This window comes from Pinus tabuliformis, chromosome 6 (assembly GCF_031772625.1).
Source record: "Pinus tabuliformis cultivar Carrire ecotype Pingquan chromosome 6, CPIR1, whole genome shotgun sequence".
Classification (NCBI taxonomy): domain Eukaryota; kingdom Viridiplantae; phylum Streptophyta; class Pinopsida; order Pinales; family Pinaceae; genus Pinus; species Pinus tabuliformis.
In genome coordinates this window covers 2,000,672,446-2,000,744,534 of record NC_142292.1, presented here as the reverse complement: position 1 = coordinate 2,000,744,534, position 72,089 = coordinate 2,000,672,446, and positions in this window count along the sequence as shown.

Here is a 72,089-nt window from a genome sequence, read left to right as displayed (position 1 = left end):
TCAGGATTTATAGTGCATCCAAAGTCTGATCCAGGAATCACTAGGCCCTACACTAAGACATACTCTCCAGGATTTACTATGCATTCCATCCCAGAATCACTAGGCCCACCAGATATAAAATCCACCTCTTGAATTTACTATATATCCCACCATTCACCAACAAGGATTCCTAGCCCCATCGAGGCACACAATCTAGCTTTACCACAACCCATAGTCTGGTCCAGGGGTTACTAGGCCAGTGGCTTCATGCGTCCTTATTTTGGTTTAGGGACCACTGCCACCATGTGTTTTTCAATTCGGAGATCCACCCCACTTAGTTCTAAATACAATCTAGCCATCCCACACAAACTGCATGAGAAAACCCATCTCATCAAAGTTATCAGGAAATCGCAAGGCTAAGCTGAAAATATTTCCACACCTGGCAAAACCCATGCCATGGTATAAAAGAAACACATGCAATCCTGTGCATGCCAAATCTAGCAAGGAAAATACACATGCAAGTTGATACTTGCAATGAAGCCTAGTGTAGCTGCTTGATCCTGCCTTTCCCTGCTTGATCGTTGCTTCCTCTTTCCTTCTTTGCCTTTCTTTCTCCAATTCCAAAGTGCTTCAAGAAAACTTTGTGTCCAAGAGTATGAGAGAGAGAGAGAATAATTAGAGAGCTCCAAAGCTAAACTAAAATAAGCTTACCAACTGATCCTCAGAAGCCTTTTTATGGATGATGCCTCTATTTTCTTCATTTTCCTCCTCACATGCAACCTGTGACCTTTCACCTCCCTTTTCTCCTAATTTCCATTATTTTCATAAATAATTTTGCCAAAATTCCTTTTAATGCCTTAGCCATTTCCTTTTCAAATTTCCTTAGCCATAAACAAACCAAATGAACACCCCCTAGGATGTCTTGCCCAATATTCAGCTTGGAGTACGTGTCCCATTCATCCATGGTTAATTTTTTTAACTTTATTACATGGAATTTTCACTATGGATGTTATAGAACCCTTCCCCTTGGGGGAACAGTCCTCGGTGTTGAATCACACATATACCTTATCAGCCTACTGAAAGAAGAAATATTGGTCATGTATCTTTATAGGACAGCTCGATGCAGTATTTATAATAAAAGATCTACTCATGTGAATATAACATCATGACAACATACCGCATAGTGGGGCTTTATATCAAAGCTCATTACAGTATTGACAATGACCATCCTGCTGAGTTCCAATCCCATGACATCATAACTTCATTATAACATAACCACATGATAGCATAATAACATGACACTCATACCACATAGTGGAGATTTATAATGCAACTCGTTTCGATATTTACATACATACACGGGTGTACATATAGAAAAATCATCAAAACTATATATACCAAAACATATGCCAAATCTTATACCAAACATATATCAAACATATACTAACATCATATATCAAAACATCATGAAGCATATATAAAATCACCATATAATATGTATCAACCACCATAAAGCATATACTAAACCAACATAAAGCAAATATTAAACCACCATGAAGCATATACCAAGCCATCATAAGAAAATACTAAACCACCATAAAGAAATTACCAAACCACCATAAGCAATAACCAAACCACCATATCAAGGTTTCTTTGCATCAACCAGAAAACAAGGAAGAACACATAGCCTACATCTGGTCTACCATCTCCCATGTATAGATCCATCAGGTCTAAAGTGTTCCCATTGCACTTTAACTTGCTCAATTTCTTGGTTCTAGAGCATGAGAACCTTTTCCTACAATATACACTAAGGCTCTAGTTGGAATTCTCCATCTGGTTCCACCTGCATTACAAACTAGTCAATCACATGATTAGCATCCTTAACATACTTCTTAAGCAAAGATACATGGAAAACATCGTGAACTTTCACTATTGGAGGTAGTGAAAGTCAATAGGATATTGCCCCAATCATCTCAATGATATTAAAGGGTTCACAAAACCAGGGTGCCAGCTTGGCACATGAGCCAATCCACAAGGAGCTCTTCTTCATTTTGATGCACAAGTACACATGTTACCCTACCTGGAACTCCTTGAAAAACTTGTTCCCATTTGCATAACTCTTCTTCCTATCATGTGTTTCCTTGAGATTGTTCTTGATCACCTATATCTCCTCTTTCATGTCTGCCAACATATCTAGTCCAATCAATACCCTACTAACAGGATTAATCCAACTAATGGGAGTGTTACAACTCTGCCTATATAATTCCTCAAAAGGAACCATCCTTAGTGACTCCTGATAACCTTTTTTGTATGAAAACTTGACCAAAGGGAGATACTCTTCTCACTTCCTCTATTGATGCATCACATACATCCTCAAAATGTCCTCCAATATCATGTTGACCCTCTTTGTCTATCCATCTATCTGCGGATGATAAGTTCTGCTGAAGGCCAACTCAGTTCCTGAACCCGTGAATAACTCCTTCCAAAACTTGTAATTGAACTTTGCATCCTTGTCAGACACAATCTTCTTTGGGACACCATGTAGTCTAACCACGTCTCGGATGAACACTTGTGCCATGTCACTAGCTGAGAACGTAGACTTCACCGAAACAAAGTGTGCAACCTTTGTTAACCTGTCCACAATGACCATGATGGAATCATGTTGCTTCGCTATCTTTGGCAACCCTATGATGAAATCCATGGAAATGACATCCCATTTCCACTCAGGAATATAGATCATCTGTAGTAGTCCACCTGGATGTTTGCACTCTTCTTTCACCTGTTGATAATTGAAACATCTAGCCACAAACTCTGCTACATCCCTCTTCAAATTCGGCCAATAATAATAACTCTTCACTTTTCTGAGTGTATTCTAATAACTTGGGTGACCTGAATAAGGTTTCGCATGAAGTTCCCTCAAGATCACCTTCTTGAGTTAACTTCTATCTGGTACATATATCATGTCTCAGAACTTGACCAGTCCCTCTGGTGTAAGACAATAGTCCATGCCTTGTGCACCTATACTTGTACCTGTATGACCCCCTGTACTTGTACCTGTACCACTAGATGTGCATGTACCTATACCTATACCTATACTATCACCCTGCTACAACCTATGCATAATCTCCATATACCTAACATCCTATTGTCTTTCTTGCAAGATCCTATCCTATCCCATAGGAGATCATAGCTTCCAAGTGATGTACCTATACCCATCCACTGAGATAATCTGCCACCTTGTTCTCTTTACCCTTGATGTACTTGATCTCAAAGTCAAACTCACTGATCATGTACAACCATCTACCTTGCCCGAAATTCAGATTTGGCTGGCTAAATAAATACTTGAAGTCAATGTGATCACTCATAACCACAAACTGCCTACCAAAAAGACAGTGCCTCCACATCTTTAGTTCATGTATAATTGTTGCTAGCTCAAGGTCATCTGTTGGGTAGTTCTTCTTGTGCTCGTTCAGTTTTCACGACTCATAACATACCACTCGTCCATCCTACATAAGGACTCCACCAAGTCCTCTCTTGCAAGCATATGTACATACTATGAACTCTTTGTCTACATCTACAATCTATAGAACTGGTGTTAGGATATTTTTATACATAGGAAATAATTAAGTATAACTTGGTCTAGTGTATAGTTAGGTAAAGTGTCTTTCTTTAGTATGTACCTTTTGTAACTTACAATCTGACAATCACAACATGTTCTATGCATCAAGTGATCTGACAATTCATTCTCTCCTCGGTATTACCGACACTTGATCCATGGCTTAACACCCGATTGGTCCATGATGTGTATTTAAAGAGCATGGAGGGCCATTTGTTAGGTGATGGTTCATGAGAGAAGCTTATGTAAATTTTCTTTCTTTTACATTAATAAATTGCCTAAAGTGGCCACGTTGGGTCAGACCGTGGACTGTCTCCCTCTTTGAGGGTTTTAACCAAGTCAAGAATACTGGTGTATTGATAAGTGATCTCTTTGTGAGCAGTTTCATTTGGTGTTCTATCTAAGTAACTTACAATGTGAATTCCTACATGGTATCATAGCTATTCGAGGGCCACATCCATTGGTGATCCAAATCCGAAGTCGGTACATCTGCATCCAACTGTCATTTCCTAGATCTACTCTTTTTGCTTGTTTTTATTCCGAGAGGACTGCTCTATTGTATTAAGATCATCTGTTGCAGTGAGCAACCCCATTCATTCCATGTGAAAAGCTTTTTGGCAGCCCTAGCTACATCATTTTTAAGATCTGTAGGTATACAGTCTTTATTTACAGTTATAGTTATTTATCTCTCTATTTATTTCAGTTTATAGTCCTTTATAATTTTTTATTACCAGATTTATACCTTTCATTTCTATGTATGCTCTTTTTCGATGTGCCTTACTATGATCTTGGAAAACCAGAAACATTGAGGAGAATATATATTTTTCAACACTTTCGCGTGTTCATTTTGGTTTGTATGGTTTTTTTTTGTTTTGTAGGCAAAAATGGGTTTTTCAAGTAAGCACGCACTCGAAAGCTTCAGTGATAAAAAGAAACCGTCCTTCCTCCTTTCCAAAAATTACTAACCTTTTAAACTAGCTCACTTCGTCCAAAGTTACTTTATGATAATAGAGGTCTTGGGTTCAAGTCTTTGTTTTGTTGGGTTACTTTTTCAAAAAGGAGATGTAACTTATGTTTTAAAGTTGCTTTATGTAAAAGTGTTCTCACCCAACGTAAAAAGTGAGTCACTTATAATTCTAAAGTCACTTTATCTTTTATTTAGGTTACAATTTAGTCGATAGTTCATAAATTACCATTGTAAAAATGACTTTCACTTATTTATAAAAGTGGTTGACATAAAGTAATTTTTTTTTTAAAGTGAGCTAATTAGATTAAGTTTGGAAAGGGCCAGGGGGGGGGGATTTTTTATATAAAATTATCATTCACTTACCAACATTCACGTGGTTCATTGGCATCTTCAACAACTTTTCTACAAAAAGCCATAACTATTTTTTTTAATTGGCCTCATTTTCTGAGATCTTTCCATTAGAACACTTAGTTTCAAAATCTATAGCTTCAATTCTTTTAAAATGGAAATTTAATTCCCTGTTATTCTTGACAACACCAACTACTTCCAATGGCTATCCTACATTGTGGATTTACTTAGAAGTAAATGTGTTTATAGAATAGCCTTAGACCAAGAGTATAAACCTAAAGGTGAAGATAAGTAAGCCAAATGGAAAAACAAGCAAGATCAAGCACGTGGGTTGATAGGGATGTCTATTTCTCGAGACCTTAGATTCTATATCATAGAAATTGATACCCTAATGAAGAAATGAAACAACTCAATAATGTTTTTGGAATTAAAAATGAAACTAGATCCCATCAACTCAAAAATGAGTTGCTTACATTGGACCCCAATATTTTTTCTTACATTGAAGATTTTTTGTCCAAGTTCAAGACCCTTTGACTTCTCTTGGAAGGTTTTAAGGTTAAGAAATAATATGGTAGCCTTATCTATTCCATTCTTACTAAGTTAAGACCAGCCTACTCTATGTTTGTTTCCAACTTCCATTCTACTAGAGAAGCCTTTATTTCTCAAGGACAAGACTACAAGTCCCCCTCTTTTAATGCCTTTTGTGATTCTTTAATAAGAGAGAAAGAAAAACTTACATCTTGGTCTTCCTAATGCTAGAAAATATTGTAAGAAAGCCTTAGCGGCACATCAACAACCAATTTCAAAGAATCCTAAGAAGCAGCATCCTAAAAATAATGGTCCTAAACCAAACAAGGGTTCTAAGCAATTTTAATCTCACAATGAAAAATTAACTCAAAAAAATGATAAGGCAACTAAAACATAGGGAAGAAGACTAATAGACATTGCAACTTTTGTAATTATGATGGCCACATAGAATCCAAATGTTTTAAGAAGATGGAAGCCTTGGAAGCAGCAATGAAGAAGCGTAACGTCCATTTGGATCACTCTTCAACTTCAACTTCATCTTCAGGAATAACACTTTCTACATGTGGTTGTCAAGCATCTTGGTCTAGTTATGCACTAAATGTATCTTATTCTTCTCATTCTCATGAGTGACTCATTGATTCTGGAGCTTCTTATCACATGGCCAAAAATGAAACCATGTTTTATTCTTTAAATGATTGAAACACAAAAAATATATATGTTGATGATGATAGACTCTTAGCATTGTAGGGAATGGAACTGTTCATCTAGGCAATGATCAATTTAATGATTTATTATGTGTTTCTACCTTATCCTACAACCTTCTATCTATGTATCAGATAACTCATTCAAGTGAAGGTAAAACCGTTGAATTTTCACCTCATGATGTTGTAATTAAGGACCTATGAGATCCTAGACAGATTTTAGCTACTCGCATTGTTGATGATTCTACAAGGTTCTATAATTTTCACAAAGTTAGGTCATCAAATCTTCCCTCGGTATTTGTTACTCATAATGATTAAGTGAGCAAACTTTGACATGAGCGATTTGGTCACTTAAAATATAGCTCCCTTCAAAATCTATGTAAAGAAAAAATGGTGGCAGGTCTTCCTATGGTATCTTTTAGAGATGGTGTTTGTTCTAGATGTGTACTCCGAAAACATCATTGGGATAGTTTTGAAAAACATGCTTCTTGGAATGCCTTGGCCCCTTTATAGCTTGTGCATAATGATTTATGTGGTCCACTTCCAGTTGTTTCATTCTCTGGCTACAAGTATTTCTTAACTTCCATTGATGATTTCTCCAGACGCACTTGGGCATACTTCTTAAAACTCAAGAGTGAAGTCTTTAACATGTTCTTAGCCTTTAAGGCCTTTGTTGAGAAAAAATTTGGACATCAAATTCTTAAGCTAAGATATGATAATGGTAGAGAATATGTTAATTAAAAACTCATCAATGTTTGTACTAAGCATTGAATTCAATTGCAACATATTGTTCTATATACTCCATAGCAAAATGGTGTAGCTGAAAGGAAGAATCACACCTTAAAGAAAATGGATAATTGTATGCTTCAGTCTAAAGGAATCTTTCTTAAGCTTTAGGCAGAAGTAATTAACTGAACATTACATAGTAAATCACACTCCTACTAAGATTTTAAAGAATACCAGTCTAGAAGAAGTATGGAGCTCAATTAAGCCAGATGTAAGTCACTTTTGTATTTTTGGAAGTGAAGCATGGGCCCATATTCCAGATGATCAACATAACACCTTAGAAACTAAGAGTGAAAAATGTACTTTTGTTGGATATTCTAAATATGTCAAAGGATATAGACTTCTTCAACCTATATTGAAAAATGTTATCATTAGAAGAGATGTAAAGTTTGCTGAAAATATATTGGCCTACGAGCCTAGTTCAGGGGATGTGCCACCTCTCTCTATCCCTTATACTTCTGAAAATATTCCTTCTTCAGATGATGACAATGAGGATGACAATCCTCCCTTGCCTTCTCTGGATCCTCCTTCAGCTCCTTGCCTTCCAAAATGGGTTCGTGCTACTTGGTATGCAGTTGGTGCTCTTGCAGGTGATCCTACAGATCAACATCATACACATTCTCAGTTAGATAGAGCCTCTTCTTTATTGGCTCAAGCTTCAACGAATTATGATCCTAACACCTTTGCGGAAGCTTCAGGCCATCCAGATTGGGACACATCTATGAATGAAGAATATTGTTCATTATTGGCAAATGATACATGGGACCTTGTTCCTCTACCAAAGGGATGAAAAATTGTTAGATACAAATGGGTTTACAAAACCAAGTTTGGACCATATGGAAAATTACATAAAGCTCATCTTGTTGCTGATAGTTTTTTACAAGTTGAAGGCATTGACTATACTGAAACCTTCTCCCATGTTGCCAAAATTAACTCTTTCTGCCTTGTTCTTTCCCTTTCTTCCTGTTTCAAATGGGAAGTCCATCAGATGGATGTCAAATCCACCTTCTTGCATGGGGACTTACATGAAGAAATCTATATGGAACAACCTCCTGGCTTTATACAAACAAACTCCAGCCTTGTATGTCGGCTTAAGAAAACCCTTTATGGTCTCAAGCAAGCCCCCTAGGCTTTGTATGCCAATATGGATAGCTTTCTTTTATATATTGGCTTTCCTAAGTGTCATTCTAACAATATTGTCTACACCAAGAAAGTGGGTAAGTCTCTTATTAGTCTTGTTATTTATGTTGATGATTGTATCCTTACTGCTAGTGATCTAAACCTTATAAACCATGTGAAGTCTAGCCTTAAAAAGTAGTTTGAAATGACAGACTTAGGACACTTGCATTATTTTCTTAGTCTTCAAGTCTTACAATACAAATAAATTATTTACCTTTCCCAGTCCAAGTATGCATGTGATCTTCTACGCCACTTTCACATGGAAGACTGTAAGCCAGCCCCTTCTCCCTTTCAGTCTTGATCCAAACTTTTAGTCACTTGTACTTCCCCTGAAGTTGATGCTACCTTGCACCATTATCTTGTTGAAAATTGTTTGTATCTGACCCTTACCTGTATAGACCTTTCCTTTGTTGTTGGCCTTTTTTCTCGGTTTATGCAAAACCCACATGAAATTCATTGGAAAGAAGCTAAAATAATACATCATTATGTTCGAGGTACAGTTCAGTTTGGGATTCATTACAGTGCAAAAGCATCTCCTCTATTGGTTTCACTGATTCTGATTGGGCTGGTGACCCTGATGATCGAAATTCTACTGCAGGTTATGTCTTCACTCTTGGTTTTGGACCTATTACATGAGCTTGCAAGAAACAAAGTGTCATTTCTCTTTCTTCAGCATAAGTAGAGTATCTATAGGTTTTAACCCAATACAAAAATTACCTTCATGCGAATTCTAAAACACAAAAAATAAAAAACGTGAGAGCATAACACATAAAACACATATACACAGCCATGGATCCCAAAACCGGGACTACGAACTTGATTTTCATTATGTTCCTTTCAATGTTACAATACATATTTATACATGCCGAAGCATCCAATACCATGGACCGAAAACCATCGCATCCAAAACCATGGACATAAAACCATCTCATCCAAAACCATGTTCGAAAATCATGCACAAAACCATATGTAGGTCTGCCGAAACTAATCTAGGGTCCAAAAAAAAATATCCTAAGGCACTGCCCCAAATCCCGTAGAGGGGGGCTACCCACACCCCCCAAACCCCCTAGACAGGGGGGGCTGTTGTCCCCCCTGTGACCCTCCTTACCGCGCAATTGGTGTGGGCTAGTCGTGGAAAGAATAACACAACCCAACATTCTCCCACTTGTTGTTTTCTTTCCACAGGGGGCCACCAAAGAGCTTAGTCACTTATCCAGCCCTGCAACGCCCATTGTTTCTCTACACCAAAAGAAATTCTCAGGGCTGACAGATTTTGTCAATGCATCTGCAGTATTCTTCAAAGTGTCCACCTTTACCAGCAACACATTTTTGTCTTCTATCATATCCCTCACAAAGTGATACTGAACATAAATGTGCTTTGTCTTTGAATGATAAGCAGGGTTTTTTGCCAAGAAAATTGCACTTTGGATGTCACCATCTAACCTTATAGCACCCTGTAATCTCTACAACCAAACTTCTTCCTTGCTTGCTTGATTGGCTGTTATGTATTCTGCCTCTATAGTTGAGAGTGCCACTACATATTGTTTCTTACTCATCCAACTAACTGCACCTACAAATAGGTTAAACACATACCCACTTGTAGATCTTCTCTGATCCCAATCTCTAGCCCAGTCCACATCAACAAAGCCACGAATATCCAAAACTCTTTCCAATCCTTGTCTTCTTTGGTAGCACAAACCATAATCACTAGTGCCACGCAAATACCTGAAAACCCGCTTCACTGCTTTCCCATGCTTCTTCCTTGGTTTTGACATAAACCTAATCAATACACCCACTTTATGTGCAATGTTTGGTCTAGTATAAAACATCGCATACATGAGGCTACTGACGGCACTTGCATATGGAACAAGAGACATATACTCTTCCTCTTCTTGTGTCTTGTAACACTGTTCAGTAGATAACTTTACACCTAGAGGAATATGAACCTTCACCGGTTTATTATCCTACATATTAAACCTCTACAATATTGTCTTGAAATACTTCCTCTGGTTTAACCATAGCTTCCTATTTTCCCAATCTCTTTTAATTTCCATGCACAAAATATAGTTTGTAGCACCAATATCTTTCATGTCAAATTTGGAGGACAATTGGGTCTTCAAATCATGGATAATTACTTTGTCATTTCCAACCAGCAACATATCATCCACATACAAGACCATATAAATAACACGGTCACCAATTAATTTAAAACACACACTGTGATCTGCTTTTCTTCTGGTGAAGCCAAGTTCCTGTATAAATGTATGAAATTTCTAATACCACATCCTTGGTGATTGTTTTAACCCAAACAGAGACTTCTTTAACTTGCATACCATTTCTTTCTTACCCTTCACTGCAAAACCTTCAGGTTGCTTCATGTAGATCTCCTCTTCCAGATCCCCATGAAGAAATGATGTCTTTACATCCATCTATTCTACCTCAAAATCAAAAGCAACATCAACAAATAAAAGTAATATAATAGAATCTACCTTGGCAACAAGAGAAAAATATCACCAAAATCAATTCCCGACAACTTTGAATAACCTTTTGCTACCAACCGAGCTTTGTATTTCTCCACCTTTCCTTATGCATTTGTCTTCTTCTTGAACACCCATTTTCTGCCAATCGGTTTCCTTCCAGCCAGCAACTCCACTAGATCCCAAGCCTCATTTTTGTGCAAAGATGCCATTTCATCAACCATGGCCTATTTCTAGAGTTTTCCATCCTCTAAATCTATTGCTTCCTTCACAGTTCTGGGATCATCATCAATAATAGATAAAGCAAAATTTGAATAGAAAGAAGATGGGCTATACCTTTCTAGCTGCGTTCTTTGTTGAACTGATATTCTCACACCCGAAGTTTGTGACTCTTCATCTTCTGATTCCTCCTCTGGTGTAGAGTCTGATTCTTCCTCCCTTAGCTTAAACTCTATCTTCTCAAGTTCCTTTGGTTGGATTTCATGTTTAATAATATCTTTCACCTCTATGAACACCACATCTCGGATGTACACAACCTTCCTTGTTAGTGGGTTCCAAAGCTTATAACCCTTTAAGCCATCCTTATATTTAATAAATATGAAATTTTCAAATTTGCTATCCAACTTGCTTTGTTTCTCCTTTGGAACATGTACATATGCATCACATCCAAATACCCTTAGATGTGAAAGAGAGGGTTTTTTACTAGTCCATACCTCTTGTGGAGTCTTATCCTCCAACGCTAATGAAGGTGATCTGTTGACCAGGTAACATGCTGTCTCCACTGCCTCTGCCCAGAATTTTTGTCCTAACCCGACACCACTAAGCATGCTTCTTGCCCTTTCCATCAACGTCTTGTTCATTCTTTTTGCAACTCCATTTTTCTAAGGTGTATATGGAGTAGTCTTCTGTCATGCTATACCACACTTCTTACAGAATTCTTCAAGTTCCTTACTGCAAAACTCTCCACTGTTATCTGTACTCAACACCTTTATCTTCTTCTCTGTCTGGTTTTCCACCAGAGCCTTAAATTCTTTAAACCTATCAAAGACTTCAGATTTCTTGTTAAGGAAATATATCCATGTATTCCTTGAGAAGTCATTTATAAATGATACATAGTACACAGACTTACCTAGTGATGGAACCTTCACAGGTTCAAACACATCACTATGCACAAGCTCTAATATCTGTTTCACCCTCTTACCGCTAGAAGGGAAACTCACCTGATTCTGCATCCCATATACATGATTTTCACAGAAATCAAAATCCAAAGATCTATTACTCATACCTTCTACCATACCTTTACCATGAAGTATTCGAAGACCATTCTCTCTAATATGTCCAAACCTTTGATGCTACAACATGGTCTTCTCTCCAGAGACCACTAGATTTTCTGCTCCACTTTCAGGAACCACCAAAATGTTTCACCCATCAACAATAATGCTACCTTGCAGCTTGTACAGAGTTCCAATCCGAACTCCCCAAATCAATATGAGTATTCCACAAACCATCTTGTAGGTATCCTTCTCAAACACTATTTTTAAACATGCATCATCGAGTTTGCTTACAGAAATCAGATTTCTAGCCAATGCAGGAATATGTAGCACCCGGAAGTGTTCTAACCCTTCCACCTTGCAATTTCAACTTTAATTTTGTGCGACCAACGATTCTAGCCTTCCTATCATCCCCTAAGAAGAAATCACCACCATCGTATTTCTCATACTCGCAGAACCACTCTCTATGGGGAGTGAAGTGAAAGGATGCACCCGAGTCAATCAACCATGCCTCATGATCTACATGTGTACTTGAAGAAGCCAAGTACACATCCCCACCTTCATCTGAGTTGGTTTTTGCCTCTACAAAAGGAGCATCATCAGATCCATTTCCTCTGTTAGGAGCTTTAGATTTACAATCCCTTTTGTAGTGCCCTTCCTTTCCGCATTTCCAACACACCACCTTTAGAGGTTTTCCTGGAGATTTAGACCTCCCTCTAGATTTAGATCTCCCACTCGATGACTTATTTTTGTTTCTGTTCTTGGACCGTCCTCGTACAGACAAGTCATCACTATTCTGGCTCTCCATATTTTTCTGTCTCATCTCCTCCATTAGCAAGGGTGAGACTATTTCATCAAATTGCAAGGCAGTTGCATTGCTACCTATTGTAATAACTAGACTATCCCACTAATCTGTTAGAGAACACAACAAACTAATGCACTTATCTTCATCTGAAATTTTGATATCAACAGACTTACCACAGTATTAAATGCATTCAGATTCTCTGTCACTGAGTCTCCATCTTTCATCCTCAATTTATACAACTTTTTTCATAGGAATAGTTTATTCACCAGAGACTTAAATTGGTACAAATTCCTTAACTTGTCCCACAAAGCCTTCGTCATAGCTTCCCCTGATACATTCAACAATACTAAATCTGAAAGACACAATCATATTGTGCTCTTTACCTTCTGATCCAAGTTCTTCCATTCTTCATCAGACACTCCCACTGGTTTAATATATGATCTACCGCGATCCACTCATCTTTATCCACCAACATATCCTCCATCCTTAGTTTTCACAACTGAAAACTCTGACCATTAAATTTCTCTATCTCTATCTTTCCACTGCTCACCATCTTCCTTCACCACCAAAATCGATCTCGCAGATCTCCCACTGAATAGGGTCTACCACAGGCCTAAGAAAAACCCCTCAGCAACAAAGGCGTCCCCTTGAAGCCAAAAAATAGCTTCGATGCCAAATCTAGGTTTTAACCACGTAAGAAAACTACTTGCATACAAATTCTAAAACACAAAAAATAAACAATGTGAGAGCATAACACATAAAACACATATACACAGAGATTTTCCCTTGGATCCCAAAACCAGGACTACCAACTTGACTTTTCATTATGTTCCTTTCAATGTTATAATACATATTTATACATGCTGAAGCATCCAATACCATGGACCGAAAACAGTCGCATCCAAAACCATGGACCGAAAATCATCGTGTCCAAAACCATGTGCAAAAATCATGCACAAAACCATAGGTAGGTCTACCCAACCTAATATAGGGTCAAAAAAAAAAAATACCAGGGTGTTACTTCGCACCCCAAAAAGGGGGGCTACTTGGCCCCCTCAAACCCCCCTGCTGCGCAATCGGCGTGGGCTAGTCATGGAAAGAATAACACAACCCAATAGTATCATGGTGTCATTGAAGCTAGTAGGGAAGCCCTGAAGCTTTGTAAAATCATGTTATATTTTAGTTTTCAACAGCAACATCGGACTACACTTTGGTGTGATAATCAAAGTTCCATTCAATTATGCAAAGATCCAGTCCAACATCAGTGCAAAAAACACATTGAACTACACATGCACTTCATCAGAAATCTCATTCATGACCATGTTCTTGAAGTATGATATTGTTCAACTGATGATCAAGTTCCAAACATCTTTACAAAGGCTCTCACAGAGGCGAAGTTTACTAAACTTCGACTTATGGTTGGATTTTAGGAATTTTTCACTAAGGAGGGATAGGCTCTAATGCCTCCTTTCTCCTATTTTGTCATCTTTGTACATCCTTCAATCCTATCCCAAGTTGTCCTTAAGGGGGGATTTTAGGATATTCCGACACATAGGAAATAATTAAGTATAACTTGGTCTAGTGTATAGTTAGGTAAAGTGTGTTTCTTTAGTATGAACGTTTTATAACTTACAATCTGACAGTCACGATATGTTCTAGACATGAAGTGACCTGGTGATTCATTCTCTCCTCGGTATTTTCGACTCTTGATCTGTGGCTTAACACTTGATTGGTCCATGATATATATTTAAAGAGAATGAGGGTCATTTTTTAGGTGACAGTTCATGAGATAACCTTATATAAATTTTATTTCTTTCAAATTAATAAATAGCTTGAAGTGGTTGCATTGGCTCAGGCTAGAATGTTACCCTCTTTGAGGGTTTTAATCATGTCAAGAATACTGGTGTACTGATCTGTGATCTTTTTGTGAGTGGTGTCCTTTAGTTTTCTATCTAAGGAACTTACCCTATAAATTCCTACAACTGGTGCATGTGTCAGTGACTTCTTGAGCTGCTCAAAGCTAGTCTCACACTCTTCAGTCCATTCGAATTTCTTACCTTTCGTGTGCAATGATATAATGGGATAAGTAATCTGTGAGAAGTTCCCGATGAACCTCCTACAATAGCCTGCCAAACCCATGAAATATTTCACCTCATCCACATTCTTAGGAGCTACCCACTCCATGATGGACCTTATCTTCTTTGGATCTACTGCATTGCGCTCCTTTGAGACAACATCTGCCAAGTAGTGTACCTACGTCTGAAATAAACTACATTTTCTAAGCTTAACATACAACTGATGCTCTTGTTATCACTCAGGTTGTCCTTAAGCTCTAGAAAAGGATACCGCTGAGGTAACCACAGACCAACTTTGGACTGCAGGCTCTAGCCAACCTGCAATCAGAGAGGGCTCTCTCTTTTAGATTTAGCTTTGTTGAAAATGATTTTAGACTAGGTCTCGAATTCAGAGGGTTTTCGTTTTGTTTTTGGTGGGAAAATTGATGTTTTCAGACAGAGAGGCAAGGCATAGTCTGGAAGTTTCAAACCATTGGGCGTGGAGTTGAGGAGGAGAACTACTGGTGCATTTCTTCGATCACAAGAGAGGGAAAGTGGAGCAAGATAGCTGAGCATAAAACAATATTTCAGGTTAAAATGATGGGAAAAATGCTAAGTGATGAGAGGCAGTTAAGAATCTCTCAATCAGCTTAACAGAGGAGGTAACATAGCGTTACCTAGGGGCAGTAAAGAATCCCTAGATAATTGGAAAACACAGGTGATTGGGGTAAACATGAGCCAGGAGGAATTCATATTCATAACCAATTCAATCAGAGGAAAACATAAAACAAATAGCATAAATTGAGCATAGAGAGTATTTAAACTAATTCTAGGCTATTCTTTCTTTCTGCTATTTAGATATTGGTAAACAATAAACAGAGGTGAGATGCACTTATTGCTTCAGGCTGCAGCACAAGAATTCCATCTTCATATCTCTGAAAACATTCATTTACAACAGATAGTTCGCTCTCCAAGCTTTCAACAATCTTTGATTATAGAAAAAACTCAGGTATAGAATGCGAGTCTCTGGTGAAAATTCTCAATCAACCAACCCTTGAAACAATGTAGAGGGTGGTATATATAGGGAAAACTATCTACAGAGTTCCTTTATTACATCTTGACCTAATCAGGTCATAAAGAAAAATGACTACTTAACCTAATCCTATCCAGAAATAAATGCAAAAAATATCTCGGGCTGCGCTCAGGGCCGCCATATCAAAACTGAATAAATGATGCTGTCCTTGGTGGCTTGCTGCAGTGTTTTCTGAAATAAATGTGTATGGGTTTCTGCATCTCTATTGTCTGTCTGCATTTAAAGCTTTAACTATGATTTGAGGGCAAGGATGGGCTTATGCCTCTTGATTTGACTTTCTGGGGGGAGGCTCATCAATGTTCAGGTGCTTCGAGCCCCTAAAAATCTTCGGCTGATACTCTTTGGCTTCTCTTCTTCCTCTGATACTCTTTGGCAATAAACAGATGCTTTGCTGACGTGTTGTGTGTTAAATCATCATTTAATGGCCGTTGTTCGGCCTCTGTTTTCTTCAAAACTGTTTTCTGGTCCTCCCGGCAAGCTTCGCGAAGAAAAATAGGTCATTCGGCGCCTTCCGGGCCTGCTGGGGGCCGCCGAATAAAAAGATTCCCTAAAGATTCCCCATTTAGGCCCAAAAAATCTAGCGATGAGTGATTAGCGCAAATCGCTCATCTAAAACTGCCTCAGAATCTGATTCCGGGGCTTCGAAGTGCGTTTTTTGCCCTTCGCGCCAAAAAGGTGCTGATGATGTCAGCATGATGTGACGTTGTACGGCGAGTGACGTCAGTGATGACGTTAGCATGATGACGTGGCGGGATGACATCAACATGATGTCATCATGTACGGACAGTGACATGGCTTGACACGTGGCAAGGGGCCACACAGGCAGATGATTGGACATGTGACTAGGCAGAGGGGGTGATGTAAGCGGCGACTGTGCAGGGGGGTGACGTAAGCGGTGATGTCACCAGGCAGGAGGTGGTAAGTGGTTTTGTGGCGCACCACCTTTGGGGGGGGAGCGGTTTTGTCAGAGGGGGCTCTGCCACAGCCCAGGAGCTGACGCGTGGCGGGAGGTACGGCGATAATACCGCCCATCTCCTGGACACTAATGCTCGAGCGTTTTGGAGATGGGACGGCCCACCCACCATTGATCTGTGGGGCGGGCGATCCAACGGTTGGCGGTAAGGATGAGATGACGGCGGGTTAGGGCGGGAATATGCGCAGAATATTCCCCTTTAATACGGCGCGCGAGTAGTTTAGACTTAGGGAATGGGGGTTTTTGGGTTAAAAATGCGCGGGGTTTAATGTATTTATGCAGAAACTTTGGTTTAGGGGCGGAAAAGGGGGTTTTTGAGGGTTTAGGGCTAGGGGAGAGGTTATTAATCTGGCTAGATGTCGGATTAATCCCTTTTAAGACACAGATGGGCTAAAAATAGCCCCGGATAGACCGTTTTTTCCCGAACTTATAAAAATATGGCTATATTGCCAGGGAGGGGATATTCACATAGGGGAATTTTATATACAAAGTTTTAGTAGGGGAAGGGGGAAGACTGATAGGGAATTATATAATACTGTTAGTAGTTAATATGAAGGTGATCAGCAAGCGCTAAGGCCAAGGACCTTAGGCTATTTTGGGGAAAAGACCTTGAAAAGAAATAAAAATCCTTGAGTGAAGTAGATCTTCACCAAGGCAATTGATATGGATGATGATGAATCTAAGAGGAATCAAGCAGATCTTGACCTCTTTTGGAAGTTGGTAAGGGACTTGGGGAATTAGAAGAAGGGGGGAGTTAGTTATGTCCACCTTTGAGCTCCTTTGAATGAACAGTACTTGCACTGTGATCTGTAAAAAATATAACACTTTGTACCACAAAATTGATCATAAGATATCATTCTGCAACCACACAGCTACCTACCCGACCTACTCTCCTAACATTTTTTCTTCTTTTTGGTTTGGGTGCACTTAGACTTGCAAACCCAGATTTACAATTTTTTCTTTTGAATTTTTCCTATCTAAATCTACACTTATTTCTGCCAGGGCCCAGATTAAGCAGTTGGGTCCCTTTGATTCTCTACCTATCTACAGACCTGCCAAGATTAAACTGTTTGGACATATATCATTCTCTATATTCTAAAACAGGAAATTGAATCCTAGGGAGACCAAGATTAAACTATTTGGATCTCCCTTAAATGAAAACTCTTCAAAACTGGAACAACTCATCAAAAATTGGAATCAGCAGTGGCATTTGGACTAGTACACTCCATGGCTTTCTCCTTTGGTCTCTTCTGGAAATATGGAACATTGCAGCTTGCAAAGTATGACATATTTGGCATGTGAAAATGTCAATCATGAAAAATGATACCCTGTTGCAACAGGAGGCTAACAGCTCTCTCAACAACCTCAATACTGTTGCTAAGTGCTCAACATGCTCCTCCTCAATTTTAGAATATACCAGTATATCATCTATGAACCTAATAACAAACTTATCCAAATATGGATGCAACACACTATTCATCAAACACATGAATGTAGCTGGAGCATTAGTTAAGCCAAATGGAACAACAACAAACTCATAAATTATGTACCTGGTCTTGAACATAGTCTTGTAAAAGTCCTCATCTTTGATGCATAATTGATGGTATTCGGATCTCAAGTCAATCTTCGAGAACACTGCTACTCCCTTTAGCTAATCGAACAAGTCACCAATCCTTGGAAAAGGGTACATGTTCTTGATATTCACTTTGTTCAATTGCATATAATCAATGCATAATCTGAGGGTACCATATTTATTCCTCACAAACAAGACCGGTGCACCCCAAGGTGATATACTCGGCCTAATGTAGCCCTTGTCCAACATTTCCTTCAAGTACAATTTTAACTCAACCAACTAAGGTGTGCTTATCTTGTAATGTTCTTTAGAAGATGGAGCTACCCCTAGCACTAGCTCAATAGAAAAATCTACCTCCTTGTGAGGTGGAAACTCTGTGATGTCCTCAGGAAATACATCCAAGAACTACTACAACACTGGGTACCTGTTCAACACATCTGCATCCTTAACCTCCTTACCCTTATTACTAGAAATGTGTACTACAAATAGCTTGCACCCTTTCTCGTGGCTATTCTTTTCTTACATAGTTGTCACCATGCTAACTGATGTGGCTTTCTTCTTACCTTGTAATACTCTTGGTTTTCCATTATTGTCAACACACTTAATAGATTTGTTATAGCAGTCAACCTTGGTTTTATGTAGATACAACCAATCCATGCCCAATAACATATTGTATGAAACCAACGACATTACATTCAAATGTGTTGTTGTAGGCATACCATTTAAGTCAAATGCGCAAGTTCTTACCCAATAATGAACTCACTTCTTCGTACCTATGGCCAACTGCACTAACCAAGATTCTCCGTGCAATTCCTTATTCAAGCCACACATATCCACCAAGTTAGGACTAACATATCTAAAATTAGATCCAAGGTCAATCAAAATAGAAATAACTTGATCACAAAGCTTACTGTCCATCTCAATAATAGATGCCTGGTGTTCTGCTTGTTTGTTGTCCATTGTTGCATAGATACGTGGAATACTTTGACCAACATCCCCAAAAGACTGCACTTCCTGTGCACTGTTTATATTAGGCCTTCCATCATGATGTTGTGGACAATCTCTCCTAAGGTTCTCCTCACCACATATCCAACTGACCAGTGCCTTCACCTCTATGTTGTTGTTTCTGTTGTGGCCCATGTCCCTGTCTAGATGCATTAAATTATCTTTTTTAGTGCTACATTGCCTTTCCCATCTGCATGTTGATACAAGCCTCTACGTCTTCCGGATTCTTCACACGTCCATCAAAAGTAGGTGGTTTTGATTTCTTGAATTCACTCAGAAAGTACCCCCTATCATTCCTCCTATAAGGATGATAGCGATGACGATCATGATGTCTATCGGAACAATAACTAGAATAATACCTATACTCATCGTCCCTCCTTTCTGTAGTGTCCAACAACCTATCATCTCTCACCATGTCATATATATCCAACATGTGTCTACCAGGAGATCTATTGCCATATGCTCCATTAGTCCCATCCTCATGTTCATGGATGATCTGAAGCTACCCTTATCACTACAAGGCCAAAAAATTCTAAAGAATTATAGCATTAACCTTTGCTTGCTTCTCTTGTGCCTGTATGATCTCGCCAATATCTACCTTACAACTCCTTATCTCTTGATTCAATCTCCTCAGTGTATCTGCCAAATCAGAAGTATGCCCCACACCGCACTACTCATCTGATGCATAGGGAGATTCTACATACTCTACCACCTTGCTATCCATTTGATCTCTTTCTTCTTACAATGCATAATAGTTCACAATAAACCAAATAACAATAAATTGGTGTACCTTAGTATAACTTGGGGAGTATGCCTTGTCTGTAAGATCACCAAATCAGTGGGATACATGTATAACATAATCATAACAAGGTATAGACATGCAAAAATAAATGAAGAAACACATAAACATCACTCTAACTAGGATCTAGTCATTAATGCAAGGTCATATCAACAATGAATGCTATGACCTAATGCATGAAAACAACATTTCTCCCATTGTACACATTGTTACATGCAACCAACAATATGCATAAGCAATTCCTAACCAACTAGAAATAAGTATAATTGCATGTAGTCGAACATAATCGATCAGTTCTTGTAATCAACCTACAAGACTAATGCATGTAATCAAAATATTCAAAACGTAGCCTAACATACAATGATGTAAGTAGGTGACATAAAATCAACATGTAAGTGACAAATAGCCATGTGAAGTCAGTCACATACCCATGTCAATTACTCTTCATGAAATCAACATCAAATTCTCCATGATAACCTTACTACAACCCTAATCCATCATCAAGAAAATGCAACAAGTATATAAGTGTAAGAGACACACATGCAACCGACATGCATGCATGACCAACACACATTCAACCCATTCAGTGCGAGAGTTGAACCATTCTTTGGTACCACTGTGTAACACCCTCCTCCCACATCCACCCAAGTTAGCATGCCTACTAGGTTAGACATGAGACGAGAGTCTACTATGATCAGATTTAATCTCCTAGGTTACCTTAAAGAAGTGGAATCAATAGAACATCACATACAACCATCCATCAACAGGACCCTCAAGAGACAAGTCAGCCACTCACAGAGACTGTCCATGGGTCCCACTATTGTTCTAAACAATTTAAGGCTCAACCTCTCTCATGCTATGGGAAAGGGAGTGACCAGAGACCTAAAGTCGCTCTCATAGGCTTTCATACCAGCAACTGCAGTCCAAACTTGTCACTTCAATGTTAGAGACTCCGAGATTTTAGCCACATTTTCAAGCCGAGAGCCTAGGCCATTGCCCAAAATGGAATGAAAGCTTAGAATTAATTAAAGTACAAGGAAACAATGATGCAAAAGTAAATAGTTGATCATGGCCTTAACCATACCCCTACTATCCATGGCAAGCATTTCATCAAACATATCATCAACATGTAACCTATAGGTGTAAATAACAAAGTTAAGTGTAGGGATCTCGTACTTATCTAAGAATCACCATGAACCATTTTTTCCTCATGTCATTTGTTGCCTTGTCACATATTAGGTCATATATTCAATATTCATTCAAATAAAATTAAAAACACACTGAGAGCCAAATATAGTTGCTTCCATAAAATGAACATATAACCATCATAATAGGAACATAATTACAATAAAGATATCAGTCATCAAAATCCATATATAATCCAGTACATTTTCGCATAAAAAACAATAGAATAAATTTCTTATTAATCAATGCAATGAACCAACCGGTGATGGGGCTACCACATTCCACTGGGCCATAATTTTTTTGATCCAAGTCTCTCTTCATCCAATCACCCCCGTGCCATATTCCACACATGAATGTGGGTCACATCAAACACATCAAAAACACCAATTTATGTGGATTCCACTAGATTTCTCTACCTACACCATGAGGAATTTCAGTGCCTCCTAGTCTCTCAGGCTTTACCGTGCATCTGCAATCTGATCCAGGGATCACTAGGCCCTACATCAAGACATACTCTCCAGGATTTACTGTGCATTCCATATTGGAATCACTAGGCCCGATGGAGAGAAAATCCACCTCTTAACTTTATCGCATGTCCCGCCATTCACCGATAAGGATTCTTGGGCCCACAATCTACCTTTACCATAACCCAGAGTCTAGTTCAGGGGTTACTAGGCTAGTGGCTTTGGGCATCCTCAGTTCGGTTTAGGGACCACTACCATCATGTGTTTGTCAATTTGGAGATCCACTCCACTCGACTTTGAATCCAATCCAGCCATGTTGGGTGTGGAGCTTAATTATCTTCTTTATTCATAGGTATCACCGCATCGGACCTTAGCTTGTAATGTGGTTGCAATGCCGCTGGTAAATTGTACGCCGCTAGGGGGTCCATGGGGGTGACGACAATTATTGGGAGCACCCTCTTGGCGGGGTATCTGGGGCAACGCCCCCAAAGCTAAAAGTAGATGTAAAATTTCCTTGCAAAATGTTGTAATTTCGTAGTCAATTTGGGTCGTTCATTAGGCAGAGATCTGACGGTACAAGTTATGTTTAATTTAGGGTTTTTTTCCGTAGAGGGCAACCCATCGCTATATATGAGGGAATTGTATTGTGTCTATGTAGATCTGTATTCTGAGTGAGAAAGAGAGAGGAGATTTTGTGGGAATGAGGAGGGAATTACAACGGATCTATTGTAGGATGTATCTCTTCAGTTTGCTAGACAATATAAAAAGAAGGACTGGATGTTTCTCGGTGGACGTAGCCTAAATTGGGTGAACCATGTATGCCTGTGTCTCTCTTGTTTTATGTGTTTTCTGTGTTTATATTTATGCATTCTATTTTATGTGTTCCATTGCTCTGAAATATATAATTTTCTAACTGGCCATCCCACACAAACTGCATGAGAGAACCCATCTCATCAAAGCTATTAGGAAATGGCAAGGCTAGGTTGAAAACACTGTCACACGTGGAAAAACCCATGCCATGGTAGAAAATAAACACATGCAATCCCATGCATGCAAAATCTATTAAGGAAAATACACATGCCAGTTGATACCTGCAATGAAGCTTATTGTAGCTACTTGATCGCATCTTTCCCTACTTGATCTTTGCTTCCTCTCACCTTATTTTCCTTTCTTGTTCCAATGTCAAAGTGCTCCAAGAAAACTCTGTGTCCAAGAGTATGAGAGAGAGAGAGAGAGAGAGAGAGAGAGAGAGAGAGAGAGAGAATAATGAGAGAGCTCCAAAGCTAAATTGAAAAAGGCTACCAACTGATCCTTAGAATCCTTTTTATGGATGAGGCCTCTATTTTCTTCATTTTCCATTATTTTTCTTAATTTTCCTCCTCACATGCAACCTATGACCTATCACCTCCCTTTTCTCCTAATTTCCATTATTTTTATAAATAATTGTGCTAAAATGCATTTTAATGCCTTAGCCATTTCCTTTTCCAATTCCCTTAGCCATAAAAAATCGAATGAACACCCCATAGGATGTCTTTCCCAACATTCAACATCTAATAAGTGTCTCATTCATCCGTGGTTATAGTTTTTAACTTTATTACATGGAATTTTCACCAGGGTTGTTACAATAGTCTTCTATTTTTGTAGTATCTTGAAACAGTTAGAGGGATTAACTATTTTGCTAATTATTTTCATCATTAATTTAATTTACTTGAAACATGATTTATTATTTAGGAAGAGGAATTATAAATTAGTTATAATTAATTAACTTCAAAACAAGTTTTTGTAGGCCCCCCCAAGATATCTCATGAACTAAAACTCACTTTTTCGACTCTCACATGTGTAATATGTGCATCTATTATATCATAAAATAACAACTTAAATAGAGATAAAAAGAATGCTATATCATCCATAATGCATAATCTAAAGTAAAACCCTTTGTACCTCCCATAGGTAGCATGCACATCCATAAAAACAATGAGATTCACCATATAAAGCCTATCATAAAGACATGTGTTCCTTCGAACAAAAATATGTATATCACCTTGTATCTCCTAAAACATGTCGTCGTAAATATATAATTTATGGAAAATATTTTTTTACCGAAAATAAAATGTGATGAAAAAAATGTTGTAGAATGTACCAAAAATACAAGTTTGAATGAAGAAAAACATATTGAAGTAAAACTAAAACAACATGTAAGTTCTTGGCATGTACTATATCTGTCATCAAATTCCTTTTCCTTACTTTTCTCTTTCTTTAATTTTCCTTGCACCTCTAGGTGCATGTCTTCAAAGGAAAACATATCTCCTCTCACCTATCCCTAAAGCACCGGTCTAAGAGTGTGAGGAAGTGGCCTCTAAGGAGGAACGTACAAGAGCTATAGGTGGGTCGAGTTTTTCTACTACAATAAGAGAAGGTGGATGAACAAGATGACTGGGATGTTGAGTCATGACTTGAGATAAGACTAAAGATACATAATGAGTAGAAAGGGGAGGCACGGAATGATGTGAAATGATGGCCAAAAAACATGTTTTGATAGTGCTACAATGGGATTTAGGTCTCAACCATCAAATTGTAATGGTTTTTGTTGTGGTTGAGGCTGCAATAGAATCTCAACTATGCTAGGATGTGGCAATGGTATGTTTTGAAAGGTTCGTGGAGTGCGTTGATGGGGTGCTGGGCCTCCTAAGTAGATATCCTCAATTTGAGTGAGTTTATTTAACTCCTCATAGTTAGCACGTAAATTGATATAAAATCTAATTCTCTTGTTACAAGTCCCCCTCCACAACCCATTTCCTCTTCTATCATGCCCCCTTTTATTATTATGTGATCCCTACTATGAAAGATCATTATGTGTAGCAACTAAGTCTTTTGTGGTATAATACGACCTTCAAAGCATAAGTCAATGAAGAACCAAGTAAATCTGATCAATAGTAGGGTAGATGATAAGACATTCATAGGGAAAACATTATGTGCAGGGAAGGAATCGGTCATGCATGTTAGAGAGAATAGACTTCCGAATGATTTCCATCCATTTATTAATACTAGGGTTATATTAATATCCACATTGATGGCACTGTAATAGAAATATAGTTCATTGATCTTAAAAATAAGCATGGATAACAATAAAATTATAGAAAAATGTGCAATGAAATCCCACATGCTATCATGAACGGGCATTTACATGTGATTGTTTGGTAACATATTTTAAAAATATGAGCCATCATGTTTCAAGGTTATAGATGCTTTCTAAACTCTTGTTGTGCATATAAAAAGTATTAAAAGACTTTTTTGTAATGAAGAGGGACACCATACACGTGTGGGAATATGGAAAGTGTCAACGTGACAGATGTGTGAGCCTCATTCTTTATATAATTGAGAATAAACATGGATAACAATAAAATTATAGAAAAATGTGCAACGATATCCCACATGCTATCATGAACGGGCATTTACATGTGATTGTGTGGTAACATATTTTAAAAATATGAGCCATCATGTTTCAAGGATATAGATGCTTTCTAAACTCTTGTTGTGCATATAAAAAGTATTAAAAGACTTTTTTGTAATGCAGTGGGCCACCATACAGGTGTGGGAATATGAAAAGTGTCAACATGACAGATGTGTGAACCTCATTTTTTATATAATTGAGAGTAAAATATTTACTTTCAAATTGTGCATTTAAAAGTAGTTTTACAAGAGGGCGACTTGAAGTCAACCAAATATATACTGTTTTGTTTTTGATTTAAAGTAATAGAAAAAGAAGAGCAACACCGCAGGTTACAAAAAAAATAGTTTTACAAGGAGACAAAACTGAGCCAACAAAGTGACAATGGGCGTTTCAAACAAATATTTATGGAAAACAATCGTTAAGGGCATGCATTTGAATCATAAAATGCTATGTATCAAGAATATTTCCCACATTCCAAATGGAAAAAGAACAAAACTGAGCCACTGAGCATTTACGAATATAGGGGAGATATTATTTCATTTTATTTTATTTTTGTCTAATTTGGGAATGATTGTCCCTTCTTATTTTCTTTCCAGTGTTTCATCAAAGATACAACATAAGCGGAGGTCAAGAAAGTGACAGACTCGTGAATATGATTATGCAAGTGTCGAGGCCGTCAAGGGTTATTTCAAATTTTATGCATAGCCAAAAATACCCATATCAATGAGCATATATAACTAGAGAGTATTATGGGAGTAGGTGAGAGTTCACAGAGCTCTAATGAAGTACATGTCATGGGGAATTGGTGCAGGGGGTTTTAAATTACCTGCCAATACAATCTCTACACCTTGGTCAATCGCTTTTCCAAACTAATGTTGTATCATCATATGGAAACAACACCAGTGTATATATGGTTCTATCAAACCATATGCCCACTACACCAATACTTCCATACACCTTCAACGTGATCCATCATACAACGATCTGATCTCATTGGTATCCAAGATTTGAGGTTATCCATATCCTTAGTTCAATAGTCCAACGACCTTCTGACCAAATCTCAACCTTCATCCACTTGATCAGAGGGTTCTCATTAACTGTATATATATCAGACACATAAAATCATTTCACCGCAGGCAAATCTAAAAAAAGAATTCAACGATGAAGCAAGCAAAATCATTCAATACGGTATCAGCATCTTTTTTCCTAGTATTTGGGCATTCTGATTTCACTTGTAGTCACAATCTAAATTTATTCAATGCACATCAATCTCAAACTATTAAAAGAGAAATCAATATTCAAAGATCCAAACTATAATTAATAGCTGGGTGAACTAGAAACTAGGTATGAAATCAATATTCAAAGATCCCAACTATAATTAATAGCTGGGTGAACTAGAAACTAGGTATGAAATCCATTAGCTTAAATCAATGTTGTGTCAAGAGTCCTGGTGCTGCTAGTGCATTTTCCAACTTTAGAAGGGCTTCGCAACCTCAATTTCGACGTTTCCCTTGTAAAAAGAATCGAGTAAACTTTGGCACTTCGCTTTCAACAACTGGGCAGCTTGAAATCCTTCATGTAGACTCCAAGTACTTGAAACCTTGTAATAATTTCAATTTCATTCAACATTTGACCCGAGTTGGGCACTAGCTTCTGTAATGACCCTATAACATCCCTTTTTTCGTATTTTAAAAGATAGTTTAAGTTTCCAAAATGAATTTTCCTAACAGTGGTTTTTATTTAAAGAAGCATACGTGACTAAAACGTTACGAGACCTACACGATTGTATAAGTCAAGGAATTTCTACCAAAGGATTTTCCATCTTTTTCCTTTTATAATGAGAACTAATGCATACTATTTATTGTGTAGTTTATTGATTTCATTCATTATCCACTTGGATATATGCATGATAATCCCATGACGATTATACTCTTTAACAATTTCACAACATTTATTAATAGTCTTACCAACCTATCAATCATTACTATTTACACCCCGACATAACCTTATGTGCTTGCATCTACATGATTTTGGTTTCAATATGACACTAAATATTCCACCTTTAGTCTTCATTAATGTTTAATGATTCTCTGGAAAGTTCGCTTCATTTTTGCAACACCAATCTGGTTAAGTTTTCTACGTTAAGTTATTTTTGTCGCTTAGTTATTAATTTATCTCTAGGTAAGACCTAGAGCGACCCATCTACTCTTTGAGGTAAATTTTTCTATTTTCTCCTTTGGAGTAAGCATTACATTTCATTATTAATTATTTACCAGGTATTTTTATACCAATCACTCCAAGATATTTCCTCTATCACAGGTATTTTCTCGTTCATATCTACTTCGTTCATAACCCTTATGGCTTTAGAGCCTTATCTTGCAAATATTCCAGTGGTTAACATACAGTTCGATATTCTCTCTCGAGGGTTGGAAATAACTCCGCAACTCATGGTTTTTCCATGTGCAAGGCGTAATCATGTGATGAAGACTACAATTCCTGCTCTATGAAATTTCTTCTAAATTTATTATACCGTATTTCATAGAATTTACTATTTCCTAGGGAAATAATTTATTCTCTCTCTTCTCTTAAAGAAAGGTTTCTAAGCCTAAAACCTTATCAATCTTTTTATTCTTATACATATGTAAAAGGACAATTTCCAGTGGGTCGTTAACTTATTGGATTTATTTAACAACTGAAGATGGTTACATTTTTTTGTTTTTTATACAGTCTGGCCAACACTCATACTTTCCCCACGGGATGTATTTAACAGCTGAAGATGGTTACATTTTTTTATTTTTATATAGTCTTGCCAACACTCATACTTTTTAATATAAGAATTTATTTTACTCTGGTGTGTAAATTAGTTCTGTTGTTTATGAATTATGCATCTTATGTATTTACATAGCAAACTTACGAAAAGTTTCTTCAGAATTACTACAGTTCCTCACAAAAACTCTTTGCTCCAGAGTCACTCATTTTTGTTATCTATTCTACTCGAATTTTTCCATTATTATATAAAAAAGTTTCCTTCAGTTAATGGAGTGATGAATTTACAGGCTTACAAGCTGCTTATCGGCAAACATACTTTTTTTTGTTTTGTAAAAGCTAGACTCTTACTTTAAACCACTGTTTATGAAGAGTTGTTTTTCTTTTAACTCCATCTTGACATAGTTCAAAATTTTCTTAGTATGCTTAGTTTATACATTTCAGACTACTATATCAATAGTCTCAACAATGTTTTCTTCTTAACCCTATATAGAAAATAACTATCGAAAATATTGTTTCCTGTAGCATTAATCTTCCTGTTTATTTTCAAAGATCGTAAACTCATAACAGGGTATAATAAATGATTTATGGACTATATACCGATGACTGTAGACATTGCCATTTCATCTCTTGTATTATTCTTGGCCTATTTTACTTACAAGTACCAATCATTCATAACGTTCAATACTACTTAATTGTAAACATCAATGCCTCATTTTTATGTATCTATTCAAGTTAAAACAAAATTCTCAAAACTTAGTTTCTCCTGCTACGTATATAGATAACCGGATTTTCTTCTACTAATGTTACATAATTTTCACAATTAGAAATAATAATTTCTGAGTCATACCATAAGATCTGAATATTAGAAAAAAAAAAAGTTTGAGGACCGGGTTTCTTTTCTTTAACAAATAAAGGATAAAAAAAGTTAAGAGGACCAGGTTTCTTTTCTTTAACAAAGGAAGGATAAAAATAGTTAGAGCAATGAATTGAAATAATTCTGGAAATATATGGCTAGTTATTTGGCTCCTTCACCTCACCAATAGGTGGTAGTTATTTATGAGCCTTTGTTTCCAACAAAAAAACCTCCTATCTTCTAGGAAACATTAAATTGAAAAATAAAATAATTTCATAAATAAATCTAATCAGCCAAATTATATTTCTTAAAAGATAAAAATAGTTAGAGCACAGAATTGAAATAATTATGGTATTTCAACTGTGGAAATATATGGAGTTATTTGGCTCCTCCACCTCACCAATAAGTGGTAGGTAGTTAACTAGTCATTTATGAGCTTTTGTTTCCCACTTTCGGAGAAAACCTCATATCTTCTAGGAAACGTTAAATTGAAAAATAAAATGATTTCATAAATAAATCTAATCACCTAGCTTAGATTATTAGATTCCTAAGACTTTGATGGATAATATCATGTTTCCAAAATAAAACTTGCAGCATTTTTTCCTCTTTCATCCATTTGTACTTAGCCATTAATTTCTAGTTTATCTTCATTCATAAAATAAAACATAAATGCAGTCTTTACAACATAAACTATACATTACTCATTACGAGTAAGATTACTGATAATGAAATATATGTATGTCTTTCTAATGTAGCATACTAACTTCAAAATTAAATTTATATACATTTCCATACAACAAAGTCTTTAAGTTGAGGGATATGACATCATCCCCTACATAAAATTGACACCGTCACGGTGTCTTAATCACTTCTTTCTTCTCGAGACCATTTAAGTAATTAAACCATGGAAGGATTAGCTTTCCTGAAATCATCCTCCAATTCCCAGGTTTCTTCTTCTTTAGTGAAATGTTTCCATTGAACCTTCAACTTTTCTTGACTGAAATGTTTCCATTGAACTTTCAACTTCTTGAATGAAATGTTTCCATTGAACTTTCATCTGCACCACTTCTTTATTCCAGAGTGCAACCACCCTTTGGTTTAGAACACGCGGTGGTTCTACTAGGAACTCTCCCTTTGGTTCCACCTATGAAACATGTCAATCAATTACATGAGAAAGATCATGTACTTACTTTTTCAGTAATGAAACATGAAACACATTACCAGTTTTAATGTTGGCTATTAGGGTTAGTATATAATCAATAGGCCCAACTCTGGTTAATACTTCAAAGGGTCCATAATATCTAGGTGATAGTTTAGCACAACTGCCAAGCCTGAGTGTACTTTTATAAGGTTTGAATTTTAGGTATATGTGATCTCCCACATTAAATTATTTCTGAATTCTCTTCAAATCTGCATAATGTTTCTAGTGACCTTGAGCTCTTTCCAAGTTTTGTTTGACTTGCTTGAGTGTTTATTCTATTTATCTCAACATGTTTGGTCCTAGTATAAACCTTTCTTTAGTGTGATACCAACTCAATGACACCTTGCATCTTCTTCAATACATAACTTCAAATGGATTCATTTTTAAAGAGTATGATATCCATTATTATAGGAGAATTTAGCAAAATGTAAGTAATCCTCCCATTTAGTTTGTTTGTCCTTCACATACATCCTTAACATATCCTCCAATATCTAATTAGTCATTTAAAATTTGACCATCAATTTGAGGATGATAGGATGTGCTAAAGTTTAATTTGGTTCTCATGCTTTCAAATAATCCCTTGCGGAATTTAAAGGTGAACTTAGCATCTATGTCTCAAAATTACAAACTTAGGTACCTCATGAAGTCTAAAAATCTCCCTCATGAAAATTTATGCAATTTTTATAGCCTTGAAAGTGGATTTGATTGGAATTAAATGTGTTTCCCTTCTAAGTTTATCAACTCCAACCATAATGGCCTGATGTTGTTTTCTATTTTTTCGTAGTCTTGTAATAACATCCATTGAGATAGTATCTCATTTCTGGTCATGATCTGGAATTTATCCAGGACAAAGAATTAAAGGTATTACAGACTCATGTACATTGATGTGCCTATGTTACTTTATGCAATGGATCAATAAGATTGTGAAATACATAGACACTGAAGTAGTTAGAGAAAACATAACAAACAAACATATAAACAAAACAAGTTTAATAAGGAGTTCACCCAATACTCATGGGTTACGTCTCTTGGTCCAGCCTTAAGTGGCGGCCTCTCTATTATGTTTTCAAAGCAGAGTTTTACAACAATGAGCTCAATTTGAGTCTCACTCAAAAGATATAAATCAGTAGGACTAGACTAGGATCCCCCAAGTCTCTGGAGTACACAGACTCTCCTTACTGAAACTCGACCTCTATTAGTCACAGTAGTATGAGCCCAATCTGAGACTCATACATGACAGGCTATATACAGAGGATTTCGATTGAACCTCTCAAGCCTTCTCTAGAGTACACAGACTCTCTGACTCTCTCTGGCTTTGTCTGGCTCGAAGTTGCCTTCAGGTCAGCTCGGCTTCTTCTCTCTATTCTTTTCTCTTGGCTGACTCTCTACTTGCCTTGTTTCTGTTAGTTCGTGCCTTTAAAGCCAATTTTCTTTCTGACTGTTTGTTTCCACTTCTTGGCGCTCTGGTTCTCCTGCCTCTGTCCATTTGAATTCCTCTGTTCGGTGTCATCATCACTGTGTAACACCTTACCAGGAGGTGGCCACCCATTTCATAACGAACTGAGTGTCAGTTCTCTTGGAAATGTTTAAACTGTCGTTATTTCTATTTAACTTCCCAGAATGCCTGCGAACATGATTCCTCTGCCAACTCATCGTTCATGTCAAACTTCAAACTTTATACAACTCGGCCTTTTTACCCCATTGAACCCGGTCATCCATCGGATTCCATGTTCACCATCGATCTCAAGCATCCAAATCCTATGGTCTCCGTCAATATCGAGCAGGTAAGTTGCATGACGTTTACCCATTCGACGTGAGCAATTTTTCCTCTCTTCCGTCGAACGCATGGCACCCATTGTGTGGCATCAGATGTGACTTGGTTAAAACCGCTTAGCGCTCAAAGCCCTTCCGATATTTTGTCGGTTTTCGTCTGGGACCCGCCTTTGACGGAATCTACGAATTCTGTACGGTTTTTTATTTTCCAAGCCTAGTTACTTGAGGCTTTTTCTTCTCTGAGGGGTTTGCCCAACAATATGCAATTAGCAACTTGGCTAATCGCATATCGAAAACCTCCCTCGTTTCTCAAAAAGGCTTCCCATTTTGTTGTTTCATGGAAACACACGTTACCATGGGCCAATGGTCGGCATGCTTGACCGAGGGTCATTGCTCGGTGCTGCTCACAAATTACAACTATTCAAGGATATTTCTGATAAGCTTGACCTTTGTAAGACTTTGAAACTTTGGCATGAATTTTACAGAGTTATGAAAACTTAGAGAGTTCTTTAAGATCTGATTCGGATCACGGCCTTCCCACTGAAAAATATTTTGGACCACCAAAAGTTGGTTTTTAAGCATCAATCAAGTGAGGGTACAGATTCCTCACTTGCCCAATTTCTATCCATTTCGCATTGCTTGGTTTTGAACCTTTGAGTCCAATCCTCAGGTACTCAACATCCCCCCTGCGCGTAGTTCTCACCTTCCTGTCCAAAACTATATCTTCCTGCAACTCATTAAGATATTCAGGTAACAGATCGTCAATAGAAGGTAATTGACTCTGCTCTTCGGGATCTTCAATCAATGAAGGTTCAAATAGTTTCAAGTTTTCTGCATTCACAACTGAGTAGATGTGCATGTAAGATGGTAAATCAAGGCGAAAAGCATTCTCACCAATTTTCTCGAGTATTTTGAAAGGTCCATACCTTATTGGCTTCAGCTTCTTACCTTCACCTTGCATTCTATCTTTGCTGATATATAGCCAGACTTGATCACCAACTTGGAAACTATGCTCAGTCTGATGCTTATCATGCCTTGCCTTGTACTTGGCTCGGCTCTTTTCCAGTTGTTCTTGTACTACCTGGTGAATCTCTTGGATTTGTTCGATGAACTTGGTTGCCTTGTCCACATCACTATGTCCATCAACTACATATGTCTTTACCAAAGACAAAATCCAAAGGAGACCTTGGTGTTAAACCAAAACAAGTCTCAAAATGAGATCTCTGTGTAGAAGAATGTTTAGCTCAGTTGTAACCATGATGCACATAACATAAATTTTCATCCCAAAGCTTGGGATGCTTGTTGCAATAGCCTCTGAGCAACTAGATAACTGTCTTGTTGACCACTTCTGTTTGGCCATCTATTTGTGGATGAAAAGTTGTTCTCTTCTTCAGTCTGCTATCCATCAATTCCCACAAACTTGACCAAAATTTTCCAACAAATCAGGTATCTCGATCAGATATAATGGAAGTGGGTAATCCAAAATGAACCCATACATGCTAAAAGAACAGCTTTGTAGTTTGTTCAACTGTAATATGTTTGTTACAAGATATTAAAATACACATTTTGCTGAACCTATCCACAACAACATATAAATAGTCATGACCTTTTCTAGATTTAGGCAGTCCCTCAACAAAGTCCATAGAAACACTTTCCCAAGGATGAGAAAGAACTGGTAGTGGAGTGTACAAGCCTAGTTTTCTATTGCTGGCCTTGCTTTTAGCACCCATGGTGCACCCTCTTACATATCTAGAAACAATCTCATTCATTTTTGGACAATAACAAAATCTTTGCAGCTGTGCAACTATTTTACTTCTACCAAAGTGACCTGATATTAGGGAAGTGTGTTCTTCTCAAATTATCTTTTCTCTTTCTATTTGAGGAATGCATAGCTTCCCCAAATGATACAAGATTTGGTCCTTAACTTGATAATCCAATTATTCTACTTGTTTTCCATGACTTAAAGTTACATATACATCTTTAAAATCTATATCTTGAGCATATTGTTCAATGCAACTTTCATGCAATACTGAATTATGCTTAAGTATAGTGGATGCATTTATGATTGGTTTGGATGGCATATCTGCAACTTTATTGTGTATGCCCTTTTTATATCTGATGACAAGATGAAACTGTTGTAGAAAACCCATCCACCTATAGTCTCTTGATGTTGCAACTTAGTTTGTGAGTGAAAATATTGAAGTGGTTGATGATAAGTGTGTATAACTGTCTCTTTGCCCATTAAATAATGTTCACTTTTTCACACTTTGTACTAATGCATACAATTCTTTATCATATGTGGGATAGTTAACTACTGCATAATTAAATGTCTCGGAATGATAACATATGGATTTACCGTGCTACATCAACACTGCTCCCATGACATAGTCACATGCATCCATTTCAATCTCAAATGGTCTTTGAAGATCGAGCAGTGCTATTACTGGTGTTGTACTAATCTTTTATTTTAAGGTGTCGAAGGCTTTCTGTTGTTTTCCTCCCCACTAAAACACCTTGTTCAATGTTGTTAAAGCATGTAAGGGAGTTGCAATCAAGGAAAAGTTAGAAATAAACTTTCTCCAATACTGTGCTACTCCTAAGAAGATTCTGACTTTTGTAGCAGATTTGGGTTTAGGCCAGTTTACAATGATTGCAACCTTAAAGGGATTTATCTTTAATTCACTTCCCCTTACAATATGACCCAAATAATTCAAATATGTTTTTCCAAATTCACATTTTGAGAGCTTAACATGAAGATTCTCTTTTTTCAAAACATCTAGAGTCTACTTAACATGCTTTAAATGTTCTTCCCATATTTTACTATATATAAGAATGTCATCCAAATATACAATGACAAAATCATCAATAAAAGGTCTAAGCACATCATTCATTATTCTCATGAAAGTAGTAGGAGCATTAGTTAAGTCAAAAGCCATAACCAACCACTCATACAATCCCTGCTTTGTTTTGAAAGCAGTCTTCCATGCATCTTGCTTTACAACTTTGACATGATGATAGCCACTATGCAAGTCCAACTTGGAAAAATAAACAGCTTCTTTCAATTGATCTAATAGATCATCTATACGAAGAAGGGGATTACGATTTTTTATCGTTATCTTATTCAGCGCTCGGTAATCAATGCACATTCTCCATGAGCCATCTTTTATTCTCACTAAGATAATTGGAGACCCACAAGTCGATGTGCTAGGCCTTATGAACCCTTTCTTGAGCATCTCTTGTACCTACGTCTTGATTTTTGCATTCTCTAAAGCGGACAACCTTTTATACCTGTGGTTGCAATTGTTGTTTCATCTCCTGAATCTGACCCCAAATCTTTTTTAATAGCTGTAGTAGTTGTCTTCTTCTTGCCATCATACTTCTTGTGTTTCAGCTCCAGATGCAGAATCCAGTAGTGTTCATCATCATGCCCATCCCTTTTACAGTGACTGCATGAAGATTTGGTCTTTTGTATAGTATTTTTCTTCCTCTCTTTCCATTTCTGTTTTCTTTTCTCCTTATTCTTGCTTGGAGTGGGTTTTGATGATCCCCCAACTTATGGGTTCACATTCTTGCCTCTAGCATCTAGATGTGTAGCTTGAATAGATACCTCATCTATGCTAGTGGGATTAAACATGAGAATAGTGTGCCTTAAGTCGGTGTGTAGACCACCTATATACTTTACCAGAGTTTCAGGTGAGTCTAAAGAAATTCCTAGAATCAAAGTTCCTTTCCTAATTTCTTGAGTGTAACTTTGTACAATTTGCCCTTTTAATTGTCAAAGATTTTGCCAACTCATCATGGCTTGCTGCATATAAGCTAGTGGATAGAACTGTCTTTTAATTGCAGAAACAAATTCACTCCAGACATAAATAATTTTACCATGGTTCTTCATGTCAGCTTGTGTCCTGCCTTCACACTAAACCAATGCAGTGCCTCCAAGGCATAGGTTGGCCAACTGAATCTTACTACTGTCTAAATCAATGCTCTGCACTCTGCAATAAACATCAATCTGTCTAATCCAATTATCCATTTTCTCTGCACTCAACTCTCCATCATATAAATTGGTAAATCAAATTTAACATCTAATTTAATCCAAGATGTCTTCTTTTTGTTTTCAGCGCTACTAGGAGGTGTGGGAAGTTTTTCCTTTTTCCCCTTGCCTTTAGAGTGGTCATGGAGGAGAGATTCTTCTCCTCCTTTATCTCATTTGGAGTTTGAAGCATCTTCCTCTCTACCTTTCATAAATTCTCTATACATTTCCTCTACCATGGCTCTCATGGTCATGAAACTATCCATGAACTGAGAGTCTGATTCCAAAGGACTTTCTTCTGACATTTTCCTCGTAGGATAGACTCTTCCAATTTCAGGGTTAGTTTCAACCAACTCTTCTTCTCCTAATTTAAGCTTTGATCTAGTTAGCATTCAACAATAAAATCTAACACAAGCTTGTCTAACATTAGTAACCTAGAGCTCTGATATCACTTGATCTAGAATTTATCCGGAACAAAGAATTAAAGGTGTTACAGACTCATGTGCATGCATGTGCCTATGTTACTTTATGCAACGGATCAATAACATTGTGAAATACATAAACACTGAAGAATTAGAGAAAACATAATAGACAAACATATAAACACAACAAGTTTAATAAGGATTTCACCCAATACTCCTGGGCTACATCTCCTGGTCCAGCCTTCAATGGTGGAATCTCTATTATGTTTTCAAAGTAGAGTTTTACAACAATGAGCTCAATTTGAGTCTCACTCAACAGATATAAATCAGTAGGACTGGACTGGGATCCCCCAAGTCTTTAAAGTACACAGACTCTCCCTACTGAAACTTGACCTCTATTGGTCACAGTAGTATGAGCCCAATTTGAGACTGATACACAGCAGACTATATACAGAGGAGTTCACTTGAACCTCTCAAGCCTTCTCTAGAGTACACAAACTATCTGACTCTCTCTGGCTCTATCTGGCTCGAAGCTGCCTTCAGGTTAGCCCAGCTTCTTCTCTCCATTCTATGCTCTTGGCTAACTCTCCTCTTGCCTTGTTTCTATCAGTTCTTGTCTTTAAAGCCAATTTTCTTTCTGACTATTTGTTTCCGCTTCCCGACGCTTTGGTTCTCCTAGCGCTGTCCATTTGAATTCCTCTATTTCGCATCATCATCACTGTGTAACGCCTTACCGAGAGGTGGCCACCTGTTTCATAAGGAATTGATTGTCAGTTCTCTTGGAAATGTTTAAACTACCGTTATTTCCGTTTAACTTCCCAGAATTCCCACGAACATTATTCCTCTAGAAACTCATCATTCATGCCGGACTTCAAACTTTATACAACGATGCCTGTTTACCCCATTGAACCCGGTCATCCATCAGATTGCATGTCCACCGTCAATCTAGAGCCTCTAGATCCTACAGACTCCATCCATATCGGGCAGGTAAGTTGCATGATGTTTACCCATCCAATATGAGCGGTTTTCTCTCTCTTCCATCGGACACGTGGCACCCAGTATGTGGCATTGGGCAAGACTCCGTTGAAACCGCTTACTGCTCAAATCCCTTCCAATTTCCTACCAGTTTTCGTGTGGGACCTACCTCTAACGGAAACTGCAAATTCCATATGGTTTTTGACTTTCCTAGTCTGGATGCTCAAGCCCTTTTCTTTTCTGAGGGGTTTTCCCGGCATATCAGAAACCTCCCCTGTTTTCCAAAAAGGCTTCCTATTTTGTTGTTTCGTGGTAGCATGCATTACCATGGGCCAACAATCAGCATGCTTGACTGAGGGTCCTCGTTGCTTGGCGCTGCTCACAAATTACAACTATTCGAGGATATTTCTGATAAGCTCGACCTTTGTAAGACTTTGAAACTTTGGCATGAATGTTACAAAGTTATGAAAACTTAGAGAGTTCTTTAGGATCTGATTCGGATTAGTTCAGGAAGGGGAAATGGTTGTAAAAACATAGAAAGAGGTTGATGAGATGTCTTAACTTCTTGGCATTCAAGATATCTTTCCACATACTCTGTTGTTTCATTTTTCATGTTTGGCAATTAAAAATACTTCAACATTGTAATCAACTTTGTATAACTATAGTGACCAGTTTTCACTCTTTCATGTAGCTCATCTAATACAAAACTTTTTAGATTTACTTCATTTGGTATATAAGCTCTACCTCTAAACAATAATAAATCTTGGTTTTAATTGATAAATCTATTATTTTTCTCCCAAATTTTAGGTTTTCCGTGGTTTTTCTTTAATTTTTACATATTCTAGATTTGAATTTGTAGTTGTTTTGAGATTTTTAGCTAGATTTGTTGATCAAATAATCATTATTGCATCACCAATCTGGTTGAGTTTTCTACTTAAGGCATCAACTATATTTTTATCCTTCCCTTTAATGTGTAAAATCTTGAAATCATACTCATTGATGAATGTTAACCATCTAGCTTGTCTAACATTCAAGTTAGCCTGATCAAACAAATATTTGAGACTCACATTATCTATCCTTATTTGAAATTTAATCCATATCAAATAGTGTATCCACTTTTTTGAGTGTATGAATTATTGTTGCTAATTCCAAATCATACGTAGCATAGTTTTTCTCATGTGTGTTCAATTTTCTAGATTCATAGCAAGTAGCATGGCATAGAAATTAATATAAATTTAATACTACTAATGAAATTGAACTGAAATCAAGAGATTACAAAATTACCGTACTATTATGTGGAATGGATCACAATTTAGAAACACATGCAATGACATGAAACCATCAACACCACATGAACCAATGATTTTATAGGGGAACCCAACTGGGAAAATTCCCTTTGTATCTTTTCATTAATCATATAAGAATTAGAAACTATTACAATTCCTTGCTTCAAATTTGAAGCACACCCTACAATGTAAACCTATTCTCCTATTGATTGTCTTGCTCTGGCTAACACTAAGCCAATTCAAGGCTCCATCTTGCTCCTATTTCCTTATGCAATCCTTGAGAAAATTAGTTCATAAAAGATAGGAATTTCTACCTATTTTCTTGTGAAATTCCAAAGCAATGATTCATATTCTTAATTACCAATCGTGTACACTCAACTAGTATAAAATTGATAATTACAATGTGCCTTTTCCTCCACTCCATATAGGTAATTCAAATTCCACGAATGTCTAGGCTATTTTTAGTTGATTGACTAGTTTAACTAATATATCACTAAGTTAAGATTTCTACTACTCAACTGACCCTCAACTGACTCAATTAATTACGTGAACTCCATTATCTGAGTTAAAGTGAATTAAATGAACTAGATTGCTAAATTTTAGCAATCACTACATGCACAACTCTACTTCTAGCCTATAACTCAAATATACTGAGTTAACTAGTAGACAAGGCCATGTCACTCTATCTAACTTCCATCCAAGTCATCTTGTTGATGCATAAAATTGAATTATTCAATTTGACTAAGGAAAAAGTCAAATTGAGCCTTTCTTGTGACACTTTCTAACACTTCCTCTTAGCAATAAAGAAATTTTGCACCACCCTTATCCTTCACTTGTGGAATTAAAATTTTCCTTTTCACAATGCATCTATCACAATATCTACATTCTTCTCTTCATTTGAAATGTACTGTAGCATCATAATTCTCCTCTGAACACAATGCCACAAGTTATGGTACCTAATATCAATGTGATTGGACTTTTCATGAGATAATTGATTCTTATAGAGTCTAATATAACTTTGATTATCACAATAAATCACTATTGAATTCATCTCCTGACTGAAAAGACCCACACACATTTTCCTCATCCATATCACCTCACATGTTGCTTGACTTGCATCCATGTATTTGTTGAATTTCCAAAACCTTGGTTTATGGAGTAGAATATTAAAATCTCTGCCACTACCAAACTAAGAATATCAAGAAAGCTACTTTTCACAGTGGAATATAAATAGCAGTAAATGACACATGCACAAGTATAGAAAATTTTTGCAAAATATTGTACAAATATGTACAATAACCCAATCTTTGTTATATTAAACCAACTAAGTAATAAAACATTGTAGGGCTCCTATAGAAGCGATAATGGACTGCAATTATCCATAGGTACAAGAATACAAGATATAATGACAATATCATTGCTCCAGTGAGCAATCATAGCATCTATGTCCTATCTCATCCTTCTGGTCCGCTTTTGTTATTCTCTATAGATGCCCCTTAGTGCATCAAGATACCACACATAGAGCCTCTAGGAGAGTTGGCACTTATCACTGCTACAATTCGCTTCTACTTCAATGAAAATGGGCTAATCCAATCTTCTTTTCTAGGCTGGCTAATCCCTGAGTGTTATAGACATTTTTGTGCCTTACAGCTATAAGCATGAAATGTCCATAAACCAAGGGATCCTAAGTCCCTAAAAGTGTTGTTCCAGCTCCTAAAGAAACAAGGTCAACAAATTACAGCTTCTCCCAGAAGTTCTCCACCAGAAACTGCTCAGAACTAGTCAAATCAGGATCATTTCAGATGCTCCACTAGCTAGCTGCGTTGCAAAGCACCCAAATACACTGGCTAGGTGCGTTGCAACGCACTTGAATGCACTACCAGGGTGCGTTGAGTGGGAAATGACAAGTGGAAGAGTCATTCCACGAGGTGGAGAGACAATGGAAGCTTCCAGAATCTTCTCCAATGACACTTGCCTCACTGAATTCGACCAGTGATGAGTAAGAAGCTCTCAGTCTCCAAGTGGAAGCAAGAACTGACAGAGAGAGGCCACTAATCAATTCATGAGCTGACTCATCCTCTTTGCATACATCTATATATGGATCCCTCACCAAGAGATCCAGGGGCTGGAATTTTGTACATTGCAGAGAATTGCTGTTGGTTTTGAGATAGATATCAGAGTATTAGGTGATTTATGCTTTTTTGGAGGTGAAGAAGGGATTCTATGCTGGGAGGTTGATGCTGGATCAGGAATCATCGGTTGTAACTCCTCCTGGATCTTCTTGTTTTATCAATAAAACTATTTGAGTTTCTCCTACATGCTTGTATATCACTGATGTTTGTTATATTTGTATGTTTAGCTTAAATCTGATCCTAAGCTTTTTATGAACATAAATCCATGTCTTTGTGTAGTTTCCTTCTTCTGTGATCTTGCAGGAACTTGGTGACACTGGGAAAGTAAGGGAGCAGGTAGCTGGAAGCTGTCAAAGAGAAGAGAGATTGGATCAAAGGACTAGCGCAAGACACAGGTTGGTTCATCCTATTCTTCTTCGTTTATAGTTCATAAAGGAGAATACAAGAGTAGTTTTCCCTGTTTGTTTCTGAGGTCTCTGTCACAACCCAGTGGGATAGGGTCGTTCTGAATAGACACTTTTCCCGATAACAAAATGGCGACCATACTGGGGAACGTGTCTAGTTAGTTTGTTTGTGTCTCTCTGATTGTTTGTTTCATAAACTTAGAAGTAGCGAATCGAACTGTATTTGCCATTTACAAATGCAAAGTAGACATCTGCTACTTCAATCCACTCACTGGATCTATTTATGATCTGAACAGTTGATTCACAAATTATCTAATTACCCTTTGTGATAGCTCTTAAACCTCTTTTAAATCAACCCTCTGATTGTGCATTACTGATTGCTTTTACCCGGCCAAAAACCATAGATTAAACTGCAAACCGTGACCCAGAACCTGGAGAGAAATCTCGTTTATGCCCCAGCACAGGCTCTGTGAAGAGATTCTGCATTTCAGCTCAGTTTCCGAGAGGGCTACCTGCGTTGCAATCTAGTTTCTCTCTGTAGTAGGTGCGTTGATCAGCTTAGCCCTGTGCAACTGAGGTTCTTTGCTCACTTTTTCCAGTTTTGCCTCTGATTTTTGCAGCCTGTGATCAGTGTGTGTGTTTTTTTAAATGCCCCCTTTTATTTGCCTTAATTTTGCCTTAGTTGTATAAAAGAAACTGTATTTGTTTTTGTGTGTTTGTTACGTCATTTACAGTTTCCCATTGCAAAAGTAGACTATTCATACTGTCGTCCTTGGATTTAGATCTGTCGTAAGTGTCGATTTTGATCTTACGAGAAAGTTTATTTGCTGTTGACAGTCGATTACACTTTTACTTTTGCATCTGGCTTGAATTTGTGAATTTCTAGTGTCAAAACAAGTGTTTATTTCAAAATCATAAAGTGTCCTAATCATCTCTACCTTTTGATTTCGAAAAGAAGCTTGTTTGTGTTTTTCACTTGAAAGAGAATTCAAATTTGTACAACAACTTTCTTTTTAGGCATCAATATTAAGAAAGTGAAAAACAAATACATGCACATGTGAATTTGCATATTGATAGTCTGTTTGGCTTGATTTAGGAAAAGTGCATTTACAGTGTGCTCTTTTCTCTTTGAGAAAAGATTGTGTCTTTCTTTTCCCCTTGTAGCTAGGATTTTCATTGCTGAAAAGAGATAAAAGCTTGCTTATCATATTTAGATTGCATTTTAGGAATTACATCTTCATCTCGTGGTGAAGCCAAAATGCAAACTTCATAAGAAATATCAACCTAAAATAAATTCAATGAACTTAACAACGCTTTGTAACTTAACGCACAACATTTAGAGGTCTAGGCTAGAGACGTATTCCGGCGTCGTAAAGCCTGGGAACTATTGTCCTCACTGATGGTTGGGTGATTCCTCCACTTTGAGACGATAAGTGCCAGTACGGACTTGTGCTCCCACGTACCATCGAGTATATATTGGGAGACCCCTATAGGCATAAAACCTTTATCCATAGGAAGCCATGTCGGCCACCCTACTGATCACAATGCACCGAACACAGCATTCGGGAAGATTGACTGCCGTACCATAAAAAGTATTCTGCAGTTTTGCAATTGGTTTGGTACTCCCTTTACCTAGACCTCCAGAACAGTCCCTTTCGTTCCTTTTCACACTCCTTAACGGAAAAGGTCCATCTGAGCACTTGTCACTTCAGGCTCATTAAAAATCGAAGGAGACTAGAGTCATCTTTTGTTTTTTCTCGACTCTTTAAAACTAAAAAACAAGTTGTGTCAAAGCGTGTTAAAATTTATTTTAAACGGAATATTCATACCCTTTTCCTGCGTTGATCTTTAGTTTGAGAAAATGGATCCTACCAACCAAGGAATTCCCCTTGGTGGAAATCCTAGTCCCTTATCCTCTTGGGTAGATGTTTGTGCACCCCATATGGCCACATTGTCGCTTCCAGGACTGACAATTGGCTTTCCAGTATGGCTCTTCTCAACCAATGTCGTTCAGAACACCACTATTCCTAAACAATCGAATCAGCATTTAGACGAGTCCAGAGTTACCCACCAGCCTTCTACTTCCTCTAATTCTTCCTCTCCTCCTTCCTCTTCGCTTAACGAGACTGGTAAAGCTAAAAGCCAAGTTCCTAAGGAGAAGAAGGAAAAGAAGAAGAAAGAGAAAAAGAAGAAGGAGCCAAAGGCGAATGGGGGAAAACGAGTGTCGTCTAACGAAAATCCACACATAGCACCGACCAGGCCTAAATCGCCATGTGTCATTTGCAGAGGAGACCACTTTCACAGAGATTGTCCTTGCATCCCCCGGATACTAAGGGACTGGTCTCCTCGTTTGCACAATCCGGTGTCATCAACCTCTGGAGATCATGTTGAAAGCACACCGTCAACTAGTGAAAGTGAAGCCCCAAGACAAAAAGGGAAAGCTAGATTTCCCTGTAAACTATGTGAAGGCGACCATGCCCTCCACCGTTGTCCCTTCTTAGATGAAGCTAAAAGAGTTTTGGATGATCGTCCGGTTTCACCGTTACGACTTCCTCCTAGATATAAAAAACTCTTGCCGAGTCCGTCACTAGTTGAGAACCCAGCTGGCCCGCTCAGGTGGTCGGCTGAAGCACCTATCATTGAAGATAAACCAACTGAATCCATACCAGACGAAAGTCAAAAGGTCGAGGCGGCAGTTGACCCGGTCTTTCCTTCAGAGGTTTTATCTTCGGATGATACAGTCACTGAAGAGAACAAGGATGACATCGTCCAAATTCTCTTCATCAACACAGGCTCCGACGAACATGGGGGCAATCCATCCATTCCTTTACCGCAAGAAGGAAGTTCGTCAGAGCCATACCCGACCGTCTACTCGGTCCCACCTCCAAGCAACCTAGTTGTATCCTTCAACTGGAATCAACTAGGCAGACCCCGTTTGCTAGCAAGCATACCATTCTCAATTATCGTTCAAATATAGAGAATGGTCATGGCTATCACCATCATAGATTAGGGGGCTTCTGTGAGTATCCTTTCCTCTATTGCTTGGAAAGCGCTTGGTTCACCATCGTTGTTGCCTGAAATGAGAAATCTGACAGGCTTTGATAAAGGAACCAGTCGACCTTTAGGGATCCTTCCCGATGTGCCCATAACATTGAGAAGGAAGACAGTTCGCATGAACGTCATGGTCATTCAAGGACCCTTGGATTATAACCTGCTCCTTGGACGAGACTATATTTATTGCATGGAAGCCATTGTCTCCTCACTCTTTAGAGTAATGTGTTTTCCGCACGAAGGAAGAGTGGTCAAGCTCATGGACCAACTTTCATTTCCCGGATCACGCATAGCAAATAGTCATATACCGTCCCTAAATGGTCTCTTCACGCAAGAAATGTCTCAATTTCCAGTCCGTCCTTTCGATGAGCACGAGTAATTCGGAGGGATATGACTGAAACCCAGGGGGCATGCGTCCTGGTCTGCTTTGGCAGGAAAACTTCGAGTATGGGGTAGGTTTCCGCGGGAGAATATGACTAGTTTGTACCCCGTCCGTCGGTGGAAGAGGGGTTATTCTAGAATAAGATTCTCTTGTCAAAGTTATGTGAGTTGACAGACGAAGTCACTCGCCTTTTTTTATCTCGGTAGACATCGCCGAAGAAATGTTTTGTTTGCACCGTGAATAGAACAATCTTTGTGTAACCTGTAAGAGGTAGGCCTCTCCTGATAGAACAAATGTTTTGTCTGCAAATTGAGGGGTAACTTTGAAACTCTGTTTTATACCTGGGGGCATGCAAACCTTTTGGCATGCAAGCAAGGGGCGGCTATTTATTTTTTAAACTCGTAGGATTAGTCGTCACCAAACTTGCATAAAGAAAGGATGTGGGGAAAAAATCTAAAAGTTGCCATTTTTATATGAGACATTCTTATCATATGACTGGATTAATCGAGCAGTTTTAGCACATAGTTCAAGCTCGTTAAAAAAAATAAAAATAAGACCGAGTAAATGTTTCCACCCGCGTTTAAGCTCGTTAAAAAATGAACTATCCCCCCCAGTAAATAACCACCGTGAATGAAGCATTTTCAGCCATTAAAGCCTTGGTCGTGTTTGCACCGTCACCTCCACTTTTCCATTGGCCGATCATTCACCTCCATTTGATTGTTTACCCATTTTGAGGAACAGCTGCGAAGAGTGATTTCACTAGCCATCCTTGTGACACTGCCGTGATTGGAAAATTCCAAACCTTACCTGGAATCAGCTGCTACCCATTTTATCACTCGTTCCTCAAAAGACGAGTCTTCTTTAAGCTCTTTTCATCTGACTCGTAAAATATGAAAAGATTGCCGAGTTTTGACCTTCCATCTCGTTAAAGCGACCGGAAGTGATATCCCTCCTCTAGATTTTAATCTTTTTGGACCTAAGGGATTATTGCACAAAAAGATCGAGCGCTTGTTTTGTTCGGCTCGTTAAAACTATCGAAAACTCATCCCTTCTGTATTGTTTTATACTTTTTCGGACTTAAGGGATTAGATGACGAAAAAGGAACTTTGGAGTTACCTTTACGTACCTTTCCAGACTCTCTAAAAATGAAAAGGACCGAGTTATCTTTGTCGTTAGACTCGTTAAAAAGATTAATAGCGACAAACTTGTCTTTAGGCGAGAACGAGTTTCACTATCGCTAGGCTCGTTAAAACATAGTGATGGGTTTACCCGAAGGGAAAATTATAGAACAAGCATATGTTATTCTCCTCAAGCTTGACAAAAAATAAAGAGGTACTGGTCAGCAATGACTGGGGAAAAATTGGGAAGAAAACTCAAAGAAACTTTATTGGTAGCAAGTCGCTCTTGAACATGGCATTTCCACTCATTGAACTAGATTAAGTCCTGGTTACCGGGTGCAAGCCCCGGAAGTGATGATTGATGCTATGTGATTCATTTCACTAGTTTCAATCCCACTTCTTCACCCCTGTGAGCATCACCCGATGCAATGAGTGCTAAGTGAACTATTCAAAAATCATGAGAAATTAGTCAGTTACGACTACCTCTCATGGAAATGGTCATACATGAATGACTTACTTAATGCAGTTGAATCCCAAAAAATGATATCTAATGTCTTAATGTTTTTTTTAAGATTTTTTAGGGTTTTTAGAAAATAAAATAAGACAAAAAAGTAACAAAAATTATAAAAAAAAATAAAATAATAATAATTAAATTAAATCAAAAGTCACAAAGAAGAAAAAAAGAAAAACCTTTTTAATGTTTTTTAGATGTTTTAGATTTTAGATTTTTTATTTATTTCTTATTTCTTAAATATTTTAGATTTTTTTTTTAAGTTTTTACAATTTTAAAATCATAAAACAAAAAGTCATACATTAAAAAATGAAATGAAAACAAATAAAATAAAAACATAAACGGATCAAAACAAAATCAAATTTGCTCAATACAAATAAAAAAATTAGGAAATATATACAACCCTAACTCCTAAATAAATACAAATGAAATAAAATAATAAGAACTAACCCAAGGCAAATATTAAAATGAAAAAAGTTGAATGCTTTGGATTTCTATGTATTGTGTGCATGTTTGCGTGAGGATTAGAGGCCGCGGACAGGTAGGGTATGGAAACTACGTGCAGGCAGAGGAGGACTGCAAGGGAGCTCAGGCTAGACAACAAAAATACGTGAAGGATGCCAGCGATGAAATAAAGCTGTGTGTTGAGGACATGCAACAGAGGGAACCACATGGTAGAGAGTGGAAGGGAGAAGAAACATGCAGGTTTAATGGCAACAGTGTGATGGGTATAGAGGGCTGCAAAATGTAGATATAGCAGCGGGAGTTTGAATGAAGAAAACACAGGTTTGGGCAACGAGAATGGAGATTGGTGGCTGTGGAAAGATTCGATGGCAGCTCGATGGCGTTGAGGAAAGACATGTGGACAATAGATGGATGCATGGAAATGAGGGTTTGACGAGGGATAAGCAAGGATTTTTGAAGGGTTTACGAAATTAGTTCTAAATCCAAGTTAATCACTTTGCAAAGTTCATAAAATATTTTAAAAAAATGAGGAAATTCCCTCTCCAAAGTGAAGTCCGCTTTAAAAAAAATTGATGTCCAAGCTCCAAGATTAAAAGAAAACTCTACGGCTAGCTTCCAAATTATCGAATTCAAAATAAAAATAAAAATTCTCAGCTATTTCAGAAATTTTCACTCATCTATGCAAATCTCAAGCTTGTGAAATTTGCATTCAAACTTGAATACGGTTTCAGAAATTTGAGGAACAACAATCCAAATATTTAGTTACTAGATTTTTAAATCCTAAAGATGTTCTCCTCAAAATAATTCCCTTCAGAAAAAATTGGGAGCTCTTAGAAACTAAATGCCAAACTCCTCAGAAATTTAAATGAAATTAATTTCGTTTGAATTTTATCGAGATTTCCAATCACAAATTCGTTTGTACATGAGGAGCATGCGCCTAGACATCGCCAATTTAAATTTGACTTCAAAATATTATAAATGCCATCCCAAGGAATTCAAACTCATTTTAGAAAATGGAAACAATCACCAAAAAATGTCAATTTCAGCTACAAAGATCTCAGAAATTTTGAATAAAAAAATGAGAAGGCTCTTCTAAAGCTTGCAACCAAGGAAAAATTGCTCAAAAAGGGAAACAACTTTCACAAAATTAGACTTTGGTGCAGAAAACGACCTCAAAAATTTCGATTTATGAGCAAATATTAACCAAAATAGGCCTGCAGGTTAATGAGTTTGAGGATTTCTAGATTTAAGAATTTTGAAATCTTTTTAAAATTTTCCAAATTATATATATATATATATATTAAAACCATTGGAATGTAAAATGTTGGATAATTTTCTCGCAAAATGATGTTGATAAACCCTAGAGATCTAGATATTGCCCTCCAAGGCCCGGATCTGGACTCTCTATAGATTTGTCCTTTAGATCTCGAGCTGCAAGACAGCAAGAAACACCCAAACAATATATGCAATGACCCAAAAAACTAAAACCCATAAAAGCCAAGTTAGAAAATAAAAAATGATTATAGATATATGTACATAAATGGCAGATCTATCAGATCTAGGGAGTGTGAATCCAACTTCACTCCCACATCTGATAGTCTGAGGCTCTCAAAAGCCAGATCTATCGATTTAGCACAGAAAAAATATTTTTTTTTGAATTTTAGAGGAGGCACTGAGCTCAAAACCCTTCATACATCACCCATAAAAAATATCTTATGATAAGCCCCGGATAAAATTAAGCTGGGCTCTTTAGAAAACTTGGATTGGGAGTTTGTTGTTTCAACTGAGAACTTCCCCGAACACCCGATGATGAAAAAAGAAATCAAGACTTTCCTGCAACACTCAATTCAGCCATCAACATAGAGCGAGAAAACGATAATAAAATTCAGATAAATAGAGATACTTGCTATTATATTCAAAACTTAAATTATCATTCAAACCCTAGCGACTGAGCAAGATACCTATACTCAAATCACTCTTCATAAAGCTATCATCAATGGACAAAAAGAAATCTATGCATGAAAATGACACATCTTATAGTATTTCCATGAAGAGTAACACCAACAGAAGTTAACCCCAAAGTCTTTCTTTATTGCTCATAAAACAATTACAAGAGAGCTTTTCGCTTAGTAACCAATCAAAAGATCGGACGAACTGAATGATAAATGACCTCCTATTAAAAGATAAATCCTCCAACGACTAGTTCAAGTGATCCTCATCAAAGACAACTCAACCATTAATGAGTATCAAAATTTCTTTTAATCTCTTTCGTCGAAATTTTAAATTATTGAGGAAATTCAAATTTTTCAATTAAATGTATTTTAATTAATTCAAAAATTAAATTTTTAAATTAATTTCCTCAAATTTTGACTTTGACTTAACCCCAGGGACCAAAGGCCTAAAATTTAGCAAAATAATTAATTTATCTTAGTCCCTGGACCTCTTAAAATTTCATTTTTAAGGACTGATGAATTTTGCCTTCAAAGAATTTAAATTTACCTCGGACCTAGAATTAATCAAATTTATAGCTGAGGAATTTAATTAACTTTGGCCAGAAAAATTAATTAATTCACCTATGAGGGAATAAATTATTTTTCCACCCCTCAGGACACTTTATATCTTGGTTTTCACATTTTTGAAAAACCATCTAAAAAGGACCCTCTTAGACTATCCAGTTATGATACACAAATATAATCTAGCAGATCAAGTAATTTGTAATAAAATAACCTAACCAAATAGTTAGGATTATTCTGAAATCACCTTTACATAGACTCAATTTAGAACAATAGGACTCCCCTAATATCGCAGTGACAAAATCCATTCCGGCTTTGGGGTAAGGCTGAAGGAAAACTCTGTCGACCATCCGAGAATAGATTGGTGAGACAAAAAACCTCCCAGAATGTAGATCGTTGCCAAAAAAGTAGGTTTACCTAAGTGATTACATACACGACACAGATCTACTAAGATTATTTACATTATGCACATGCAGACTTGGTTTACATTATAAGATGATGATCAAGCTGATGATGATAGTTGGACGGCACGAACACATCAATGAGGCACTATCCATTTTACGGAAAAAGGGGGTGTACTGCTATGGATCGTTGACACGTAGTGGTCCACATCTGGCTGTACTTGGGGATACGTTGCTGCACTAGAGGAATGTGAGAATCCAAAATCTGCATCCACGTAACACACAACATAACAAAACTAACGTCCATCCAAAAATCATCATATAACGTTAAGCACGAGAAAGATATAAGCTCTTCATTTATTAACTAGTCTAACAACGTGAACAACACAATTCTAACTAGAAAATGAAACCTAAAATAAAAGGGCAGAAGGTTAGAAATACAATACAAAGATGCCTCATGGCATTAAATGCGTTCAATATAGTGCATACTGAGAATTTTCCTGCTTTTAGGAAAATCTGTGGTTGTTTCTCAAATGTGCCATGTCCAATCCTGCATACGGTAGGACTTTTTCATATCCGAAAATCATGTTGTTCGTGACCATCTGATGCATCAAATCGCTTTCTCATTCTCTTTCTCTTACACTTTTCCTTTTTTGCAGGCTCTATCACTAATGATGTTTCATCTACTTCATAACTCTGAGATGAAGTATGTAAGATATGTGTGACATGTCTTTCTTCATTTTGCATCTCATATGTCAAGAATGATAGATCAGTCACACTGGTGTCATGAATAATAACTTGACCTTTTTTAACTTCTTCTTTGACCATGTCATTCTTAGTTAAATATTCGTTAATGGAGTTAGCCTCTCTCTTGGGATATTAGCAACAGGACGGGACCTGTTATTTCCTCTCTTCCAACCTCTTATTTAGTGAACCCATTTCTCTGGCATGTCTTACTATTAACTTCGCTTGATTGAGTTCAATTTTTACGAAATTTTCTTGCAGAGCGACATGATTAGCTTGCATAGCCTTTATTTGATTCTGAATAATGGGCATCTGATTAGAATGATTAACTTCCATTAATTTTAATCTGTTTTCGATGATATGTATTCCATCTATATTCATGACACATGGTACCTACTTTTCTTCTATGGCCAATAATCTATTCTGAAGAGATAATTGACCAACTTCCATGTCCTTTATAATTTTATCATTCTTTAATTTCATGCCCGTGAAACAGTTTTGCATACAGTTGATCTCTTTCTTATTCTCTACTTGCATGGTAGCTAACTAATTATTATAATCGAATCTCATGATGGTCGTTTCTTCATCCATAGTTGACAATTTGTTCTTAATTGAACTTATTTCTTCTTGATAGCTTGCTTCCATGGCATTCACTTGATTTGAATGATTGAATTCCATGATCATCATCTTTTCATCTAGGACTAATAACTTGCTTTGGATAGAATTGATTTCCCTATCATGATTAGCTTTCATGGTCTCCATTTCCTTAGCATGTTTACACTATGTGTTTGTTACGTGATCAAACTATTTAATTTTCATGATTTCCATCTCCTTATCATGTTTTTCTAGGTGGGTGTATAAAGTTCTCAAATCCTTGATGTAATCGGTTACAAATTTCTCTTGATTAAGCTCTATATTTTTTACCAACTGCTTTTGACTTAACTGCATGTCTTCAACCAATTGCTTTAGTTCTTCTATAATTTTCTTATCATTTTCCCTTTCATTGTCGACACTGATTTGACAACTTCTCCCTATTTTCCCACTGTCATGGATTTGATCTACAATGGTACAAGTGGATGGCACATTCCGATATGGAGAATTGTCTTGAAATCTTACATTGACAGTTGGATCCTTTACAATATCACTTTCATTCTACTGCATAATTTTAGGGGCATAAGGTGAGCTACCTTGATAACCATATCTATCCGTAAAAGCATTGACAATGTCTTGTAAAGAAGCGAATGAATCTTCAGGAAAATTATTAAACCAATTCAAAGAATCACCCTCTAAGGAAAAGGCAAATAGACACATTTTGACATCTTCATGATCATATTGGGGACAATGACAACATCTAAGTATTGTATGAGTAAACCTTCATAGACTCTTTCTAATAGTGACTGAATCACCACCTGAGAACAAAGACAATTTATGAATGGCCACTTCCAAAATATCATGGAGAAAATTAGTAAAATGACACGGGGTAAACGAATCATCCATGATGAATTGCATGAAGGAATAATGAGGGACCAAATGGATGATAGAGAGACACCACTGCTCAATAAAATCAAGAGATCCACAAGATGTGAGCTTCAAGTAGAAATTCTTGTAAGAAATGAAATAAGTGGAGTCACCAATTGAACATGAATCTAACTCTAGGATCCAAAAGGAAACAAACAACCAGATATAAAGGAGGGCTTCTTGTCTAAGAAATAATAAATGGAAGAAGTGGAGTCGCCACCCAAACAAGAAATGAACAAAAATGTCCAAGTGCTAAAGGTGCAGATGAAACGATTAATGAGATGACGAAAGATAGTGTGATGAAAAGATCAAATGACGTCAGGAAATGTTGCTTCACTTGACCGACTAGTGAATGGCGGAAAATATGAGATTATTAAAATGATGTCGAGAAACCAAGGATAAAAAAACTCTATCCCTAGAAACGACGCCAAAATTTTGTCGAACAAAGTGTCTAGGCACCATGACAATGCTCAAAGTAAGGGCTGCCACTCTTAATCCTTACTCCATTTAGACTCTCTCCTAGACAAGTCAAGGGGGGTAGTCCCTAAGGTAAATGGATGAGAAAGCTTGTGGATCGCGGGCTTTAGGAGATTTTAATGATGGACATCTTAATCAATTGAAATGAATCTTGATTAACTCAGATGAATAGATTAAACTCTAATTCAACCAAGATAGGACCACAAGATGGAAACAATTAAAGACCACTACCCTTAATTTGAATTAACCATAGATTAAGTAAGAAAACAAGTCATCTACAATAATTTTTTCAATATGTGACGAACAACGACAATCAGGTATGATTAATATAAATGCCCAAAATTGTATCATGCAAGAGATTCCAGATTTAAAATGATTATCTTTAATGACCAAGATCTAGAATTAAATAATTTTCTCCAAAAGTCAATATAACTTGAAACGCTTATCATACTTTGACCATAGGAAAATCATAAAAAAGCATTTAATGACCAAATAACACTAAGGAACTTTAGGTTTAAATTTTTTAATTATTCCTTAGGAACTTAATTTAATGTGAAAAATAAGGAGAAAAAATCAAAGGGTTAAAAAATCAAAATTTTTAATGGGCCATAGGCCACATTAAAAATTTTAATGTTCAAGCTAAAACCCCTTAATTTATTTCATTTTTAATTCTCAAGCACCCAAAAAATTTAAAATTTTTTAGAATTTTTTTTTAAGTTTTAATGTTTTTTGAAAGATTTTTTAGGGGTTTTAGAAAATAAAATAAAACAAAAAAAGTAAAAGAATATATTAAAAAGAAAAAAAAATCAAAAGTCGTAAAGAAAAAGAGAACCTTTTTAAATGTTTTAGATTTTAGATTCTTTTATTTTTTTTTATTTCTTAACTATTTTAGGTTTTTTTTTTTTAAGTTTTTAGAATTTTAAAATCATAAAACAAAAAATCATACATTAGAAAATAAAATGAAAACAAATAAAATAAAAACATAAATGGATCAAAACAAAATCAAATGTGCTCAATACAAATAAAAAAAATAAAAAAAATATACAACCCTAACTCCTAAATAAAAACAAATGAAATAAAATAAAAAGAACTAACCTAACACATATATTACAATGAAAATAGTCGAATGCTTTGGATTGCTATGTATTGTGTGCAGGTTTGCATGAGGAGCATAGGCTACAGATGGGTAGGGTATGCAAACTACGTGCATGTAGAGGAGGACTGCGAGGGAGGTCAGGCTAGATAGAAAAATATGTGAAGGATGGAGGCAATGAAATGAGGCTGTGTGTTGAGGATGAGAAATAAAGGGAGCTGCAGGGCAGACGGTGGAAGAGAGAAGGAACACATAGGTTTGATGGTAGCAGCGTGATGGGTATAGAGGGCTATGAAATGTAGATATAGCAATGAGAGTTTGAATGAAGAAAATGCAGGTTTGGGCAGCGAGAATGAAGATTGGTGGTTGTGGAAAGATTCGATGGCAACTCGATGGCGTTGAGGAAAGATGCATGGACAACAGACAAATGCATGGAAATGAAAGTTTGATGAGGTAGAAGTGAGGATTTTCAAAGGGTTTACGGAATTAGTTCTAAATCCAAGTTAATCACTTTGCAAAGTTCATAAAATATTTATAAAAAAAAAGAGGAAATGCCCTGTCCAGAGTGAAGTCCACTTTAAAAAAAATGATGTCCAAGCTCCAAGCTTAAAAGAAAACTTTATGGCCAACTTGAAAATTATCAAATTCAAAATAAAAATAAAAATGCTCAGTTATTTCAAAAAATTTCGCTCAACTATGCAGATCTCAGGCTTGTGAAATTTGGATTCAAATTTGAAGATGGTTTTAGAAATTTGAGGAACAACCCTCCAAATATTTAGTTTGCATATTTTTAAATCTTAGATATGTTCTCCTCAAAATAATTCCCTTCAGAAAAAATTTACGTCTAAGCTTAAGGAGAAAATTAACACTATGGGAGCACTTAGAAACTAAACACTAAACTCATCAAAAGTTTAAATCGAATGAATTTCGTTTGAATTTTATAGAGATTTCCAATCACAAATTTGTTTGCATATGAGGAGCATGCACCTAGAACTCACCAGTTCAAATTTGACTTCAGGAAATTATAAATGGCATCCCAAGGAATTTAACCTAACTTTAGAAAATGGAAACAATCACCAAAAATTTTCAATTTCACCTACAAAGATCTCATAAATTTCTAATAAAAAAATTGAGAAGGTTCTCCTAAAGCTTGCAACCAAGGAAAAATTTCTCAAAAAGGTAAATGAATTTTACAAAATTAGACTTTCGTGCAGAAAATGACCTCAGAAATTTCGATTTATGAGCAAATCTTAACCAAAATAGCCCTGCAGGTTAATGAGCGTGAGGAATTCTAGATTTAAGAATTTTGGAATTTTTATAAAAATTTCTAGATTATATATATATATATATATATATATATATATATATATATATATATATTAAAACCCTTGGAGTGCAAAATGCTAGATAATTTTCCTGCAAAATGATGTTGATGAACCCCGGAGATCAATATCGTGCCCTCTAGGGCCTAGATATGGACTCTATACAAATTTCTCCTTCAGAACTGCAACTACAAGACAACAAAAAACACCCAATGATATATACGATGACCCAAAAAACTAAAACCCAGAAAACCCAAGTTAGAAAACCAAAAATAATTATAAATCTATGTACAAGAATGTTAGATCTATCAGATCTAGTGAGTGTGAGTCCAATTCCGCTCCCAAATCTGATAATCTGAGGCTCTCAAAAGCCAAATCTATTGATTTAACACACAAAAAAAAAAAAATAAAAAAAAAAAATTGAATTTTAAAGAAGGTACTGAGCTCAAAACCCTTCATGCATCACCCATAAAAAATATCTTATGATAGTACCAGGATCAAATTAAGTTGGGCTCTTTAGAAAACATGGATCGGGAGTTAGCTGATTCAACCGTGAACTTCCCCAAATGCCTGTTGATAAAAAAAATCAATACTTTCCTACAACACTCAATTCAGCCATCAACATAGAGTGAGAAAATGATAATAAAAATAAGATAAATAGAGATACCTATTATTATATTCAAAACCTAAATTATCATTCAAACCCCAGCAACTGATCAAGATACCTATACTGAAATCACTCTTCAAAAAGCTATCATCAATGGCTAAAATCAAATCTATGCATGAAAATGGCACATCTTATAGTATTTCCACAAATAGTAACACTAGTAGAAATTAACCCCAAAGTCTTTCTTTATTTCTCGTAAAAAAAATACAAGAGAGCTTTTCACGTAGTACACGATCAAAAGATCGGATGAACTGACTCACAAATGACCTTCTATTTAATAATAAATCCTCCAACAGCTAGTTTGAGTGATCCTCTTTAAAGCAATCTCGATAGTTGATGAGGATCAAAATTTCTTTTAATCTCATCGTCGAAATTTTAAATTATTGGGGAAATTCGAATTTTTCAATTAAATGTATTTTAGTTAATTCAAAAATTAAAATTTGGAATTAATTTCCTCAAAATTTAGAATTTGACTTAACCCCAAGGACCAAAGGCTTAAAATTTAGAAAAATAATTAATTTACCTTAGTCCCTGGACCTCTTAAAATTTATTCTTTAAGGACCGATGAATTTTGCCTTCGGAGAATTTCAATTTACCTAGGACCTAGAATTAATAAAATTTCTGGCTTAGGATTTTAATTAATTTTAGCCAGAAAATTTAATTAATTAACCTATGAGAGGATAAATTACTTTTCCAACCCTCATGACACTTTACATCATGATTTTCACATTTTTCACATCACAAGGGGGAAAACCCATCTGAAAAGGACCCTCACAAACTACTTAGTAATACGACACAAATATAATCTAGCAGATCAAACAATTTGTAATAAAATAACCTAATCAAATAGTTAGGATTATTACCAAATCACTTTTACATAGACTTAATCTACAACAATAAGACTCCCCTAAGATCGCAGTGACAAAATCCATTCTGGCTTTGGGGTAAGGCTAAAGGAAAACTTTTTCGACCATCCGAGAATGGAACGGTGAGACAAAAAACCTCCTGGAATGCAGATCGTCACCAAAAAAGTAGGTTTACCTAGGTGATTATATACACGACACAGATCTGTTGAGATTATTTACATTATACACATGCAGACTAGGTTTACATTATAAGATGATGATCAAGGTGATGATGATGGTTGGATGGCACGAACACATCGATCAGGCACTATCCATTTTGTGGAAAAAAGGGGGTGTACTAGTATGGGTCGTTGACACGTAGTGGTCAACATGCCCTATCTCCCACAATACCATGGCATGCCTCACTGTCACTTTAGGCCACCTATTCTACCTATTAATGACTTCGACCCTCACAAAAATTCTCTGGCAAGGCACGGCCTAGTCTACGCAAGGAGTAAGGGTTGTGGCCCTCAAACCAAATATAAGCCACCTTTCATTAGGGGAATTTTTAGGTCTAAAATGGGCCTCCTAAGGTAATTATAAAATAATAGTGGAAATAATAAAATAAGATTAGATTACATCATCAAATTTTAGAGGGAAAAAGGAAAAAACTACCTTTCCAACTTATCTCCCTATGGGTTTACTCAAATTTCGAGTGGGAACATTCGTTGGATGCATAATTTGATTCCTCATCTAGGGAGTACCAATGTTGTATACTTTCGATGGACCCTACTACATGAAAAATGAAAAATACATGAAAAACATGATTGTAAACATGATTTTCAAGTATTTCTCATTTTTCGTGTAACAGAGTCCATCGAAATTATACAACATGGGTACTATTTGGATGAGAAATTAAATTTTGCATCCAATGAGTACTCTCTCTTGAAATTTGAGTAAAACATTCGGGAGATAAGCTGAAAATAAGAGTTGAAAAAGTAGTTTTATTATTTTATTATTTTTTAATTTTTTTTTTCTTTTTTACTCCAAAAATGGTGAATCGCCCCCATGGTTGACATCATCATCTTGAATCCTATTGGTTTTTATAAAGTTTATTTTGGTTGTACATTTTTCTTAGGAGGCCCATTTTAGACCTAAAAAGTCCCCTAATGTAACTTCCATGAACAAACTGTGAAATTGGCCTTCAACCTCAGCCCCTAAAATAGGAAAGTACACACCAAAAACCACTCTCCTTCTTCAATCCTAGCCTCCCTTCTTGAGATCAGATGTCTTGTTGAGAATTCTATGAATTTTTTCACATTTGGATGAGTCAAGATGATCTCCCTTGCCTTATATTTATACCCAAAAGAAGGGCTACTCGAATTACCCAATAGACCTATCTTTTAGACATAATCATTCTAAGCCTACATGAATTGACTGTCCAAAAATTCATTGTCAACTTCAAAAATTCATAAGTCATAAAGGAAATCACGGATTTCGATGGTTTTCGAAGCGTTTGATTCTCCTCGCCATCTGTTACACAATATTTTGTCCGACCTCTTGCACTTCCCTTTGACATACTCCAAAGTGTTTGAAATATGGCCTTCATGTAGTGTACTCATCCAGATATGTAGCTCAGATCATCCCTAAAACAATGATGGAAATATGGCTTAAATCTTCCCCCAAGAAAGGGCTCTAAAACCATAAGTTCAGCATCATTGCTACCCTGACACTGGGAACTGGTGTTGGTTTCTAATTGTACTATACTAGCCTCACGATGCCAACACACTTTTGGCCTTGATACTCATGATGATCCCTAAAAGGCAATTTTCCCAAACAGGACAAGAAGCTTCGTGATATAGAGGCTTCCAGAACAACAAGATGGAGGTTGTTCAATGTGGATGAGGTTGATTTCCCCCAACTTGGCGCTTTGGTCTTATCCCTATGAGCTACTTCCTTCAGATGGGGGCTTTCTCGTATCTTTGTAGAGATCCTAACTCCCTTTCCCTACATATATATTTATCCTCTCCCCTTCCCAGATGGTTGGTCTTTGGCTATTTGCACCTTTATGCTTAGATTGTTCCTACATGCTACTCATTTGGCTTGCAGAAGGACTGCTTGGAGAGCCTAAGCTTGGATTTGGACATTCACTCAATGAGATTTTATTGACATCAAGGCTTGGTTGTATGCTTCCTCTTTTATTCTATTAATATATACAACTACTAGTTCATTTTCATAAATGTATTTTAATACATAATTTATCTTAATTCTCCTTGATCTGTTAAGTATATTACATTCGATTATGTTATTTGTACTTGTATGCTTCTTTCGTGTATTGATTTCTTGTGCAAGAATTTAAATGTTATGAGCAGAAGGACCAAGGCTATAGTGCAAGCGATTCAAGGTCTTGAACAAAGGAGGAAATTATAGCATTAGAACAAGGTAGGCCATCTTCCTCTTCTCCTATTTTGATTGTAACTTTGGAATGTTTCTAGTAGATTGTCCTAGAGGGATCATCTTTGTCCATAGAGAGGATCACCTAGACAACAAAATGGCGACTCTGCTTGGGAAGTTATGACCCTTTCATCCATTCCTTCAATCAGATTCTATGATGAGTCTGACCAACCATTAGTTTCTTGACTTGTTTGCTTCTCTGTAGCTACTTGCACTCATTGGTTATTACTTGAGGACACTCAGTCTATTCTCGTCTAGAAGATTTTTCATTTTTCCATATTTTTCTCGCCCATCACGGGTTTATCTTTAACAGTCGCACTATCATCACTTATTTTTTAATTACATTCATGCTGATTACCCTTGAACCACTCTTTTTCCTATAACAAGCACACTGATCATAGAGGATAAATAAAAATTAGGGTTTGTTTTTTGTTTTTAATCTTTTTTCCCTCTGTTAATGATTTTATAGTGTGTCTACAATGTATTTTTCTTGGATGTTATGCTTGTATGACTGCAATTGTCTCTTGACTTTGTTAATGTTTGTTTGAATCTTGATTGCTTTCTAGGGTTTCTAGGGCTTCTAGATCACCCTCCACTCATTTTTTTGTCGACCTCTCTGAGATTGATTGCTCTTGTTCAAGAGTCTTCCTACAATCAGGATTTCTTTTCCAAGTTGCTTTCGTTTCCTTGATGTGAAGTTGTTTCCATTAGTGTCGAGTCATGTTAACGCTCTGAAGATTGCTTTGGTTCCATTGTCAAGCATAGATTACAAATTGTTTGCTTTGGTTGGACTGAAAGAGAGTAATTGTCTTCATTCTTATGTTTTGAAAAGAAAAAGTGAAAGGTTTCATCATTGAAGTATTTTTGAGAGAGTTCTTGCATAAACCATAAAGTGAAGGAAATTTTCATTTTCATTGAGTTGATTGCATTTTCCTTTGTTCATTGCATTAGTTTGCATTGATTGAATCAAAGTGAAATAAAAATCATTAGTTCATCTTAGTGAAAGGAAAGTGATTTTCATTTCTAATAGGATTGCATTTTGGCACTGCAATTAGTGACATGAAAGTTAGATTTCATTTTTACATTTTGCATTGGAAAGAATTGTGTTTTGATCATTTTGTTTATTTGATGCATTATTTGGTTGTCTCTCTTCCTTCATTAGTTTAGTCTTCATCGAATGAAAATATTTCATTTTTATGAGAAAAAGTTTTTCGGCGTATATCACATGATAGATCATTTGTCAACGCGTTTCGAACCAACCAATGTGGTTCATCGTCAGGACAAGTTGAAGAATCAGATCCAGGCTGCATGTTAAATAGTCAGAGCAGAACCTATAATGGCTATAATTAACCAGACACCTATAACGGTTATATTTGACCAGGTAACGTCTATATTTAACTGGAGGTTAGACCTCCTAACAGTTATATTTGACTAGGAAACGACTAGATGGACTAGATAAGGGACAGGGATAGGAACGCATAACTATGTTTAAATAAAAATAAATATTTAGTTAGTTTAAATAAATAAATAATTATTAAATTAATAGTAAATTAGTCAAACCTTTATTAAAAATGTTTAAATTTATATAATTAAATAGTTAGATAATTTAAGATAATGTAAACAAGGTAACATATGAACTTTCCAGAAGAGTTATATAATTAAATGTTTCATATTCATTTAAATATTTAGTTAATTAATAGTAAGTTTTATATTTAAATACATGATTGTTGTAAGATCTAATTCTAAAAAGTATAAGAGTAATCTTTTATGTTCCAATTTTTGGATAAAATTATCTAATATTATTATTAATATTATCATTTTTATTTATTTATAATTTTTTGTTTTTGTTTTTAAGCCTACATTCAAAATAATTACTATAATTCCAATCTATAATTAAGCTAAATTTTGTAAATACATAAAGTTAAAATAAATCCAAATAATAAGGCCTTCTACTATATAAACTAACCCATAAGAGGGGGATTATCAAGGAAGGAAACCAAAGAGGATTAAAGAACCAAGGCAAAAGAGAGCAGGTAAAGGATAACAAGGGGAGAAAAAACCTATCACAAGGGAAAGCAAATAGAAGAGGGAGGGGGGAAAGGGAAGGAAATGGTTAGGACGTGAGGGCAGGAACCCAGCAGCTACTTATCTTCCAACCATCCTCTCTATTGAGATTGCTAGGTCTTTTCTCAATCTCTAGGGCTTCCCTAAATTTTTGGTGATGGAACTGTGAAACTCTAGCAATAACATTGGCCTCTTCGATACAAACATGATGTTTGGTCTTCTCAGCATGCTCTGCTAGAGCATAATACTTGGTTCTATTATGTTTAAGGTCAGTAATGTGCTCACTAGTCCTTTGATTAATGGAGCATCTTGTCTCACCAATGTAGGGGGTCCCACATGAACAAGGAATAATATAGACACTTTTCATGTCCTTAGGGTCTATAGTATCCTTCACTACACGGAGGGACTTATGAATGGTGTAAAGGGGTCTAAAGGTCGCGGGAGTATTATGCTTCTTAAGAATCCTTGCAATCTTATCAGTAGTCCCTTGCACAAATAGAAGATGTACCCCTGGGACACGTTCTTTAGGTTTTCTTCTACTTGATGAGTTCTTGGCGGCTTTGAGGAAAGCCTTCTGACCTAAGAATCTACTATAACCATTTTCAATAAAGACATTAAGGAGATGGGATTTCTCTTTCTCAAATCTCTTTTCATCAGAGATCCTTAGGGCACGAGTAGCGAGGGTGTTGAGAATGCCTAATTTCTGAGCCAGGAAATGGTGGGAACTAGCATGAAGATACTGCTCCGTATGTGTTTTCTTTCGAAACACTTGGTGGGAGAGGGAACCGTCATTATTCTTAGAAATAAGAATATCAAGGAAAGGAAGGCATCCATCGACTTCCTATTCCATTGTGAACTTAATGGCTGAGGATTGACTATTGAGATGATCAAAGAAGAGATCTAACTCTTCTTGGCCATGAGACCAGATGACATTAGTGTCATCTACAAATCTCTTCCAAAGCTTAGGAAGGAGGTGGGCTGAACTCAGGGCCTTGGATTCAAAATCTTCCATAAAAAGATTAGCAACAGCAAGGGAAAGGGGTGAGCCCATGGAAACACCACAGGTTTGCTCAAAGAATTCCCCTTCAAAACTGAAAAAGGTGGAAGTGAGACAAATTTCAACTAACTGAGTGGTATCGGGATCTGTTGGGCAGTTGATCGCCTCCATGCCCTCCTTTATAGGGATATAGGTTTAAACCAAAACTACATCAAAACTAACAAGAATGTCCTCAGGGTCAAGATTAACACTTTTGAGCTCCTCAACATAGGAGGTTAAGTCTTTGATGAAGGAATTAGTATGGCCAACTAAGTGTCTAAGCTTTAAGGCAAGGAATTTAGAAAGAAGGTAAGTAGGACCACCAATGGTGTTAACAATGGGCCTCACGGGGGCTCCCTCCTTGTGAATTTTAGGGAGTCTGTAGATCCTAGGGTTGATGGGACTACTCTCAATGTGTTTATGGCACAAGGAATTCAAACTTACCATGCTTGCCTTTGTCTTATATTTTGGAATCCCATTTCAGAACATGATTGTCAATCTGAAAATCATCAGCCTTAATTCCTATATCAAATGTCTTCTTAATACTTTCCTGGATCAACTGAATTATGTTGTGAACCTCCTCTCTTGACTGTTGTAGGTGAATTGTTTGATTTATTCTCCTCCATAGATCATTTGGTTCAACCTCCAATTTTTGAAGCATTTTCAAAACAAGAATTCCTAACAAGGTTGGTAAAACAACATTTATTCCATAATCTAGCTGGTAAGGAGACATGCCAAATGAATTATTGGTAGTAAGTCTATCTTCTCATAATGGAGACGTCAGTGTCACCTCATCAAATTTTAAATTCCTAATGAGTTGTTAACTAAATGGTTCACCAAATCATTTGTAAAAAAAATTGCTAAAGATATAGAAATGGGTTGATGTGTTACCTACAATCAATCTATTTCCCATGCCCAGTATTTAGACTTAGTCTATACCCTATCTGGAATGTTATATGAAATGTTGCCTCATGCTCCAAGACCATCTTTGGATCCGGCATCTTCAAAGTCTCCTGATATACCACCTGTTGATGGTATAATTGGATCAATATCTGAGACTTCCACCAAAGTTTGTTCAAAGAAAAGATTTGTTTCAGATATTGTTTCTAATTATCCTTAGAAAATCTATCAAATCCTAGTAAAACCTCTGAGGTCCATGCCATCAAGTCTACCATGGTAAATAAAGCCTCGAAAGGTAAGAAAAACGGTAAATGAAAAGAAAAATATGATACCTCGAAACAGGATCCTCCCAAATCATTTGTTGATGATGCCTCCAAACGAAAGCCAAAATATCCTTGCCTCATTTGCGAGGAAGACCATTATACCAAGCATTGTCCCCGATGTGCTGAACTTAGTCGTTTATTGAAAGGGACTCCGACTATTTTGAAAGAGTCATTTCCATCTGAGCAGACTTAGTTGATTGACCAACTGCTATCCTCTACCTCATCTGGTTATCAAATTTTCATGATGATGGGTTCATTTCCTATCTTTGTTGCTACTCGATGAAAAGATTATCAAATCCTTCAAAAGGAGACAGTGGAGAAATAAGCCACTCACATACCTTCTACTTATACTTCACCCAATTCTGGTCCTCTTCATATTGAGCAACCTAATAATGAATACGTTCTCTGACCACCTCCCAAAGGTGTGCTTCATAAATCATTCTATAATCCAAACGCTAGAGCTGCTCAACATTATCGTATAGTCGAATATCTAGCTCAAGCACCTTTGGCAATGTCTTCTTTGGAAGTTCTCCAAACATATCCAACACAGTGAAAATCATCATTGTATGCTATAGGAGCCATTGATCTGGCTGATTCTAGTTTTATTACATTCGATCTTGAAAACCATATTCCTCGTCTTCCTCATCATATTGATTTTCTAATTCAAGTTATTATAAAAGGAAAGACGATTCATCGGACTATCATTGATGAACGTGCTTCCACCTGCATCATGTCTGTTTCATGTTGGAAAGTTATTGTCTCTCCACCCCTTAACTAGTACCCGAACACCTTGGAGGCTTTTGATGGTAGAGGCTCCCATCGTTATGGTATTCTCACAAGTTTTCCTATCATTTTGGAAGCAAAGACTCTTGAGCTCGAAGTGGAAGTTGTAGACACAAATCCAAATTACAACCCTGTACACGGGCGAAGTTGGACCCATGCCATGTTTTGTGTGGTTTCCTCTTTGTTCTGGGTGATCCGTTTTCCTCATGAAGGAAAAATTTTCACCATCGACAAATTATCTTTTTTCTCTTATGGTGCCTCAAATGGAAATGTCCCATATGTGGGGAATACCAAAATTCCACATGAGATCGTGGGGGTAGGTCTTTTTAAAGATTCTGCTTTAATGGGAACTTTTTCTTTCCCACCTTCGAATGTTGCATCGATCAATATGATATTTGTCTCTACAAATCCATGGATTATTCCTTCTCCTCATCAAATTGATTCATTTGGTGATTCCATGCCACTAAGTCTATTAGAACAAGCTAATCATGAAATTTTCTCAACCTTAGCGGCTGCTTCAGAAAGTCATGATGTTTTCAGTATGAACCTAGATACCTATGCACAATCTCCTTGGCTTGGTTCTTGTGATTCCCCGAGTCCTTTGAATGATACATGCCCCATCGACGAGAGTATTGTTGAGGTTATGTCTCTTGAGGAAACTTCTTGGAATGATATTCATCATCATTCTTCATTTCTTCCAAGCCTAAGTGAGATTCCTTTGTGTCTTGAAGCTTTCATTTCTCATAACCTAACGTGTCCACTTCAAACACTTGTTTTTGTGCATGAAGTCTTGTTCGAAGGTAATATGGGAAATATTACTGCAACCATGCCTCTCGAAATTTCCATTTAACCTGGGATTGTAGAGAAAATTCACCTTGGGGTTTCCTATTCTCCTGATGAGATCAGGGTTTACACTGATCTTTTCAAAGAATTTTGCAATGTCTTCGCTTGGTCAAATGAGGAAATGTATGGTATTGATCCAGCTATCATGGTGCATGAAATACCCACATATCCTGATGTGAATCTTGTTTGTCAACATCTTTGTCCCGTGCATCCTAGGAAGGTTGTTGCTATTAATGAAGAAGTTGAAAATATTGTAAAAGCTAGTTTTATTTACCCTATCCCATTGGCACATTGGGTTTCTAACATTGTACCCATTGCGAAAAGGCAGGACACGATCCAAGTTTGTGTTGATTACCACGACATTAATTGCGCATGCCCGAAAGATAACTATCCTACTCTATTTATTGTTCAAATCATCGATGGGTGTGATGGGAGTGAGATTTTCTCTTTTATGGATGGTTTTTCTAGTTACAACCAGATCAACATATTAGCCGTTGATCAACACAAGGCGACCTTCATCTGCCCATGGGGGACTTTTGCCTATAAGAAGCTCCCTTCTGGCTTGAAAAACATTGGTGTCACCTTTCAGAGAGAAATGTCATATGATTTTCATGATATTCGACACATTGTTCAACCTTATTTAGACAACTTACCAACACATTTTGTTAAGCGTCGTGACCATCAACTACATTCAAGCCATATTTTTTCACAGTCGAAACTATAATATTCATCTTAATTTGCATAAATGTGTCTTCTGCGTAGAATCCAGTCAGCTTTTGGGTTTTTTTGTGTCCCAAGAAGGTATCTGAATAGATACTGTGCAAGTTGAGGCTATTGTAAATTTACCCCTCCTACGTCACTGCATCAATTGCAAAGTTTGCAAGCGAAGGCTAATTTTCTTCATCGCTTTGTCCCTAACTATGTTGAGCTTACCAAGGGATTTACTTTCTTGCTCAAAAATGGGATCCCATTCATTTGGGATGAAATTTCCAAACACTTCTTCAATTCCCTAAAGAATACACTCATAAGTGCTCCTTTATTGCACCCCCGTGACTATCACCGCGAGTATCTCCTCTACTTGGTTGCCACCGATAGTATAATTTCTATTGTATTGGTCTAGGATGATGATGATGGTAACCAACACATGTTTGATTATTTAAGCTGAAATCTCATTTACACTAAAACTCGATATGCTCATGTTGAGAAACCTTCCTTGGATCTTAGATTTACAGCTGATCCTTTTCATTTGGATCACTGCACCCATACCATGGATCTTTTCACATAGTCCTTCCTATGCGGATGGCTACCTCCATACCATGGATCCATGTTTTGAGATCAAATATGTATATGTATATGCATCCTTAATTTGTAGGTATCCTGACAGTGTTTATTCTCATCCTTGCAAAATCTCGTAAAGCATCCCAACCATCACTCCCTGTTTTGCCTTCATTCTTTAGGGAGCATCTATTACAAAATGTTTTGTCACACCTCCCACATTTCCCTATAGTTAGCACTTTGTAATTTCCAAAGTTGCAAAATAAAATCACAAAGGTAACCACAAACCTAGTTCGAAAGTTGGGATCTAGCCCTACGAGCTTCAAAGAGGGCTTTCTCTATAAGATTTAACTTTGTTGTATTAGGTATTAGGCTAGTTATGAGTGTTTAAAGTTTTGTTTTAAATTGATTGGTTGATTAAATGCCTAAACCTTCCATTGGGCTATGGAGTCTACAGTTCAAAAGGGATATGTTTCAACTTTTAGAAAGGAGTTTCATAGGGCAAGGTAGCTAAACTAAATGGATCCTTTATATTTAAGTGAAATTGAATGGAAGAAAAGATATAAGTTCAATACAAGTTAAAGAGAAATTAAAAAATCCTTAACATGATATCATAAGAAAACATAGAAATTACCTATAGCTAGAAACAGAGTGTATTTTTCAGCAAATTATGTTCATCAACTTTCTGTAAAATAATTTAGATTTCATAAAACGTAAGAAACGGAAACAAAGTAATAACACATTAACAGTGAAAGAATCACATCACCAAATAGTCTAACACATGAATCCTATGAAGAATGTCATTTTATTACTGATTAGCCCCTCAAATGAAATTAGTACAATAGCGTTATGGAATGAAAAATCCATGCAGAAATCAACCCTTGATACTTCTAAAAGAGAAATATTTATAAGATATTTACAAAAAAATCAGTCAAAACTGACTAGGATGTATCTTGGAATTCCTAAAGTGAATCTATCTAAATTATTACAAATATTTAGGAAAATTTGAACTGCTTGAAGTGCTGGCACTAAATTTGTAGGATTGTTGATTGTTTGGCCCTTCAAATCCTATTGTGTTATTGATGCTGAGATGTGTAATCAAATCCTCTTCCTACTCTAATAATTCACATAATTTATCATAGCACTACTTACTCGAGATATTTTTCTTTAGTAACTTTCTTTAAACCTCGTCCACTTTTATATATTTAGAAAATGTTGGTTTGGAAATGAATATATGTTTAATTTCATACTGAATGTCCAAGTCATATGCTAATGCTTCCAAGAGTGCTTTCACTGTCATGTTGATTCTTCCACCTATAACTTTGTGACTATCTTTAGCCTAGATCATTAATTTCTCACTATAATTGGACCATGTACTGAGCTTAGCATTTATTACCAATAAATTAAGAAGTCCCTTCTTATAGAGAGCTTCTAGATTTTTGAAGAATCTATGTACGCCAATGTCCAGAGTCTGACAATTTTCTTCAAGCTGCCTTACCCAATTTCTCTTAGTCAACACCTTCTTGAGTTCAAATACATTTTCTGTTCTATCTTCAATCTCCAAATCTTCTAATTCTTGTTTATTTTTTTATTTTAGGAGTTTGATGAGTTCAGTAGCTTCTTTAGGTTTGTCATCCAACTATTTTATGACTTCTTCAATGGCTTCATTAGATCTCTCAATCAGTTCCTGCTGCTCAAATATTATTTGTATTGAAGGCCAAATATCTACCATATCTTCATTGATCCATTTCTAAATGTTTTTGTTGACTTGGGCCAAGGTGTTACCCATGGTAGTGTCTATTGCAATCTCTGGGATGATTTTTGGGACTTTTGTAATTCTGTTGGGAGGAAATTCTCATATCTTGTATTCTGCCCCTATAAGGTCTTCACATCCTGTCTTAAATTCTTTATTTCTTCTCCCTGTATAGACATGTTTTTTAGGGATTTGTCCATCTTAATTGAATCATCTGCAGTTGATGTGGGAATTATTGTAGAAGAGGATGTTCCTATTGTTGTAGTCGTTGTAGGAATTCCTATTTGAAGTAGGGATGCAATTGGCACTACATCAAGAGGAACTACTACAAGTTGTGAATTCTGCTCCTTCTCTTTTATCAACTTATACAACTATGCTGCCATCTCCTTGATCTGTGCACTCTACTCCACCAGTAGCTTCAACATTTCTTCTTTTTTTAACTGTGTCTCTCCTAACTCTTTTTCTTGGGGATCTTTAGTCACAGGCAATTTCAATTTCTTCTTCAGGGCTACTATGTCAAAATTCTTAATCTTAATAATTTCTCCCATGGCCTTTGAATTACGAAGATCAAAACTTGCTTTGGTCACAATTTCCTCCAAATATTTAACTCTGTTGTCTTTAGAAAGAGAGAAAGATTTCTCTAGTTTGAGCTAAGATTGAAAATTGTTTAAAGAGTTCTATAGTTTGGAAGCAGTGAGGGAAGTTTGTGTCAAGGTTAAGTAGACCTTTTCTCCTCTTTGCTTGTGCATGTCCATTTGATCCAAAGGATGAACATCCTTTGCCTCAAACTCAAAGGTAGTTTGTTTGAATTTAGCTGTAGATTTTGGTTATGGAACCTATGCTTGTAATAATGCCATATGAATTCTTTCTCTCTCTATGTCATATGTTGAAATGAGCTTGTGTTGGATTGAGGAAGACTGCTTCTTGAATTGAGAACAAATGTTGTCATGAAGGGATTCATTCCTCTGTTTACTTTCTTTATATTTCTAAAAACTATCTAGTTTCCTCTCTTCTGTGAACGTCTCTGGTGTATGAGGTGTTGTAGCTGGAGTCTCGTCCGTAGTCGAGGATGATGGAGAATTGACGGTATTGCTGTCAAACTTCAAATTTTGAAGTCCAGAGAGTATAATGGTAACATGTATTTCCTCGAGTAGTGGAAAGTCAATCTTAGCATCTATCTTAATCTTCTTTGTGTAGATCCTAAACTCTTTGGCCTAGAATTTTGTCACTGAATGAGAGTCCTCCTCTCTCAGTCTCTTCTCGGTCTTTTATCTTGGTATAGGAGTCTCTGAGGAAGTCTTGGAAAGCACCTTCTCTTCAGCCTCCTACAATGTGTTCTCTACCCGATTTTGTTGGTTCATGTACTTATCTATTTCTAGTCTTTGGGTATGCAAATAGGGAGTTGCCTTTTGTTATACTCTTAGCTTATAAATTATCCCAAACGGGTCATAAGGCCATGTAAACCTAAGAGGGTAATTCATTTTTTTCATCAGGACATCTACCTCCTCTCCTACTCCTCTGTTGTTATAGATAAAAGGTCATATCGGTGTCTTAATTATAAACTGAGACCTCTTCTAATTGCCACAAAATGGATGTTGTTTGAGTGGATTATTTACCTAATGTACAAAATATCCTCATTGGAAGGTACTTGGGCAGCTTATATGGGTGAAACTCTAAGCCATAAGCTCTGATATCTATAATTGACTAGTATAGGTACCAATATCATGTATTCACATGTTCACTGAGATGCAAAACTTTCTTAATATCTTCAATAATTCTTGGAACCTGCTGGCCACTCAACAAATAAGTTGTTAGATACACAAAATGATCAATAAACTCTATAAAATTGAATCATTGTGATTGTTTTTTGATGATAGAGGTCTAGAAAATAATAGACTCGGGCTCTCCTTACTGATTGAGCTTCTGCACTACAAAGGAAAAGTTGTTTGTCTAGAATAAAATGAACATATACATAGGAATGGAAGAATAAATGAACATTCTTTCAGTTAAAAATTGAAGGAATTGTCCATGAATTACATTTGCAAGGAAATGACCATAGTCAAAGCTGACTAATAATCCTTCTTCCGTAAAAAGAGTATATACAAAGCCTAAAATAGGATCATCTACCCATTCATATGAAAAGTAACCAAGTAAGCATGACAAGACAGATATAATTTGTTTGGTTCTTTGGGGGAATAGAAGAGGGATATGGTGGATTCCTCTTGGGGAGTTGGGAATATTTTGGTAGGAAGACCTCAAAAATCTTGGCTCTCTAAGGAAAGGTTAGTTTATGATAGATGTATTTAACAGTTTTAAGGGAAAAGACAATAAAAGAGTCACTGTAGGGGACCTGCAACATTTTGTTTATACTTTCAAAGGTGATGGTGAAAAGGATTTCAAGATTGGGGGAGATGAGAACCCTCTTACTTGAGAGATAAGATGCATGACACTTGAGGAAGAATTTGGGGAAATAGTAGGATTGGGGAAAAACAAACAGGGGTATTCTAGACTGCCATAGGTGGATCTCGTCAGAATGGTCATGGTAGGTATCACGAAACTAGCAACGTAATTCAAAGAGGTCGAATTCACACTGTGTCTCAAAAATTTTGTAATCTTTGTTAGCAAGAGGTATGTGGTCTAAATCCATAGGGGGAGTGAACATGGGTTTAACCATAGTGGCCGTTTTTGGGGCCATTGTGGTAGAAGGATAAAAATGCAGAGGATGACAGACAAAATTTGTAGAGGGAAACTGTTAATTGTGTACGAAAAGGTTGGAGGAAATTCCTCTATAATCAGTGGTTGATAGGTAATAAAACTGAGGGTAGGAGCATTGTAACAAAAGGAAAGTAATAAAAGGACATGATTGTAGGAAATCAGGCTTCATAGTTTTACACATGGAGCACGACCATTGGATAAATGGTTGTCCAAGAGCAACATTTACTTAGAAACGAAATGGAGGCAATAGGAGGGAGTTGCAACAGAAATGGTGTAACGATCATTGACGTGGTAGCTCATGATAGGTGGATGAAGGGGTAAGACCGTTGGCAGGAAGTGATAAGCATATGGATACGTGGTAGTAGGGGAATGGTGGACGAGCGGAAGTGGAGGGTGATGTAACTGGGAATGCGGATTCTGGCAGGACGGAGGAAACCACTTTCAGAGAGGGGTCATGGTTGTTTGTGGTATTAGAGGGGGGTCCGAAATCATGAGAGGAGAACATGCAGTGGGGGGGGAACCAATTTTTGGAACCCCCCCTCGTCGTTAAAGAGAATCATAGTGGGGGGGTCCGAAAAGGCATAAGAGATTTTGGGTTAAAGCAGGGTCGTGATCAGGCATGGGGAGATGTGCAAGTTTTACTGCCAGCGGTCACACATCGTATTTCAAGCGAATAGTTTTACAATAAGGTCTGACTTTGGATAAGTCACAATATTACAAATAGCTCTCTATAACATGAATTTGACTTTTTCCTAAATTAATCTAACTTAACCAATTAGGGTGCATTTAAAAGTGCAAACCCTATTTTATTTTTCCATTTTTAAAAAACTAAGAATATCTATTCAAACAACTAAACTAATATAGCAATGGCATTAACCCATATTAAACTATTAGATTAATTAATGCGCATATTCTACCTATCTAATCTTAGCCAAGATTATACTATTTGTCTAAGTTATTCACGCTAATCTAATTGACATAAATTGAAATTTGTTTGAACATTATTAAACTGTATGTTTCAAACAAAAGGAAGTACTGTGGGATTTAAAAGAAGCTGCACACAATTTCATGAATTTATTCTCTACAAAATTATTGGACTATCAGTGGCACTTCAACTGGAATCACTTTCACATTTATTCTATTTTTGTGGGGTTCTTTTATCATTTCTTTTTCTTTTTCTATTTTCATTTTTATTTTTACCCTCTTTTCAATTTTTGTTTTCATTTTTGTATATTTTTTTCGAAATTATTTGCAATATGTAATATTATTTACAAGTTGAAGTATTGAAATAAATCATTCAATCATCATTTGATCCTATAAATTAGAGGACCCTAACAATGGCTCCAACTAGGGATGGAACTCTCCTTGTGAGGTGTCACGAATAGTAGACTAGTACCCTTGAATCCTTGTCTTCAGTGTTTGATTGCATTTGATTTTTTGTAATTGTTGTAGTTATGGTGGAAAAATGACTAAAATATTAGGGCCTTCTCCACGACGTTCAACTTTTAGACATAAGCCACCCACTCATGAAAATACAAATTAAATGGTATTTATAATGGATGTGATTAAAACTTCTTTTTATTCCTAAAAAAACATAATGTTTTAGTGTCCTGCCATTGGCTGGTTCTCCAGGTAGCTTTGTTCCATCCATGTCCTTCAGAAAAAGTGCACTATTACCTCTATAAGCATGAATAATGTAAGGTATCTTCCATAAATTGTCAAACTTACCATGCTTTC